The sequence below is a fragment of the Gossypium hirsutum genome, chromosome A09, assembly GCF_007990345.1.
Source record: "Gossypium hirsutum isolate 1008001.06 chromosome A09, Gossypium_hirsutum_v2.1, whole genome shotgun sequence".
In the NCBI taxonomy this organism is placed as follows: Eukaryota; Viridiplantae; Streptophyta; class Magnoliopsida; order Malvales; family Malvaceae; genus Gossypium; species Gossypium hirsutum.
In genome coordinates this window covers 13,188,562-13,260,650 of record NC_053432.1, presented here as the reverse complement: position 1 = coordinate 13,260,650, position 72,089 = coordinate 13,188,562, and the positions used below count along the sequence as shown (strand labels likewise).

Below are 72,089 nucleotides of genomic sequence, written 5' to 3'. Positions count from 1 at the left end.
TCTTCAACATTAATAATAGGATAGGATAAGTAGGGTTATATTTGAGTATTTATCGAGTTCACGTATTAATTATTTTAAATGAATAGATTTTGAATTTTTTCAAGAATATAATATTTTTAACTTGGGAGCATCACATTGTGATTTGAGTTTAAGATTGTAGTTCCTTAATTTAGTTTTAATTAACTTTGAATCTTGGCATGTAAATTGGAATAGAATTTGTAAGGTTATTTGTAAATTTCAAACTCATTTAACAACTCTTTATAAGCTTTTGTTTCGTTGTTCACTTGGAACGCATTTAAGGCTTGTATTTAAAGTCTTTATGAGTTTAGGAATCGTGTTATAATGATTTGATAGTTTATGGATATGACATAGATGAGTATGGGCATGATTTTAAGTACTTTTAGCTTAATTTTTAGTTTCAAGGGCCCAGAGTCCAGTACCCTAACAATAAGTATTGGATCGTAACAAGTTAGTAGCTAAAATACTACAGTTCTAGGCTTGGGTCCTGATACCTAGCCTTTGGACAAGCCCCTTTGCACTGTTTTAGTCGTTTTGAGCTCTCCGATTGCCTGTGGAAAGTTTTTAGACGATTCGAAGATTATTTTAAGGCATTCAAAATGATTTGTATCATATTTTATGATTTTATTTAAATTGTTCTTAATTTTACGTTATAATAAATTTCCCATTTTCCTCAATCTGGATGACCTCATTTTAACCCAAAGAACATCGTACACTTGTTTTATGATTGGGAAAAGTTCCTATTGATATTTGATGGCCCAAATCGGTTTTTAATCATATTGAATTTTTCAAAACTTGGTTAATTTGTTTTAAGGAATACTAATATATTGTGAAACAAATATAAAAGAAAATTATTGATTTAAGTTTGAAAGTGCAGCTCCCACGTGTACTTTATGTCAAGACGGGTGAGAGGTTTTATAAATGAAGAGTGAATTATGTATTTTGTTATCAACCAGGGTATTTATAATATTTTTCTAAAGTCTATTTATAGACATAAATATAAATAATATAAAATTCTATTTCTAATAAACATTAGAATCCTAAAATACATCAAATTTCTTATCCTAATGTACATCACTCATATTACTATTTGTTAATTAAAAATTTGACAATTATAATTAAAGTACTACATTTTCAAAGAAAAATTTAAAACTATTTATCTTTACAAATATGTTTTCAAATTTTTTTCCAAGAAAATTTTAAAATTTAAAAACTATATAAACAAGTATTTGAAAGATTATAAAAATAATTATATTGTGTGTTAATTTTAAGCGGTTCTATATATTATTTAAACAAAAATTATGTTTCAAAAATTTAAGCTAATATTTATTTAAAATTATATTTTTAAAATTATAAAATAATTAAATATATTTTAATTGATATACATAATCAATCAATCGTGAATCATATGAACATGCAAATTAGTATTTATCTATAACCATATATAAAACTAGTATACATAGATTTATTGTAGATGTAAGGACTTGGGCTTTTGACACCTGGCCTCTTCTTTTTCTTTGGGTTATGGGTTGTGGGAGGTTAGGGTGGGGAAAGAAACAGGAGAGAAAGAAGAGAAAGAAAGAAAAAGAAAATTGAAAAGAAAAAATTTGTGTTATTTTCAAATATGTTTAAAATATTATAAATTTATTATTTTAAATATATATTATGCATTAATAATTTATATTTTTTGTCCTAATCATTCCATTCATATTTTTTATTTTATTTTATATATTACTTTGTAATTATTTATCTTATATTATATTTATATCATGCATTAATTATTTAATTTTGAGTTTAGTATACCATCATGATTCAATTTGAAGAAAAAATATATGTTTGTGTTCATGATCTATAATGATTTTATTTTTAATTATTTAAGTAATTTATCTTAGTAATAAATTATTTTAATTTTAAAACTAAAATTTTGTTTAAATGGATTAGTGCATGCATTCAACATCATGTCATGTTTTAACTCTATCACAATAATTTTTGTAGACAGATTTTTGAATTTTTAAATTAATATAATGGTTTAATTGCAGTTTAACTCCCCTAAGATGGTAAAATTAAGTTTAATCTTTTAATTTTTTAAAAATAATATATTAATATAATAATAAAATTATACTTTTAACTCCTTAAAAATATAATTTAATTTTCCCCTAAAATAAATTCTTGGCTGTCACTGTTGGTTACATTGAACCTTTGTCAATCCCAAATTATGTCATATTTTGCATAAGGCTTAACTACAAAGTTAGCACTCAAACTATACAACTTTTCTTACTTAACTAGTTAAAGTTTTTTTTTTTGTTTTTTTAGTCAAGAAGGGTATTTTAACCATTAATTTCGTCTCATTCTATCTAAAAACATATCACACCTAATAAAAATATGACACACATCACACTCTTAAATTAAAATGAGACAAAACAAATAATTTAGGTGCCATTATTGACCAAAAAGAAGTTTAGATTCCTACGTAAAGGTAGTATAATTTGAGGCTCAATTTTACATTTAAACCTTTGCATAATGTATTAATTTTAAATTATATACATAAAATACTAAAATATAAAATATTTAAACAAGACATATTTATATATTTCCTTAAAAAAAGCCTTATTTAATAAAATTAAATTAATTTTTGTAATTAATTATTTAAATCCCAATTTAGTGGGAGTATAAAATCTACTTTAGGTTTTATTTAGTAGAGTAGAAAAAAATTTGAAAAGATCGAAAACTTGAAAAGGTAAAAAAATAGAAAGATGAAAAATATAAATTTTCTCTTCATAGGTGTGCTTGATAGAAAAGATAGAAAAATTATTCATTAATAGAGTTAAAAAAATGAAAGGAAAAAAATTAAAATATTTGAAAAACACATAATTTTGAATTGACATACATCTCTCTCTCATTTCATCATTCCGGTATAGAAGAATTAGTTTTTATGTATTAAGATGAAAAATAATCAACTCTCCTACTTTTTTTTCTTACCAAATAAATTTAAAATTTATTAATTTTTTTACTTTTTAACCCCTCTTTCCATCCTTCCGCTTTTCTACTCAACCAAATACATTTTAAAAGGATTATAATTCTGATCAAAATCCAAATATGGTTCGAATAAGGTCGTCGGCTAAGAAAAGACTTTAAAAAGATGAAAGCTCTTGCAGTTAGAGGTTAATTTGATTCTCTTGGTGTTGTCTCTTGAACTCTTTCTTCATTGGCGCAAGATGAGATGGGAAGAGACCAACCAGCATAGAATTCGGGTTAGGTATAGGCGAAAAAAGCCTAGGCTTTGTCTCATTAATGGGCTCTCAAAAGGGGCAATTAGAAAAGCATTTAGCCCAAGCCTGATCATGCAAATCCACTGTAAAGGTACCCAAAGAAATGGAGCCCATAGCATTTCCATAGGGTAATTTGCAGTTCAGACTACTTAATTTAACATCAAATTTCATATATACTTTTTAATTTTATTGTTGGTTGAAATTCTATTATTGAAAAATGCGATCGTATGTATATATTAACTTCTATTATTATATAGTATGCATGCGTATTTTTCTTTAATATTCTTTCCTCGTATCAAAAATTCGAATTTATGTTGTTTGTTTGAATGCATAATGTGTTTTTTTCATACACTTAGCATTTGTTGATATAATATATATGTATGCATGCTAAGGTAACTTTAGCTTTAAAATTATTTAACGAAGTTAGCATAAATGATTTAATTTGTTAATTATACAAGTTCGAAGATATAGTTTGATGAAGTTAAAATCTTACTATATATTTATATAAAACTTTATATGTTAAAAGTTGATAACCTATAAATTGCCCTTTATACATACATACATACATACATACATACATACATACATACATACATACATACATACATACATACATATTATATTAATCTTTTGTAGTTTCAACTTTCAAGGGAAAATCTTTATACACTCTTAATCTTATTATTGATACATAGCATTTATGTACAGATATCACATGAAATTTTTGGAAAAAATCTTTTAAGTTTATTCTAAATAAAAGATGGAATATTTGTTCATCAATATGTGATCTTTGTTTTTTCTTTATTTAAAAAAAAAACTGAATTCTTAGTTGGATCTATGAAAGAAAAATATTCTCTTCTGAATTTACTAAACATCTTAGCTAGCTGAGCTCTATATTCCATATAGAGAAGGTTCTCACGTCTCAGGGTCATTAATTATTGTATATAATTCCTGGTTTTTCTGGCTATAAGGAAGAAATATATTATACTCTCTCTATATATATATGTATAGGATTTAAAAAATCTCTCTCTAAAAAGAACAAAAGCGTCAATAATTAATGAAGAAGACAATGGACCATATATATTTCAAATATTATTCTACTTGTGATTAAGAAGAAGAAAACAAGAATGAAATGATATCTATTCATGCATGCATGTTTCTAGGATTTATAAAGACAATGCAACTCTGTGATTGATTTGAAAGATTGAAATCAGTTTCCATGCGCATAAAATCTCAGGCTTGGGAATGCCAACAAGAAGCATATCTTATGGGAGGTGTGAGAGTATCTTCCTTGTGCTTTTCCTTTTCCCTTTCTATGGGCATGCCTTCCTATCTTCACAAGTTTCTAGCTAAAGGTAACCCGTTCTTTACTATTATATCATCTCTTGGGGATAATAGTATATATATATATGAAATGTAATTATTTATAGAGTAAATTATACTAGTAGTCACTTAACTATTAATTAGTATTTTTCTTTGATAATTAAATTATAAAAAGTTATAAAATAATCATTCAACTATTTAATTTTTTTTATCACCAGCTAGCTAACGTAAAAAAAATAATCCAAAAATCCATAATAGTTAGGTTATTAAAAAAGACAAAATTGAATAATTGAGTAATTATTTTGTAACTTTTCGTAGTTGAGTGATTAAAAAAATATTAATAGTTGTGTGCTCATTTTGTAACTTTTCATAATTTAATGACAAATTTTTTTTACTAACAATTAGAGGATAAATTTTTTACTAATAATTAGAGGACTATTAATATAATTATTATATTAAAAAAAAGAGAAAATTAAAAGTAGGAAAATGGGTTGACACTAATAAATATTAATATTCAAACTCAAGTGCATATCATGGTAAAAATAATGGCATGAAAATTCACCCAAAAAAAATAATGGCATGAAACAATTAAACAATCTTTACCATAAATATAATCATAAATGTCAAATGTTTGTAGCAATCAACAATTTTTAGATCTAGAAATATCATTCTACGAATTGTCACAAATTTTTTCTATAATCAATTATTACATTCATATAACACTCTATTTTATAATTATAATAAAACATATTTTAATCCGACCCAAAATTTTTTTCCTTATACACATTTTTAAAGACCCTCTTGGTGGCATCAGCTCTCTAGACAATCTTGCTTTTTATTTTTTCTTTTTCACCATAGAGTCTTCCTCCTCCCTACTCTAATCATCTATACTAAAGAAAAAAAAAGGATGAACTGACTAACGGAACAACCAACTAAATCTTGTACCAACACACTCAACAACAACAAATTAAATGGTTGCACTTGAATATAGATTCTATTATTATATAATTAAATCACCAAGTTTAATAAATATGACCAAGTATAGACGTATCCATTTACCTAAGCGAACTTAAATTTACTTTATTTTGAACATATTTTGATTTAATCTTCTATTGTTAAAACTTTTTTTTCCTTTTGTTATTAAGTTTTAATAAATTTTAGGAATTTTTGGGTATAATAATAAGATTCATGCATGGAAAATATGAGGAATATATGTCTTTGAAATAGAGGGCCCATCACACATGCACATTCAGGTTTTAGCCCCTGTATTCGGTCGTTGGTCGTGGCTAACCACCACCTATGTTATTATGTGTCTATGTCTCTTTCTTGCTATACATGTGGGGGTGTTGTTGATACTTAATCATGTTATAAAATAATTGATTGGACCTTCAATTTTACAAAAAATAAAAAAATAAAAAATTCAGATTTGATATAATAATTGTTAATCACTACAATAATCAAAGTATTGTGGTGCATTCATCAAATATTCTTTTATAAGCTTTGAGTTACATTATTTCAAATTTGGGAGACACTAAAAAAAATTATCAAGTTTTAAGGAATCTTGTGTCAAAAATGGGATGTTTATCCCTTGATTTAATGAGAGTTGAGACTTTTAAGTGTGAGAGAAAGGAGAGAATCACCATATCCCCCACATGGCTTTTTTTTTTTAACATTTAGTCATATATAGATGATGTGATATCATCACGCCTTAAAAAAAATCTAATTTAAGGTCAAATTTGAAAAAATTGTTAAATTTAAGGATTAAATTGATAAAATTTATCAAATTTAAGAATTAAATATTACTTTATCTCTTTATAGTATTACATCTCAAATATTTGCTTTTTTTTTTTTGAGTGTGAAATTTAAGTTAATTCATTTATTGAGAAAATAGCATTTAACAAATATTTTTATTTAACGTGTCCATTGCCTTTGAGCTATAGCCAATAACTAACACCAATAAAAAAAATTATGTTTAAAAAAAGTTTTGACTTCAATATTATTTTAATAAAACTTTCTCTTATTTTAAGTCAAATATTGTTGTTCTTTTTACCAAAAATAATTGCTAGTCCCTAACAATTCATACAGAAAGTACCCCAAAGACATGTCAAAAGACAAGACAAGACCCACCAAACTAACCTAACTAAACCATTAAAAACATGTCACAAAGTCAAGGCAAACATTTTCGTATCCTTCCATCAGATTCTTGAGGTCTTCCACTGATACTACTGATATTAACATGTTTAGATTCATATTTATTGCTATTTTTTAAAATATTTGGTATATCTATATAAAAATATTTATAAATATTAAATATTTCAAATATAAAATGTTCATAAATTGTATAAAATATTTTTAATAAATTTTATAAATACAATTCATTATTAAACAAACTCAAAATAAATAAATAAAAATTATTTTATAAACTAAACAATAAATTATCTCATACTATGCATATAACGATCTATACTTCAACCATTTCAAAATAAATAATAAAACTTATTGTTTTTATTGGGGAAAGTTCATATTAAATTTATTTGGGTAAGACTGGGAGGTTAAGATAAATTGAGCTTAAACCATTGTTTGTATCATGAGATTTAGTATTGGAATTCTTCTCTGGATAATGTCTCATAGATTTAGTTTAAGCTTGAATTACATTAACAACTTTCTCTATTCTATTTTCCCATTATCTCTACATTTATCTATTTGTGTGACAAAAGATGTGCCTATTTTGTTAGAATTGTAAAACAAAGTCTGATATATAACTTATGTAACACCCCACACTTGGTGTGGACGTTATAGCTGAATCCTGAAGAATTACATTAACTTATTTGAAAACTCAAAATTGAATTTGAAATCATGTGGCAAATCAGTGTTAACTTTGATATATCGTTTTCCAATTTTAGGGAAAAAAACCTTGTTAAAATCGTTACTTTACTACAAGAAATCATTTAAGAGATCATCTCATTATGCAACGAAATTTACTAAATTATAAGGTTTTGAAAACCAGGGTTTAATTTGTAACAAATCAATTTGCAGATGGAATTATAATACTACTTAGTCCTGAAAAACAAGTAAAAACAAAATGAAAAGTCCACAACAAATTACAGTCTCTAAGTCCGAAAAGTCCAAATTAAAACATGAAGTTTATTTAAATCGTTCATTGTATAAATCCAAACCTGAGTTCTCGCACGCTGTTCAGTCCTTGGTTTACTGATTACTTGAGAGGATAAAACAAAAGGGTGAGCTTACAAGCCCAAGGTATAACTCAACACACGGCCTAACATACACCCGTATGGCCCACATGGTCAAAATGACCCAGCTCATGTGGTCCACACAGCTTGAACCACAACCGTGTGGCTCACATAGTATGTCTGTAACACCCTAACCTGTATCCATTGCCGGAACAAGGTTTTAGGGCATTAATAGGATTTACATATGATTTAACAAAAATTTCAATTAAATACTTACCGATTCAATGCATCATATAAATAAACATATTACCGTTCAATCAATTGTTTGGCACTTGTCAAAGTATCAACAACAACATTGTTAATACACTTGTACATATTTCATATAATTTCAACATTGATATACCTATTTTCTCGACATATCACACTTGAGTTTAATAATAGTCTCAACTTACATAATTTCCTTGTATCAACATATCAAAGATAATCATTTATGTACATGTCACGAAACATATTATTCTCTTACCGTTTCTTCATAAGCATATATCATTCATTTCATTATATCAATATTTCATGCACCATCATTTCCTTATATCCTATGTATATTTATTTCAGTAATAGTTCATATTAAACTTAAACATAAATTAAATTCCATGTACCCATACTTATTTCATTTATCTATCTTCTTAATTATTTCATACAACTATTTTGTACATATATTTTCATATGACCAATTCCTGTAAACATTTCACACAACCATTTTGTATAGCCAATTCATATAACCATTTGTCATCCGGTACGTATTACCTGAATATTAGTTGTTCAACAGATGTCTTGGCGTCTCTCATCCACGATCTTATTTATCTTCGACATGATGACATAGTGTCTTTCAACTATGGTCTTACTCATTTTCTGTCATGTTGTCATGGTATCTTTCAACCATGGACTTATTCATTTCATGTCACGTTGCCATGGTATCTTTCAACCATAGTCTTACACATTTCATATCATGTTGCCATACTATCTTTCAACCATGGTCTTACACATTTCGTATCATGTTGTCATGGTATCTTTCAACCATGGTTTTACACATTTCGTATCATGTTGCCATGGTATCTTTCAACCATGGTCTTACACATTTCATTTCAAAAAGCACACTCCCGCGAACCTCATCCTTATAGCGGGATTACCAGTCCAGGCTAAATCCCCTGTAATATAAACTCATAGAGTATTGTCGAGATTACCAGTCCAGGCTAAATCCCCTGCAATGACAATTACTCTAATGAGCTTGGACCTGAATTACCGGTCCAGGCTAAATTCAAACCCTAATTCGGATTACCCGTCCGGGCTAAATCCATTTTACATATATTCTTCGGGAGGGTTATATCAGGATAGGATCACCCGTCTGGGCTAGATCCTTTTTACCGTCAATTCTTTTTCAGAGATCCGTCGAATTTTCCTTTCATTCAATCGGGATTTCTTCCCCTTTTTATCAAATAGATTAATGTTTCATCAATTTTCATACAAGGGATATTTAAATCATATTCACATCAATAAAAAGTATTTAAGTATATAATCCAAGTTGCACAAACTTACCTGGCGAAATTTCAGAAATATCAAGATTCAGGGGCATTTTGGTAAATTTTTTATTTTCCCCCATTTTCACCCAATCTTGATCCAAATTAATAATTTCATTCAATATATTAATTTAATCAATAAAACAACTCATTCCCTGCATTTTGGTCATTTTTGGCATTTTTACTAAATTGCCCCTACAGTTCCTCTTTTATTCAATTTAGTCCCTGAGTCTAAAACATACAAATTATCCATTTTAAATGTAACCCTATTAAGGGTGGCAAAAAACAGCAGTATGTATGTTACCCGGATGAAATACTTCTCTCAATTTTTCATCCTGGTTGCAACTCCCAAGTCCTTGAATCTCAAACCTACTTCATACTTCATCCAGAATTATTTCTTTGTTGCTTTAGCTTCAACAAGAGCTTCATATTTCATCCGGATAACTTGGTTCTATTTTTCTTCCTATTTGAAAAACCCAAAAAAACCCTTGCTAACTGAAAATTCATATATTTATTTCCCTCCTTCTCTTTTGCATTCCGCATCCTTAATTTATATAACATGCTACAAGTAACATTATCAATAATTTCACTATTTACTTATATGTATATTCAAAATTGTCCATTTGCGTCATAGTCACTAAATTATTTATATCTTGAGCTACAAAACTCGAAATTGAGATCCGCTAATTTTTTTTTATGAAACTAGACTCACATATCTTCTTACCATAAAATTTTTAGAATTTTTAATTTAACCAATAAGTACAGTTTATTCTTTAAAGTCACCCCTGTTCTGCTGTCTGATAGTTCTGACCCTTCTTAACTAAAAGTTAATTATATCCTCATACAGGATTCAAATGATGTTCTCATTTATTTCTTTTGAAAAATACTCATTCAGAATTCTACGCATATAAATTTAAGCCCCTAATTATTTTTCTCCAATTTTTGATGATTTTCCAAAGTCAGAATAGGGGAACACAAAATCATTCTGACCTTGTCTAACTAAATTTGTTATATATCACCATTTACAATTTCATTGCTTACACCGTTTCTTCTATGAAAAACTAGACTCAATAAAATTTAATTTCATATTTTATTCAACTTCTAATTCGATTTCCACAAATTTTGGTGATTTTTCAAAGTTAGGCCACTGCTGCAGTCCAAAACTATTTTAGTGTAAGATATTAATTACCATGTTTATAACACCCTTATTTTCTTTCTCTACACCATTTTTCATCACTTTCTCTTGTTTTCTCTTCACAAACATATCAAGAACATAGGACCATATGTAAGGAAACTCTACATTAACACCAATCACATGCTTTTTCAATAATATCAAACTTAAAAATATATTGAAATCATAATGTTCTTACCTTATTCTATTAATTTTAATCTTCATCTTGATTTTCTCTTTCCTTCAGCTTCCATTTCTTGAATCCAACTTGATATTCTAACTTTCCGTAGTCTCCTTAACATTTTTCTCTCCTAGTAGCTATGGAAATTCTTTTGATTTTTGGGTGAAATTGGTGAATTTTTGGTAGAAGGACCAAATTGTAAAGAAAGTAAAACTTTCTTTCTTTCTCTCTTTCTCTCACATTAGTGCATGGGAAAGATGATGATAATTCTTCATCTTTCCTTCCTTTTATAGTAAATAATTAATAATAATAAAATAATAAAATATCTCATTAAAATAATATTTGTATAATTAAATAATTATAAAATATCATCAACATCATCATTACTTTCTAGATTTCTCTCTCTTCCAATTGACCATTTTGCCCTTTATTATCTTTTAAAATTCCATCATTGAGCCATAATTTAATTTGGTAAAATTGTAATTTAGTCCCTCATAGTTCTTCACTTATTCAATTTGGTCCTAATTCATCCATTTTCCTTAGTTTCTAGACCATTCCACCCTTAAAATATTTACACTATTGGTACTTCAAATTTTTCATATTTACACTTTAACCCCTTAAATTTTGAGTATTTACTCTTGTGCAACAAAACTTTTCTCACTTTTACAATTTAGTCATTTCTTGAATTACTATATCATAATATACTTCCCAATATTGACATAACTCAAAATTTCCCTTTTTGTCACTTTATTTCCTTATTTTACTATATCAAGGATAGTATCTTACTGTAAAAATTTTTGGGGTATTACAATGTCACACGGCCTAATGTCACGGGGTTAGACCTTTCGTCTTGCAATCCGTGCAGCCTTAGGCGATTCGCTCGTCCAAACTCGCCTAAGTCAGCCTTTACTCGAATGAGGATTCCTTAAGAACTCCTCTAAGGCACCAATTTGTATAGCGGAAGCGTTTGTGCCAAAAGAAGCTACAAGTAAGCAAAAGAAAGCCAAAGAAAGAGTGCACACAAGGTATTTGAGTAAATGTCCAAGAATTCTATTACTCTTAAGAATTCAACATACAATGGATGGTTTACAAATAAGGGGGAGGATCTCTATTTATAGTTGAGCTCCCCAGAACCGACAGTCAAGATACATTTATATTGACGGACGAGATTAATGATATCCCATGATTTAAAGGATTTACAAGATATGCCTTATCAAATCTAATCTAATCTTTACAAGATATGATTCTCTCTATCTTTTAAGATTAGTTACCCAAAATAGCCTAAGTTGCCATATCTTCGCTATCTGGCCATCCAGGCTTCAATCTGATAGGCTTCTCCAACAATTCTTGGAATCGGGCCAGTTCTTATGGGCTAAATGATCCCCATCTAATCGATCGACCTCTATGGGGCACATTTTGTGCCATGGTCACGGGCTTGGAACTTTGGCCCGTGACATTCTCCCCCACCCATTCTCGCAACGCCCTCATTGCGACTTCCGAATGGCACTGACTTGATTCGTTTCGAAACTCTCGCATTGCCTTGGCTTCTTCCTAACTTGTCTTCCAATCGAGTTTTCCCTTTCTTCGGAACCTTTGCCTCGACTTCCGTCGCCTCTTTACTTGAACCGTTTCACTCGTGGGTACATCTCGTTGGCAAGAAGTCTCCACTTTAACTTGCCCTAATTCTGACTTGGTCCTATTAGAATCCCCTCGACTCTCACATCTTGGCTTCGTTTCACCCATAGTCCCTCAGCCTTCTTGCTTACGAAATTTGAAAGGGCCCCTACGATCTTGCCAAGCCAACAAGTCAGAAATCAAAACACTATCAGTGTGTTTGCAATGTACCTTACTCGTGGTATTTACTCGTCTCGACTGCTCTTGCATTACTTCTTTCTGCTTGAAGTCTGATGCACAATCCACCTTCCCCAAAGATGGCGTCTCCACAGTCGACTCCACAGGTCTCATATCAGACTCACACTCCACTAAATTTTTTGAAGGGGCTTTTGTAACCTTCCGTCCTATCGAGTTAATGCTTCTCCTATACGAAACATCTTCGATTAGTTAGATTGACGACAACACCTTGGTCCCAACCTTTATATCCTGATGAACTGGCACAACAATATTTGATGACGGACCAGTGACAATATGGATTTCATTGGCCCATGGAAACAAAACCGTCTGAATCCTGTCAAGGAAGTTTAAACCAAGCACATAATCGTAACCATCTAATTGGATTACCTTAAAGTCTTCCTTGCCTTTCCATTCACCGATTTATAGCTCCACATTATGAGCTACTCCCATAGTTAGGGCCTTCTCCGAATTTACTGTCTTGATCTTCTTATTCGATTTCCTAATCGACAGACCAAGCTTCTTGGTAGCCTTTTCTAATATGAACAAGTTCGAAGCTCCCGTATCAATAAGAGCACTCCGCTTCTGACCTACAATGTTGATGTCCACAAACATCAACCCCTCTCTATTATTCCTTTTGCTAGGAATAAGCACCATCGAACCGACACTCGCTGTCTTCCCCCTCAACAGGCTTCGTCTCTTTTTTCGACTCATCTTTCTTTTGGATAGCCAACATCATCGATCTCTTCAGACATTTTCGCATCATGTGTGGTCTTTGACAAAGAAAGCATTTTATCCTCTTCCCCTTGTCCTTTGGGTTGTTGGATCCCCGCTTCGCATTTCGTGGTTTCTCATTGCCACCTGTGCTATTGGTATTGTGGCCATTGTCGATATGTCCCTCTTAATCTTCCTTATGGTTTCTCTCACCATCGCCCTTTCTCTTGGGCTGAGATGATTCAAACTTGTCTTTCATTGGACCAAGTTCAACAAAGGACTCTGCTTCGCCATGGCTACAGTAAGTTTGGTGATCCCTTGCCTACGCAACTCATATTTTTCCCATGGCTTTAACCCATCCTCGAACCAATAGAACGCTTCTTTCTCGCTTAAGTCGGAGATTTGAAGCATCAACTCACTAAATGCCCGAACATACTCCCGAATAGTGCCTTGTTACGTGAGACGGTGCAACTTAGCCCGAGCCTCCTTCTTGACATATTGTGGGTAAAACTGCTTCTTCAACTCTCTTTGGAACTCCTCCTAAGTCCCAATTGCGTTCCCTCCACGTTTCTCATCCGTGGACCTACGACGCCACCACAAGCGAGCCACATCAGTAAAATAGATTGAAGCAGTGTTTACCTTAATTGCATCATCCTTGATGCCTATCGCTTGGAAGTATTGCTCTATTTCCCACAAGAAGTTGTCCACGTCTCTTACGGACCTTGTACCTTTGAACTTCTCTGGTTTGGGAACATCCATTGCTTGTTGCTTCGACTTTGAAGACGACATCCCATTAGTCAATGCAGCTTTGTAAATCGTGAGCTCCCCTTTAAGCTCTTTGATCTCTTTCTTCATGGCTAACATCATTTCCTCGAGATTCTCATCCCTCTCAGCCAGCTTTTCCGTAGTGGAGTTAACTAACTCATTCAGCTTTTCTGCATTGGCACCGAGAGAATCCAACGTAAAATCTCTAAGTTGCTTATCCATTGAGTCAAACCCATCTGTGCGTCCCACGACCAACTCAAGCGTCTCCTTCATGTTCCCTACGGACTCCTTGAGATTAACAACTCGATCTTCCAACGCTGACAGCATGTCCCTCGAGTGACTTGCTTTTCTGACCCTCTCACGGGTCTGCATTGGCTCATTTTGATCAACAACTTCTTTCGACATCCCAACAATGCCTTCAAACCAATAGCTCGAATACCACTTGTCACGGGGCTAGACCTTTCGTCTCGCAATCCGTGCGGCCTTAGGCGATTCACTAGTCCAAACTCGCCTAAGTCAGCCTTTACTCGAATAAGGATTCCTTAAGAATTCCTCCAAGGCACCAATTTGTATAGCGGAAGCGTTTATACCAAAAGAAGCTACAAGTAAGCAAAAGAAAGCTAAAGAAAGAGTGCACACAAGGTGTTTGAGTAAATGCCTAAGAATTCTATTACTCTTAAGAATTCAACATACAATTGATGGTTTACAAATGAGGGGGAGGCTCTCTATTTATAGTTGAGCTCCCTCAGAACCGACGGTCAAGATACATTTACATTGACGGATGAGATTAACGATATCCCATGATTTAAGGGATTTACAAGATATGCCTTATCAAATCTAATCTAATCTTTACAAGATATGATTCTCTCTATCTTTTAAGATTAGTTACCCAAAATAGCCTAAGTTACCATATCTTTGCTATCGGGCCATCCAAGCTTCAATCTGACAGGCTTCTCCAACAATTCTTGGAATTGGGCCAGTTCTTGTGTGTAATATCCCGAATTAGGGCCTAATCGGAATAGTGGTTTCGTGACCATAAATCCGAGATAGAAATAATTATTTTATAATTATTTTTAGGTTTATGATATGATTGCATGATTGTGTGAAAATTTCGTGATGAAATTCTATGCCTAAAGTGCTTAAATTGAAAGTAGGGACTAAATGGAATAAGTTGCAAAACTTGCATTCTAGAAGTTTTTAGTATGAAATTGTTTTGGAATATTAATGAGGAGGTCTTAAATAGAAATTTGACCAATTTTAAGTTCATGGACAAAATTAGGACATGGAAGGAATTTTTGGAAAGTTTAGTAGTAAGGGTATTTTGGTCATTTAGTTATTAAAATGAATTAAAAACAAAATTAAAAGCCAATTTTTGTCCATCTTCTTCATTAGGCCGAAATTTCAAGGGTTCTCCATAGCTAGGGTTTGTTTCAAGCTTCCAAGCTCCATAGTAAGTGATTCCAAGCCCCGTTTTTAATAATTTTTACGATTTTGAGATCCCGGTAACTCGATAAAGCTTATGTTAGCAATAATTTAACCTAGGGTTTATATTTGGAAAAATACCCATAGGTGAAATTTGTGTATTTTGATGTTTTATGATAGAATATGAAGTTTTAAATTATGTTAGACAACTTGTACTACTCGATTTTAAGCAAAAACGAGTAAAAGGGCTTAATCGGTAAAAATACCTAATAGTCACAAGTACATGTTAGAGTGAGAATTTGATGTTGCCATAGAAGAGAAAAGTGATCAGCATGTTGTAAAACATAAGAATAAGGAATAAATTTTAATCCCGAGCCTAGGGGCAAAAATGTAAATATGCAAAAGTTTAGGGGTAAAATTGTAATTTTGCCAAAATTTGAGTTAAGGATTAATTTGATAATGTGAGTATTAAATAAGCTAAATGTGTTATTTTAGATCAAGAAAGACGTGGAATTGACCTTAATCGAGGAAAAGAAAAGATTGTGGACTAAATTGCAAAATCTTTGTATTTTGGTACCAAGGTAAGTTCATGTGTAAATAATGTATCATAATGGTTATTTTTAAGTTATTGATGTTAATTATATGTTATGCTGAATTTTATTATGAAATGTATGCTTTGTGGTTAATTTCAAATAATATGTAAATTATGTGAACCACTTGTTAAATATAATTGTTACCGAGTATTGATTTCGGCATTCTACGGAAGACGGCAAGGATAAGTGTTCAAGGAAAAATCCCGTTTGAACCTTAGGAATAGATTAGGATACAAGTGACATGTCACTAGGATGATTGAGCATCCGAACTCGTTGAGTTGAGTCCGAGTTCACTTATGGATGCGAATGTCCGAACTCGTTGAGTTGAGTTCGAGTTCACTTATGGATGCGAACGCCTGAGCTCGTTGAGTTGAGTCCGAGTTCGCTTATGGGCGGGTTACATGATTGCTTGATTGCATATATGGCACTTATGTGCAAGTTATCCATGTATCCGAATTATATTCCGATGTGTTCAACGGGTAAAGTTCTACTCAATGGAGGAATATTCGAGATGTAAAGAGAAGTATTGGTGAGTGATGTGAAATGGTTATTTTGGACAGGTATGTATTTAACCCCTCGGGTTGAGTATTGATACAACCACGATAAGGTAATAAGATGATGAAAAATGATTAAAAATGTGATATGTGTTTTAGTGATACATGCTAATGTTGATTGGTATGACTGTTTGTTATGTTACTTATTATTTGCATATGAACTTACTAAGCATTTATGCTTACTCCCTCCTTCTTACTCATTTTAGTTTTGGACAAGCCAGCTCAGGAGTCGGGATAGGTCGAAGGCTCAGTCACACTATCCGGAAGACTTTTGGTAATGGCTTGTAAATTTAAGTATGGCATGTATAGCAATATACTTTTTTTGTGTAAATGATCTTATGGTATGGTGATGGAATGGTTGAGGAAATGCTTGATAATGATAAATTATGAAAATATTTAGTTTAGATTATATTTGATGTTAAGGAAAATTATTAAGATACTTAGTGCATAAAAACTCATAAAAGGGATGAAATTTGCCATAAACAGAATACTGCAGCAACACTGATGCGAGTTTAAAAATTTACTAAAAATCATAGAAATTGAACTTGGTGATGGAATACATATCAAATTGAAGCTTATTATGTCTAGTTTCACATGAAACAAATGAAATAGGTAAAGGAATTACATGTTACAAGATATTTGAATTTTAGTGAAACAGGGTCATAGCAGTTTCTGAATCCCCTGTTCCAAATTTATAAATTCACCATAAATTGTAAAGATATAATTAGGTAGTGTATTTTATATTATCAGAATCCTTATTGAGTCTAGTTTCATTAGAAACAAACCTCATAGTCATATGGATTTTTTACAGAGAGAAATATGGTTCGTAGTAAACAGAGGTCAGACCAGTCAAGTCCTGAAACAGGGGTAACTTTAACTAATAAACTGTACTAATTGGCCCAACCAAAAATTCTAGAAAAAAATTAGTAGATAGGTATATGAGTCTAGATTTAGGGAAAATTTATGGATCTTGATTTTGAGTTTCTTAACTCGAGATATGATTTTTCTTGTGACTGTGATGCAAGTAGCTTAAAAGCTGTGAATGTAGAAATAAATAATCCAAAGTTCTAAATATGTTAAATTAAGCTTAGTAACACCTCATACTCAACTCCGGCGACAGTCTCGGGCGTGGGGGCGTTACATTGTGGGCTAAATGATCCCCATATAATCGATTGACCTTCATGGGGCGCATCTTGTGCCATGGTCATGGGCTTGGAACTTTGGCCCGTGACACTAGCACATGGTCGTGTGACACCAATAGTGGGCTCTTCAGCGTCGTGCTATTCGTTATTTTTTGGGGTTTCTATTACACACCTGGTCATTTCTCGATGCAAAACCAACAACCATAATTCCAGTACATAAAATCGACATTCAGCTAAATTTATATGCAACCAAATCTGAGATACGACCCTTCCATTCCTAAAATTTAAGCTTAAACAAATAGGCACTCGACCTTAATACCAAATCGAAAACAACAGTATAAAACGGTGCCTAGTTTGCCGGAGAGATGTTGTACGCACCGCCTTCTTCTCCTATCAGAAAACCAAAACGATCAATAACAAAGATTACAAAATACTATACCCTTAATTGACATGCGGAAACAAACTAATTGATTTTACCAACAAATAACCTACTTGCAAGACTTACCTGTCAAAAAAAACAATAACAAAGAAATGACAATAGAATAACAAAGATTGAAATTACAATTTTTGAGGCCAACAAATGAGAAAAGGAAGAACAACCCAACCAGAATATAGAAAAAATGGAAAAGAGGGATAGTAGAAAGTGTGAGGGATTTTAGGAGAATTTTTTAGAAAATTAAAAAAGAGAATTTAAAAAAAAAACTACCTATATCTCCACTAACTTTGATTAGTTATCTTATCAGATTTTTCCATAGAGTTGAAATTGCACCCAACTTTCACCATATGGGCGGCACAGATAGGGGAATTAGCAAAAATTCTTTTTGCTAATATGCACAAAGATTCGAACACAGGACCAAAGGATAAGCCGAAGATTTACCACCCAACTAATAGACTCATTCTATCACTAGTTGAATGAAAATAATATATAACCTTAATATCTAAAGTTAAGGGTTGGGAAAAAATTAATAAAATTTTAAAGGAAAATGATTAGAATTCAGAACCACATACACACTACTCATAACACTTAACCACTGAACCAGAATAATTTTACTTGACAAGTTTTAATAATTCAAAAACTACAATTTTAAGGCATTACAACTCTCCGTTCCTTAGAGAAATTTCGACTTAAAAATTTACCTGACTCAAACAGATGTGGGTATTGTTGTCAAATCAAATCCTATGTTTCCCAGGTGGCTTCCTTTGTACCATGATTTCGTCACAAGACCTTAACTAATGGAATAGTCTTCTTCCTCAAGATCTTAACCTCTCAATTTAGAACATGCGCTGGCTCATTCTCGAAAGTCAAATATGGTCTTACCTCAATCTTCTCAATAAGCACAATGTAATATAGATCAGACTAATACCGTTTTAACATAGAGACGTGAAACACATCATGATACAGTCTAACTCTGGAGGTAACTCTAACTGATAAGCAACCAACCCCACTCGTTTCAAAATCCAATAAGGCCCAATAAACCTAGGGCTCAACTTGCCCTTATGACCAAACCTGAAGACCTTCTTCCACAGAGACACCTTAAGGAAAATCTAATCTCCCACAATAAACTTTATATTTTTCCTCTTAAGATCTACATAATACTTCTGTCTGTCAGAAGCTGCCTTAAGATGATCCCGAGTCAATCTGACCTTATCCTCAGTCTTAAAAACCATGTCCGAACCCATAATCCTTTTCACCCAACTTAGTCTAACACAACAGAGTGAGGCACTTACGTCTACAAAGAGCCTTATATGGTGCTATCTAAATACTGGACTAAAAGATATTATTATAAGTAAATTCAGTTAGTGGCGGAAACTCCTCCAAATTACCACGAAAGTCAATAACACAACTCCGTAACATATCCTCCAATACCTAAATCACCTTATCGGATTGTCCATTAGTCTGTGAATGAAACACAGTATTGAAGTCTAATTGAGTACCCAAAGCCTCATAAAGTTTCCAAAACTAAGAAATAAATTGAGGGTCTTGATTTGAGATAATCAACACCGAAATTCCATGAAGTCTTACAATATCAAAAATGTATAGTTTCACTAGCTTCTATAGAGAATAGCTAGTTCAAACCAGAAGGACATGAGTAGACTTGGTCAATCGATCCATAATGACCAAAATAGAATCCTTCTTAATGGGTGCCACGGGCAACCCACTAACGAAGTCCATAGTTTCCCGTTCCTATTTCCACAGCGGAATCTTAACGGGTTGAAGCAAACCAAAAAGAAGTTGGTGTTCAGCCTTAACTTGCTCGTATGTTAAACAATATGACATAAAGTTAGTTACCTCAGCCACCAATACAATTCTCAGAGATTATGGTACATCTTATTGCCACCGAGATGCATAGCATAAAGGTTACTATGTGCTTCCCACCTTGTTATGGCTTGTGTATATGTGTATTTTTGGTTATGGGTACATGGTGAGTTGGGTGAGAAAAATGGCTTGTAAAATGACCTATTTTCATCTACATGAGTAGAGAAACGGGCGTGTGTCTCAGTCTTGTGTGACACACAGCCAAGCGACACGACCATTTGTCCCCTGTAACTTTCGAAGGGTTGTAAGTCAGGCAGTTACATGGCATAGCACACGGCTTAGCACATGGACATGTAGGGTTATTTCGAAGGGTGCACGGCCTGGCACACGAGCTTGTGGCTTGGCTATATGACCTAAGTCAATGAGTTACATGGGTACGGACACGGGCTAGGAATGGCAATGTGAGTCACACGGCCTAGCCACACGACTGTGTGACCCCTGCAATGTTAAAAATTTTCATTGTTTTCTAAAAAATTCTCTGAGTTTCTGATTTAGTCCCGACTTGTTTCTAATCTGTTTTTGGGTTCGAGGGCTTGTTTACGAGATGATATGAATGTTTTGAATTGATTTTAATGTGTTTGTTGATATGATTTTAAAAGTTGGAAATTTATGTCTGTTTGATTTGAAAACTCCGGTAATGCTCTCAATCCTGTTCTGGTGACGGATATGGGTTAGGGGTGTTACAATTTATGCCTAAACAAATAGGTACTCGGCTTAACACCAAATCGATCACTTACCCTTGAGAAAACAACAGCCTAAAATGGTGCCTAGGTCACCAGAGAGACATCGTAAGCACCATCTTCTTCTCTTATCGAAAAGCCAAAATGATCAATAACGAAGATTACAAAATACTATACCCCTAATTGACATGCTAAAATGAACTAATTATTCTTACCACTGAATAACCCACTTGCAAAACTTACCCGTAAAAAAAACAATAACAAAGAAACAACAATAGAATAACAAAGACTGGAAGTATATTTTTGGAGGCTAACAAAAGAGAAAAGGAAGAACAACCCAACCAGAATATGGAAAATATGGAAAAGAGGGACGGTTGAAAGTGTGAGGGATTTTAGGAGAATTTTTGAGAAAATTTTCAAAAAAAGGAATTAAAAAAACTACCCATATCTCTACTAATTCTGATTAGTTATCTTATCATATTTTTCCTTAGAGTTCAAATTCTACCCAACCTCCACTACATGGGCGGCACAGGCACTCACAACACTTAACCACTGAACCAGAATAAATTACTTGACAAGTTTTAACAATTCAAAGACTAAAATTTTGGGGCGCTACAACTTAATAAACCAAGATTTGTCATCTCAAATAATTAAGAACAAAATTAGATGCTGAAATGAGCTTGGACCTTTTGATTTCAATTCTTATGGTTTTGATGTTCCGATTTAACACATAAGTATATTAGAGCAATTAAATCTCTCTTTTCTAAAGATGGGATGTCAAAAAAGTTATATATGTGAAATTTAGGGATTATAACCCTAATATATAACTTTTCGACCTTAACATGAATTTCTAATCAGCCCATCATCAATTAAAAATTAGTTCCTAGAATATCTAAACGTATTTAACCGATACTTTATTTAATAACTGAATATTAATAATAAATTTTAACCATATTAGATCACTTTTAATTTGGGCTAACCTTTTGTAATAATAAATAATTAATGATAAAAAATAAATAATTTTCTTATTATATATATTTGACGTCTATATTATCCAACACTACACTTATCATACCTCACTACCAGACTTTAAATTTCTTTGGAGTGAACACATCTCATTCCATACTTCTCAAACAGTCTATGCATATTTTTTTAATGTTGTAGTTTTTAACTTTGTGCTTATCATTATCATTTTAATTATTATATATAGTAGCAAAAAACATTGATCCGCAAGAATCAAGTTTGGGAGGAGCCCTAAATCAACTAAGAACTTATGTTTCATGGTTTTGAGAGTCTAAGAAGTAATCGACATGCTTGAAAGATTTTTAGTCAAAGAGGGTCCAACGTCCTAATACTTGAGCTTTATTATTAAGTTGTGTTGATGAATATGTGTTTGCTTCTATGGTTGTGTGTTCTGTTTGTTCACTTGAGATCTGAGGTTCGAGTTGCTTAAATTTTGGAATTTTGTTAATTTCTTTATTTGAACCTTGGCTTAGGATTCCTTGCTTAAGTTTAATTCTATGCCTTTCTATGTCAAGAATGAGCTTGTTGGTTCACTGGTTAATAATTTGTCTATCCTTTGATTTCATGTTCAAGTCTCTACGTATGCACCATTCCGTAAAAACTGATATGAATTTAAATGCCCCTTCCTTCTAATGTGTGTAGACGCTTCTTTTTCATTCTTTTATTTGTTTTGTGTTCTTCTCGAAATTATCTTTTTGTTTGTCTATCCTACGAAATTGCTATGTTGGATTGCGATATTATTTGCTTTGGTGCGCTTTAAGGTAAATTGGGTCGACTGTTTTGTTATATTGTGTTGTGCGAATTGGGGAAAAATTGTCAAAATTCCAAGTTGTTAATTTTGTTGTTTGTTGTGTTCTGATGCACTAGGGGGAACTCAAGAGACGCCTAACGCTTCTCATTTTACTTAGAGACCGAGTGTATATTGGGAATTCGCGGTAAGTTGACTTCCATTCGTTTTATGTACTGAGTCGAAGGTTTCTGCAAAAAATTGATTGTTTTCAATTGCGTATTTACGAATGTTTTATTGAATTGGATGTTAGGAACTTGTTTTAGGCTTGGAATTTGTATTGTGGTGCTTCTATAGTGTCATGTAACAAGTGGGTATCAAAACCCCGTTTTTTCTTATAATTTTCTTCGTCAGATATGGGATGTCAACGACACATATGACCGTGTGAGCCTAGATACCAAAATTCTGTTAGTGTTGTAGTTGATGTGTGAGGCTAGAGTAAGTCATCCATAGGATGAGTATAAATCAAACTAAATTGTATGAGCTAGTTTATCATGAATATTAGTTGATTTTGAATATCGGTATAAATTAGATATTAATGATATCGACATTTTGTTATATTAGAAATGTGTGATTGTATTTGCAACTGCATTACATATACAAGTATGTTATTTGTTCTACAACTGCATGGGGTGGAAGTTATGTATTGAAGGAAGTCTTCTGTATTGAATTGGTGGTTAAACCATCCATAATTATGTCTGAACTGATAGTGAGACCGTAAACACTACAACGTGTCATATCGACACTATGAGGTGTGTAGGGAGGGATATGTATTATATACCTATTGGTGTGCAGGGTGGATAGAGATTGTGTGTAGTGGTTAGAATAGGGAATTGCGTCTGTATTTGTGCCCCTATGGCATCTATATTTTCCATCATATTTGTGTTATACGTGTGTCTGTAACTAATCTGATACGTATTAGGATTGTTTGTGTTCGAATCTGTTTTAAGTTATTATTTGACTGATGAGACCGACTTGTTATATGAACACTCAATAACATTTGAGCTTTTATACATAAGCTAGTCTATTTATGTTAAATTCTACATTGCGGCACACTAACTATTTGAATGTATAACAAGGAACTTATAGGACTAAGTGGGCGCTGAACGTAGGACTCAGTCATTTATCAGACTTATTATATATATATATGTGTGTGTACGTGTGTGAACCTATGTCTTTGATTTCATATTTTAAGCTTCTAAGATGTAACTATGTTTCGGATAATGAATGTTTTCAAAACTTAAGAATGGTTGAAAGGCTTGCTTTAAGTATGACTATGTTCTGGTAAGTTAATGTGGTGTTCTAAACTTGGTCTTCCCGTTTAGGCTGCGTTTAGGGTGTTAAAGAAGGAGACAACAATTGACTTGAAGTAGTTTTGGTGATAGAGTTTTGATATGTTGTTAATATCTTTTCTATCTAGCTTATCACATGATAGGAAAATAGGTTGAATTGAATAAGAGTATCTATACATATTTGTCTCATATATGAATGTCAATAATAAACCTTAACCATATTGGATCACTTTTAATTTGAGTTAACTTTTATGATAGTAAATAATAACATGTAACTTAATTTGGAATGAATTTACTCATTCTATTCTTAACTTGGTGGTGAAATTCATGTTTTATCTGGACCTTTGATTTGCTGGTTTTGTGTTTTGGCAAGACAGAGGTTTTGTCTTAGTTTAAATTTATCTTTATGTTTAATAGAAAGGTTGATAGATAATAATATATTGTTGACACTAATACAAAAGAGTAAAAGCAAAGAAACATGATATATTTATGATTAGTTATTGAATAACCAAGTTTTGGTTTAACATATAGTTGGTGAGTGAAGTTTTTTCATAGTCGGCAAAATTTAATATATTGCTTTAAAGAAGTAATTATTTCCAAAATAGGTTAATTTAGCTAAACAATTTTCACATAATTAAGTTATTTCATGAGGGGAAATTTCTCATCTTTTGGTTCTTGAATGACAACAATATCCATGCAAGTCTTAACACTAAAGTGAGAGGAAGATGTCATAAAACCGTTATAGTTTCCCACAATTGTTTCTACAAATTGGACAAGGAAAGAATGCATGATGTATCATACACCATTTCTTTTCTACGTCAGTAAAAAGCCAACAAATTATGATTTTTGAGTTTATTCATATTCGGTTTTCATAATTTGTAATTACAGTATATGAATTTTCAATTTTATCATGTGTATATTGTAAATGTGTTCTGTCTAGTTCATTTTTATTCTACGTTATAATTGTTTGAGCATATATTTGTAATAGTGATTCTCATTTTTATTATATATTTAATTTGAAAATTTAATCTTCTATTATTATTAATGCTATATTTTAATTCATATCATAACACTATTTAAAAAAAGTTATTAATAAGCTAATATGAAAAAATTTAAAAATAAATAAAATAGCATAAATTATGAGGTTGAGCAAGAATTTTTTTAAATGAATAATTTGTGGAAAATAATAATGTCTAATTGTAAATTTCATCCCTATACTTTACAAAAAGTGAGAAGTTAGTCCAATTAGATACCACTGCTAGACTTTCATGTTAAACCGATGGCTTGAAAATCAACAATTCAGTAATTTATATGTAAAGAATCAATAAAAATAAATACTTCAATAATTTATATATAAAGAATTAGTAAAAATAGATAGTTCAACAATTTATATGCAACAAATAGAAAAAAATAGTAGTTTAAGTTCATATGTTTATGAACAACTAGATTAACTTGTTAGTTTTTTTAAAGTATAATGATCAAATTATGATAAATTAGAGGAATTGACTTCTTAATATTTGTAAAGTAGAAAGATGAAAATTAGAATTTATATTAAAGTGGATATTTTGATAACCATGATAAAATTATATTTTGACCTCTAAAAAATTTATAATTCAATTTCAACCCGTAATTTTTTTTTAATTTCCCCTCTAAATGACATTGAAAAATCATGTTTAGTGTTTAAAAAAAATCCTTATAAAAAATAAAAAATAAATTATAACAAATTGAAGTATAACAAATACATATCCAAATTAAATATAGTACAGAGACAAAAATCATAATAAAATATCAAAAATGGTTTCGAATAAGTTTAATCCCAACTGAATAGATCATAAAATTAATAAGTTCCCTAAAGTCATCCAAGGAAAAAAAGAACTTCCATCCAATCCATCAATTTTATGAGCAAAAATTGTCAGCCGACACTGTTTATGATTGAGTGGCTTTGGCCCGCCAATCAAGCAAGCATGTCCATGGCAACCACGCCCCATGTGCTTTAGCCTCCCATAAAAGCAGCAAACGAAACCCACGTCCATATTATAACTCTCGCCATTTGTCTTCTTCTCATTTATCTTTCATTTTTGGCCAATGCATTTTAGCCTTAGGTGGCTTTCTTTTTTCTTTTTTTAATTCACTTCTTTTCTTCCCCTCAACCTATGCTTTCCCACTATTATATAATACCTGCTTCATCTTTTGTTGGAGAGACATTGATACCTAGTGATTAGCTTGGGGAAAAAAGAGGCAAAAACACAAATGATGAAGTTGAAGTCAAAGAGGTTTTGCAGAGGCAGCTTTAAGTTTGGCAATGGTGGAAATAGTGTAAAAGGTGGTGAAAAAAGATGCGGAAACAATGATAATACTATTATAAGTGAAATCAAATGGGAACTTAGGCCTGGTGGGATGCTTGTTCAAAAGAGAGAAACCAGCTTTTCAAGTGTTGGAGAAGGGATGATCACTGTTAGAGTCTCAACTGTTTCTGAATGCCATGATGTTTCCATTGAATCAACTTCCACATTTGGTAAGCCCTTCTTATATACCTTCAACATATACCTCTTTTATTTTTCTTTTTCTTTTTTTAAATCCTGAATTAAGATTTTGAATTTTTAGTCCTTAAAAAAATTTGGGAAAATTTCCCAGGGGAATTGAAGATGATTTTGTCATTGATAACAAGCTTGGAGCCAAGAGAGCAAAGGCTATTATTCAAAGGGAAAGAAAGGGAAGATGATGAATATTTACACATGGTTGGGGTCAAAGACAAAGATAAAGTGCTTTTGCTTGAAGATCCAGCAATTAAGGAAATGAAGAAGCTTCATAGATTGGCAGGAACCCAACAAATTGGCACTCCATATTGCACCATAAGTGTACGACTCTGATTAAAAAACAACCAAAATATTTCTACTCACTAACCGCCAAGAAAGTGCTAAATTTATGGGTGAAAGTATCTTTTTCAATGTTTCACTTTGATTAGATTAGGGACTTGGGTTGTATTAAAAAGCTACATATAATTCAATAGGAAAGTGAGATGCATTGCCACATAGTTTTCCATAGTTTAATTTGGTTATAGCTAACAACCAAGTAGCTATACCTCGGCATTTAAGGTTTGGTATTCAAGTTCTGAAAATGGCATCCTTTTCCTATTTTGTAATGATTTTATTATAAAAATATGTTATTTCTAATTTTATGTAATATTTTTACTCATATTTCTCTTACTCTCCATAGTTATTTTAAGTTCAATTCGATTATTATCAAATAAAATCTAAACTATCAAGCAAGTTAAATTTTGAATTTGATTTAAACAACTTGAAATTTCTTTTAATTATCATCAAAACTCCAATTTAAACTCAAGCATAAATAATCAAATCAGTATGTAAATACTAGGTACACAAGCCTAATCTGTGCTCCAGAAATTCGATTTTTATATTGAATTGATATTAAACTGCTGTAAATTTTGAATTCAACTCAATTACAAGCATCCCGTGAATTGTATAAAAAAATCATCAAATTTAAGGAGAAGAAGACTTAAAGTGAGAAAATTTGAAGGAAGAATAGGTGGCAGTTGATGGGGAAACAGTTTATCTAAGGCAAAAGTTAGATCCTAAAAAATAATTTCAATTAAAGGGGAAACATTTTATATTCAAAAGTCATTCCTAGATTATATACTTGCACGCCTAAACACATATGGTCCCATGACAGGTTTTGCACATTCCTTGTGTTTAAAAGCAAATATGCTACTTTGAGAAGACTTTCAATTCTATAATCTATAACTAGCCAACACAATTATTCCTTACATTAATTTGTTTCAACTCAAAACAGAATTCCGCAGGTTGACTCTTTTTAATTTTGAACATTCATTTAAAATTAACTGGTAATTGAGTATTAATTCGATTGGTATTATAATAACCTATTTTTAGAGAAATTGGAACAGTGGTTTTGGGACCACAAATTCGATTCCAGAAATAAAATTTATTTTAATATTATTTTATGGTCTATAATATGACAATAATGTTGTGTGAAAATTTCGTAAAGAAGTTTTATCGATTATGTGCTTAATTGTGAAAAGGATCAAATCGCATAAAATGAAAAAGTTGAATTCTAGTATCTATAAGGATCAACTAGCTATGGAATTCAAAACTTGAGGTCCTTATATGGAATTAGACCATTAATGAAAAGTTAGTAGATATTTTTGGATGATTCATCCATGGAAAATTAGGAAAAGGCTAAGGACTAAATTGGAAAGTGATAAAATCAAAAGATGATAAATAATTAAATAAAAATAAAAATCATTTTATATCATATTCTTCCCAAATATTCCATGGAAACCCTAGGAAAGAGAAAGCAACTTTCTTGGCCAAATTAGGTAAGTATTCAAGCCCCGTTTCTTGTACTATTTATATTTTTGAAACCGAGATAGCTTAATCTATCTATTTGGGGGATCAATTTGAAAAGTTATCAAAGTATAGAAATTATGTCATGGATGAATATGCTGAAAATTTGAAATTTTTGGTAGAATATGAAAGGTTGTTGATAGATAAACAACTTTTACAAAGTGATTTTTGATGAAAACATGATTTAGGGACTAAAATGTAAAGTTGTGAAAATTGAAGAAAAATTCTGAATTTTATAGAATACATGTGCTGTAAATTTTATATTGAATTTTTGGTAAGGCTTGAAATAAGGAGTAAATTGCATAAATTTCATTTTCCGAGCCTAGGGACGAAATCGTCATTAATTAAAGCTTAGGGGCAAAATGGTAATTTTTCCTAAGATGTGAGTTGGACTGAATTGAGTTTAAATTGTATTAAATTGGTGTTAAATTCACTCGTATAGATCTGGGTAGACCAAATTTGGAGTTAGAACGAGGAAAAGAGAAAAATATCGGATTAGTAGATTTTATGCATACGAACATTTGTCAAGATAAGTTTGTGTAACTAAATTGTGTATATTTATATGCTTGAATTTAATTTTTTGTTTTTGAATTGTATAAATATCATATATATATGACATTAAAAACATATCTGACAATGCCCGATAAATGATAAATGATAAAAATGTTACTTTTATGCTTAAAATGAATGTGAAATGTGTTTATTTGAATTATATGAATGTTATAGATGTATAAAATAATTACATGCTTGTTAATGCATGAAAAATGTTAAACCCCGTTTGAATAAATGAAAATCGATGGATAAGTGTGATTTCCCTTATTGAATGAGGTCCTGCATTTGTTGCTAACAGGATTTAGCTCAGACGAGTAATCCTATTGACCTCATTACAGAAAGGATTTAGCCTGAACTGGTAATCCTGATATAAGTCCTCTCGAGCATATGTTATGGACTGGATTTAGCCCGGTCGGGTAATTCAAATCAAACTCTTTAGAGCATATGTCATAAAAAGGATTTAGCCTGGACTGGTAATCCTGACTAAGCTCTATTGAGTAAATATATATTAGAGACAGGACTTAGCCTGGATTGGTAATCCTGTTGTTTACATGTGTGGCTTGAGAGTGTACTCTCCGATATAGTACCTTATGGGTACCAGATGAATTGACGGATCCTGATTTGTACACCTCGAGTGTACTACCTGTGTATCCATCGACATTTCGAATAAATTCAACGGGTAACAATCGAGACATGAGAAGATATGAATAAGATATGAGTTATTACACGTATCTGCCTGAAATACATAAAATGATAAAACATGATAATTGATATATGGAAACATGTGATGATGATATTTGTACATGGAATTTATTTGATGAGTATGTTCATCCTTGATTATAGATTTGTAAACCTTGAGTGTACTACTCGTGTGACATTGATATTTCAAATTAGAGGAGTAAAGTTCTGACATGGAATAATCTGAACTCGAGATGAATTGTTATGAGAATATACTTGTAATATAAAGATATGATTCATACGTGTTATATGGATACGTGATATGGAAAGTATATATATTCGAAAATCTGATTGTGTTGAGCCCATATATATTTCTTGATGTTATTATGGAATATATGACTAACAAGGGAAATGATGATAAATGTAGGGCTTAAGATCAAATTGATTGAATGTGCCTTACATGTTTATCTTGCAATACAATGAATGGTAAGTTAAGTACAATGTTATACAAACTTACTAAGCATTATATGTTTACTTAGTTTTATTTCCCTATTTTATAGTAAATCGGAAGCTTGTTGAATTGGAAGCTTGGCGAAGATAACTCACACTATCCATCAGCTCATTTCGGTATATATGGTAAAACAATTGTGGTTATAATGGCATGTATAGTTAATTGGCCATATTAGCATGTAAATGTAAATGGTTGTTGTAATCTAGCTATTGGAATGGCTAGTGATGATTGTGTATTGATATATATATATACATATTAAGATTATTTCATGGTGATTACATAAGTGTTTATTATTGATTGATTGAGACAGGTTAAACGAGTATGCTTAATAAGGTAAGATTAAAAGCATGAAAGCATGTAACGACATACCATGTTAAATGGTAGAATTAGCCTGATTAAAATGTTTGGATTGGTTGGTTTATGAATGCAAGTCTTGGTGTAGGTTTATGGCAAGGTTTTGGGTGAGAAATTAAGCTAAAAATGGCTTTATTTTGTCCACACGGGTAGACACACGGGCGTGTGTCTCGACTATGTGTGACACACGGCTTAGTACATAGGTGTGTGGTCTGACCATATGTCCCTTGCACCTTAAATTTGAGGAATAGAATGCTTAGAATTGAGCACACGGGCGTGTGTCTTAGCCGTGTGTGTTACATAGCCTAGAACACGGGCGGGTGGTCGGCTGTGTGGCATAAATCAGAGAGTTACACGGGTTCGAATACGGCCTGCAACACGGGCGTGTCCTAAGGTCACATGGGCGTGTTCCTTGGACCACACGGGTGGGTCCCTTGGACCACACGGGCGTGTAAGCCCTGCATCTTGGAAAATTTTAGAAATTTCGTGAAAAATTATCTAAGTTCCCGATTAAGTCTTGATTCGATTATAATACTCGTTTTGGGCCTTGATGGTCCATTTAAGGGACGTTATGAATAATCTAAGTAAATGAATAGAATTTGACTTAAATTATTTGTAAAGATTCTAAAAAACTCTGGTAATGCTCCATAATCCTATTCCGGCGATGGATACAGGTTAGGGGTGTTATAAGTATGGTTATTGTTGTCAATGTAGGAAGACGTGGATTCGAGTGCATTAAAGCGCATTATCCTCCTTTTTATGGGTTGGGGATGGGCTATAATGAGATTAATAAAAATAAAATTGAACTCATCAATTTAATCCTAGACCCATTTAATTATACAAGTTAAACTAAAAAATTAGAGAGTTGGTAAAAAAATTGAAAACTCATAAAATTAGATTTTTTATTATTAATTTTGAAAATCTTTACAATAAAAATATCAAAATTTTTTGTTAATGTTTTTCGAATCAGATCAGTAGTTGAACTGATCTATTAATTCTCAGTTCGATCACTCCAAGCCGTTCAAAAGAAATAAATTATTTAAAATTAAAAAATAATTACTAAAGATTTATAAAAATCAATTCAACAGATTCATATCGGTTCACACATCAATCGATTTTATACCTCTGATTGAATTGTGCCCCGATCAATTCCCAATCCAACTGGTTAGTTTGATGTAGTTTAAACAATACTACTTTTTCTTCATTTTTATCTTAATTTTTTTTATAAATATTTTGTTGTTGTTATGGTAATTGAGGCACTTTACATGTGGATAAATAGATATATAAAGGATAATTAGTATGCTTTTATGAAATTCATGTATTTATATGGTACATGGTATGTACGTTACATTGGACATATTTTGTCAAATCTTGTAAGTTTAAATTCATACCCCATGAGATCTTTGAAAGAAATGATATGACATGAATACTTTGATTCATCTTAATGCTACGATGATATGTGATACTATTAAAGTAGAAAATTAAGGGTGAGTTTAGATTGACGGTGTTTTTATCTATAGTTAGCGTAAAAATAGCGGTGACAATAAGATTGTATATTGTAGTATAAGACAAAAAATAAGCTAAATGCACCGCACTGCATTGCCCATCCAAACCCAATATAAGTCTCTTTGAAATAATTTAAAGGAATAATATAAACACAAAAATCATTAATTTTTCCAAAAGCTTGTTATAATTTAATACATTTAAGATGGTAAGACTTCACATTAAAAAAATGATAAAACTTCAAATTTTAATTGAAAATATATTAACCTTATTTACAATATGAATTTATATTGTCAATTTTATTCGACTAATTTAATACCCTTCCTGAAGTGAATGTAGCATTTTTTCAAGTTCATAAAAAAATCATAATGATAAAAGTGGTCATGATAAAAAAAAATATTGAATTGGTGATTTTTATGTTTAGAATTAACAAAAATATTTTCTATTGGAATGATAGTAATGGTCATTGGTCTCAAATATGTATCATTCCAAAACCATTTAAATTATCTTTACATGACACTAAAATATTATTTGTCTCCACTTACTGATTCTTTAATGGTAACCAATCTTTTTGAACATTTGATTATGATGTTTCGAATCCCCTTTCGTAGACCATTGTGAAAAAAAATGATTTCTTTCATTAAATTTAAAATATATTTATATTTATGTTATCACATATTATATTTATATGACTAAATATGTCATGCATATTTTATGTTTATTATCTATTTATATTTCTTAAAATGATATATTTTGCAAAAAAAAAAAAAACCTTTGATATATGAAGGGTGACATCATACTATTCAAATAATTCTTCATGATAGAAAATATTTCTTACAGTTAAGGTAACACCACAAAATTTTTTATTTGGCATGTGGTGCAATGTTAGTGTCGGATAAGTAAATTTATAAGAAAATTTGAGAAAAAAAAAGTCAAAAAAAGGATTATTATGAGAATAAAGTTGATTTTGGATTTGGGAATTAATGCAAAGAATTTCAAAAAAATGAAAATATGGGAAAAAAAAGAGACCAAATTATAAAATTTGAAAAGTTTAAAGACTAAAGTGCAAATTTGACCAAAATGGAAACAAATGAACTATTATTGATTATTTGGAACGGAAACATATGGAATTATATGTTAGTGTGGTAAAAATCACTTTTGGACTAAACTGGAAGAAATTCAAAAGTATAGAGACAAAATTGTAGATTTTCCAATTCTATTGGGAGAAGCGAAAGGATGTAATTTTCAATATCTATGTATTTATATTAAATATTATAAGTGAATTATGAGATTTGAGATTGATAATTACCTATTATTAGGAAGAAATTGTATAAAAAGTTAAAAATGGGCAAAATGGTTATTTTGTCGTAAATGGTAATTTGGTCGTTTCTCAAGTATTTTATGATGGAAATACTATTTGGGTAAGAATCTTCATGCAATAGTCCACATGGACTATCTTTCAAGCAAGAGTCTACATAGACTATCTCTCAAGCAAGAGGCCACATAGACTATCTCTCAAGTAAGAGTCTGCATGGACTATCTCTCAAGCAAGAATCTTCAGAAACTAACCGATGAATATGAATTCTCAAGTCTAAGTCGTCAAGGTATATTTCCGTGAATCTAATTCCACCAAGAATGAGTTCGAATGCACAAATCCGTATATATGAATCCACATGTATGAAATCAATACATATGCACAAGCGGAATCATCCCAAAAGATATACTAGTGCATGAACAATGAAAGTGAAGAACCGAGTCAATGTGTAGAAAAGGGCGAATTTGCAAGTTGTACCGACATGAATGATGTTAAGTGTGCACCTAAAAGACGTGCAATCTGCCCTCGTGCAAGTGATGTCAAACATGAGACCTGACCATTGAAGTCATATCATATGATAATCTCTTAATCGGGTCTGTTATATTAAAAGCTCACCAAGTTCATTTGAACTTACCTAGCTTCTTGTTATGCTTTTCAAGTAAAGAAAGCTATACGAGACATTGGAGAGGGATTAAGCTAGAATCTTTCAAGTCTGTGTGAGGTTGTTCCTCTCATCTGTAACATGCATATAATGGGGGAGACCTGTAGGTTGAGCCTCAGGATTAGAAATTTTTGTAACGGAGTTTGAACAACATTGTAGTTTTACAACATAGGTTGATTGTTTCAATTTAATGGAGTTATTATTGTTAATCATCATTAGTTCACTTGTTAAAGTCTCAAACTAGAAATTAGTATTATTGTAGCATCTCTAGTTTGGCTAGTTGATTTGCCGTACAATTGGGATGCTACTATAACAGTCCGTTTTTCAGTATTGTCAGAAACAGTGGTTTCAGGATCACAAATTCGATGAGTAAGTTCGTATAATTAGTAGTTAAATTATACGAGTCAATAATAATTTTTATATTAAATTTTGACTTGATGAATTTAACTAATTGAATTAAAAGTTAGTATAAGTGGTTTGATTCAAAAGTCAAGTGGTTATTGAAAACGAGTTATTAGGACCTCATTTTCATAATTTAGGTTCGTAAATATTTTTATTAAATATTTACAAAGTCGTATTATAGGTGAATTGAAGTTTGGTTTGATAGTTTTGATGATTGATTGCTTAATTAAGGTAAAAGGATTAAATGGTAAAAGAGGTAAAAGTTAATCTCTATAGATTTAAAATGCTAAAAGGACCAAAATGGTAATTAAACCATGGTAAAAAAGTCCAAGCGGTGGTGACATGATTAAATCAAATAACTTTTGGGGTATTTGTTCATTTAGTCCTAATTAGTTTAGGGTTAAATTGAAATTAAGTTTGTTTAGTTGGAATTTAATATAATTGAAGGAATAATTGTGCAATTAAACCCTTCTTGAATGGTAAATATACCATAAGTGATGATTTTGGACGGTGATGGGCTTGAAATTGTTAAAATTGAATGGAAATTAATAGGGTAAAATGATAATCGGATAATTAAACATAATGTAAATAAAATAAAAGCTAAATAAACTATCATCTTTTAGATTTTCTTTTTGCAAAAACAATATAGCCATGGGAGAAGGGAGAAGAAACTTTCAGCCAACTAGGGTTCTTCGATTTAGGGGATCCTAAATGAGTGGAAAACCAAGGAAAATATAAAATTACCAAATAGCCCCTGTACTTTGTCCTTGCTGCAGTTTAGTTTAGTAAGTTCATACAATTTAATTTTTGTACATTTTAAGTGTCTTATATGAACCTAATTGCATAAATGTCGAATTATATTGATGTCTGTAATTGAAAATGGAAATAATGAATTGACACAACGTCGATCACTGACTGAGCTACTCTGGACCGTTACTGCAGCATATTATAATAATGAAATAGTTTCATTAAAATGCATTATTCTAATACATATAAATGCATATTAAATGAATTAAATTGTTTTGATTTGAACATTATAATAATGTTATGTATGTGAGTAATGAAATAGTGGATCATTGTAGCATTGAACACTAACGAGATATTCTGAGTTGATGAATGTTTGGTTGTTGAACTAATGCCTGTATACAAAATATGAGATAGTGAGCTATTCATATATTGTTTTGTGTTAGAATACTCTGAACCGATGAACGTAGGATAGAGTACGGTTGGCATGCCAATAGGTTATGTTGTGCGCAGTACGGGTTTGATAGGTTATGTCATAATATCTCGTAACCTTAATCCAGCAACGATAATGGGTTAGAGGTGTTACAATTAAACTTTTACAATTTAGCCAAAAACATGATTAAGAGGTTTCTAAACTTGTATTATCGGGATTTTGAGTAAAAACATGATTTCAAAGTGTTTTTAAATTATTTTTGACATGATTATTAGGTTTCTAAACTTGTTTTGAAGTTTCGATAAAGATTTTTTGAGTTTTATTGAATTTTCGTAAAAATATCCAAAAACATATCGAAAAAGTCGATACCATCAATTGATTAGTTTTGTGTAATTTAAAGGTTGGAATTAGTTGTTGATGAATAATTAGATGAATGAAACTTATTTTAGGTTAAAAGATTAAGTGTAGATCGAGATATTTGGATTTCAAGTTGGTTATGTTAAAAGTTTCGGCTACGTGAGAACATAGCTTAGGCTTATGTTTTTCATTGCTTGTGGTGAGTCCTTAGCTGATTTTTGAATGTATTGTTGTGTGAATTATTATGTTGAAGCTTTATATTTGTTAGGACATTTTATGAGTAGAGATAAAGACAAGGAAAAGTTAGTTTGATCTTTCGACTTTTCAGTGAAAATGTATGGGTGTGTGTTTGGAATAATTGTTACGTTATTTGGGAATTTAGTACTAGCCTAAACCCCTACTCTAAATTTCGAGTGTAAGCTTTCTCATACTTATGTTTATCTTGTGAATTAAGTACTTATGTGAATGTGAACATGCGAATGGGGATGAGATGCTATAACATGTAATATGTGGTTATGATAACTGTTGTGAAAGTGCAAATGTGTACATGTTATGTATATGTTAAATGATAGTGACAATGTTTTGCTAAAAATGCAAAGATGTAGTGATAGTGCATGAATAATCGGTAAGTGATATGTGTTTCTTTCGGATATTTTAGCCTTGTGATTTTGAAACCGTTGAATATAGTTGGCATGTCATAGGATTGTGAGTACTCACCTATATGTAAATGATTTTGGGCATTGAGGCCTGACACATGTTGGAGGGATAAAGGAATGCGAGCTAAGCTCCATTCAATGGGACATGTGAGGGGAAGTAAGGAGAGTGTTAGCTTTATGGTTCACTTTAGGGACATGTTTGACCCTATGAGTCTATGTGGTGTGTTGGAGATCTGTGTATCTGATGAGTGATGATAGAGTTCACTTTTATACTTCATAGCTCAAGTGTCAAATTATCTTAAATTATGAATATGTGTGTGTTGTGATATGTGTTTATATGACTTGTGACCATTATGCAATTTATCTATAAACATGATTTTGAGTATTGTGATATATGCTTAAACGTTATGTGATTATATGAGTATTATGATATATGCTTGAATGTTACGTGATTATATGTGTAATATGATATATATGCTTAAAAGTGAATATGATTACCATGTAAATAACTAGTAATAATGCATGAGTAAGTATACTATGATACTAGAGTTGGAACTATTGAGGTTGTGTTATATGGTTGTTTCATTGATGCTTGATGAATTGTTTGTATGGTAGTTGTTCTAGGCATTCACTAAGCTTGTTAAGCTCACCCACTCCCTTCTTAAACCATTACAGATTAGTAGTGTGCTGGTGTGAGCAGTGTGGTTCCGAGGGGTGATCCAAGCAAGCCCTTTTTCCATTATTTCATAGGTGTTATTGTAATTTGTTTTCATTTTGTGAATCAGGCAATGCGATAGACTTTAAATGGTAATTGTCATAATGTTTTGGAAGTTCCATAGCTTAATTGCTTTTAAGATTTTGACAATTGAATCGTATTATATCGATTATCATTTGAACTTATACTCGATGTTTGAAGCTGTGATTATAGTGGTTTTGGCGTTTATTTGATATGGTAAAAGATGCATGTTGAATATATTCGTGTTAGAATGGTTTATAGGCTTAAATATGCTAAATTTTTACTATCTAGAGTAGAGGTATCGATATTCGGGTTTCAAAAATGATACATCTGTGATTTTCAAATGCATAGGAAGTTAGAATTGTAAATTGGTATTGATACCTTATCACGAGTATCGATACTCGGGGTGATTTTATCGATACTTTTTCAATTTTACAAATATTTTTCAAGTTTTGATTTTTGGACGAGAAATAGAATACTGATTTGGTACCAATTTTACAAACGGTATCGATATCGTACTAGGAAAATATCGACACCCTTATCCTAGTATCAATACTTACGTGATTGTCTTGAAAATTTTGCTAAGTGGTCCTAATGCTTGTTCAATTATTGCTATAAGTTTATTTAAAGTATGTTTACCATGTTCTAATGGTGATTGATATATGTTTGACTAAAAAATTATAAGATCACTGATAAAGAGAATGATTTATGAATAATGTGATAATTTACTATAAGTATGACATGAGACGATGGTGTGACATCCTGATATTTAGGCTTGGCGACTAAGCCGAGTGTAGGGTGTTACAAAAATCCTATCACATATGTATGCGTGTGAAAACCACAAATATAGAACACAAATGTGTATTTAAAAATAATATAAGTAATAATGCATGCATAATTAAAATTAAAATATATCAAAATATCAAAATAAAGTTTAAGCTAAATGGTAAATTAAAGGTTTTACCGATCTAATTGGTTTGAGTTCAAAACCCATTATATGCATATTTTCATTTGTTTTTTTAATGAAAAAGACTAAAATGCCTTCAAATAATATAACTTATTTTAATAACGAAATGAAATTTCCTTAATTTAACAACTGAGTTGATGACCCAGTTGAGGGTGACACAAACTCAGTAAAACACTTAAATAATAGTAAGTATAGATATACAATTGATAGAAGTAATAAAGTGTGCATAATTAAAATTAAAATGTATAAAAAATCAAAATAAAGTTTTAGTTGAGTGATTAATTAAAGGTTTTATTAATGTAATTTGTTTGAGTTTAAATAACATCATATGCATATTTTTATTAGTTTTTTAAATGAAAAATACTAATGTACCCTAAAAGATTATAACTTATTTTAATTATAAAATAGCATTTTCATAATTTAACAACTGAATTAGTGACCTGGTTAAGGGTGTCACCAACTCAATAAAACACTTAAAATAATAGTATAGATTAATAGTATAACTAGTTGATAAAGAATTATACTTGCTAAAAACATATTAGTTTATATATTTCTTTTCTCTTCTATATACAACAATTTTATAACAATTTTATATTATTAATTTCCAATTTTAAATTATTTAAGATGATTAGACTTAGTTCAACCAAAAACAAAATTTTGAACTTTTCCAATTTTTTATTCAATTTTTTACCATGATTTTGGGTTGATTTAGACATGATCATGAGTCAAATTGAGTCAAGTTTAAGTTAGATCAATGAAAAATTTTAAGTCCAGGCTCTGTCTAGAAAATGGATCTAATTTTTTTCCGAGTCTGACATAAATTAAAAATGCTAAAACAAGCTTGACTTGACTCGTCTATATTAATTTTTTTAGATTATTATTTTTATATAAAAACAAGTTTAAAAAAATATAATACATAAAATACACTAAGAACATTAAAATAAATATTTCTCAACAAAATAGAAAATGAATTAACCAAAATCTTTATACTTAAATAATACTAATACTCCTTCCAAAAAAATAATAGTAATATATTTACAACTTAGCAAGTAAATATCTCTAAAATAGTAATAAAATTAACAATAAAATAAAATTTATACAATATCCAAATAGTAACAAAAAAATGATAACAAATTAGCAACGAAATGGCAACAAAATATCATCGAAATAACAACAAAACAATTGATTCAACCTGAGTCAAAAAATCCTACTTAAGACCTAACTTATTTAAGAAAACAAGTTTTATTTTTCGTTCAAACTCACTTTTCAAATCTATATTTTTACTCAAGTATTCTTACTTTTCGAATGAGATTTTTGTGTATGTCCCATTATCTTCAAGTTATCTTATATGTATTTTATTTCAAAGGTTTTTTCTCAGTGATTTACTGAGAATTTTGGCTTGAGTTAAGTTCTAAGAACAAGGCGTTCTCAAAAGAAACCAGTAAACATTTTATTCATAACTTTACATGCATGTATTACATGCCAGAAGCATACACATTACATGAAAATGCAGCAACAACAACACACATGAAACACACCAAAGAAAACACTGAAACAAACATGAAAATTTTCTCAAATCTCTTCCACTCAACACTTGATCTCCTCAATCTCAATCATTTTCTTCTCTGGTTTCTTCACTTCTTGTTTGGGGACAGTCGCCACAAGCACACCATCCTCCATTGATGCCTTAACTCCATCGGTCTTCACATTCTCCGGCAACCAAAAACTCCTCCGGAACTCGCCTCTGCAACGCTCAACTCTATGCCACTTAACATTTTTATCATCTTTATCCTCCTTCCTTTCTCCATATATTTTGAGCACCCTTTCATCATCAATCTCAACGTTCACTTCCTTTTTGTTGAGCCCCGGAAGATCAGATATGAACACATGGGCCTCTGGGGTTTCTTTCCAATCTGTTGGGGTGTTAAGGACTGGACATTTGTTGACCATTGAAAGGAAAGGGTCGTATATTTCATCGCCAAATAATTGGGAGATGAGAGCCATCTTTCTTCTGGATTCTATGAAATGGGAATACAGTAATGATGAATATAATGTACAAATGGAACTTATCATATATAAAGGATGAATAAGCTGTCTCTTGAACTTTCTTGATTTTTACTATGAAACTAATAGTTTCATATGTTCTTCTACGATCTTCTGTCGTTATAATTTCTTGCATTTTAATCACTAAAGAAGTTAGGTTGTCGACAAGTATTATTTTAACATTATCTAATACAAGTTCCAGAAGTTTATGGATAAATTAATTGCGTAAGCATCTGTCATTGTTCCGAGAGATGTTCCAGAAAATGGAAATGAAGCAGGCCCAAGCCCTAATGGATGTCAGTTTCTGACCTCGAAAAGCCTGTAATGTCCTCTTTGGGCCCATGGTTTTGTTGCTTGGGCCAAATTGCTCGTAATTAAAGAAAATCTATAACTGACATACATTCAAATTAACTCTTTCGAAAAAGTGGCGAGTGATTTTTTTAATTAATTATTTAATTTTATTAATGTATTTTTTATTTAACTTCTTTTTAGATTAATTAATTATATTAAATTCAGTCAAAAAATTTTAAATGATAATTACCTTTTGAGTAAAAAATTTCTAAAAGTGGGTATGGGTTGAATGTCATTTGTTTTTAGAATATAATAAAAAAAGTGAGTATTTAGCACAGTGTACTATTTTTATTATATAAATAATATTAAAAAATTATCATGACTCTCTCTTTTTTAAATATTTATTTTTTAATATTTTATTATATCTCTATAGTGGTCAAATTTCAAGTCGAATCTCTCTACTAGAATCGCACTTGAAATTTAATCTTTATTTTAATTTGACATATTTTGTATTCTATTTTTTTAATAACATTAGTTTATTTATATTTTTTTTATCCACAACAATTTTAGTTAAAATGTTGAGGTTGAATTTTTATTTTTTTTGAAAAGTACACATTTTTAACTTATCATATAGAGATAACTTTTTTGTGGGTTAAAACTGTATTTTCTAAGAAAAATTATGTATCTACGAATAAAATCGGTTCCCTAGGCTTTTCTCCATGATACATATACAACTATTTTATTTTTATTCTTTTAATATAAAATAATAGTCAAAGTATATTTTATTCTTTTATTGTACTCATATTTGAGATTTAATATTTATGTTTTAATTTGACATAATTTGGTTCTCTACTTTTGCAGTGATATCAGCCAGTCCAAATAGTTAAACATATAATTTTTTTAAAAAAGTAACCTCCTAACAATTAAAAGGAAAATCTATTTTAGCATGATTATTTGAAAAGTTTTAGGCTCCGTTTGTTTACCTGTAAAAGCTTTTTTGTAAAAGCTTTTCAGCCTTTTCCAATGTTTGTTTGGCTGAAAATAATTTTCTACGGTAAAACATTATACAAAACACGGGAAAAGGAGGTCTTTTTTGGGGAAAATGTCTTACCCTTTTTATTTCGGTAAGATATTTTCCGAAGTTTTTCCTCTTCACATCCCAGCATCAGAACTTGCTAAACGCTCTCTCCTTCTCCTTCCCTTCCCTTCATTGCGTCCCCTGCCTAGGATTCATCTTTGTATCAAAAACAGCTAGCAGTAGTTTTGTTGACAAAAAGAAAAAGGCCCTAGCCATTTCTAGTCTTTTCAAAAATGAAACTCTCAACAATTTGGTGATTTTTCTCTTCAATTTTTTCGTCTACTTCCCTTCAACGATTTGCCATTTCAAGTGAAATTAGTCGATTTAAGTTCAAAACTCAATTGTCAAAATAGGCTGTGAGACAATTAACTATGGGAAATAATAAGAAATTTAGAACCGTTTTGGAATTATATGGCTTGTTTGCTTGCTTCTGAGCAAAATGTATTAACATTTTTGTTTTCATATATTCTTTTTTCCCTCTGGTTGTTCCCCGATAATAATTGAAAAGAAAGCTTTTCGAATTGATGTGAGATTAAAGTAGGTAGTTTTAATTAAGTCCTAGACTTCAATAGATCTATTAAGTCAGCAATTCGGTTTGTTTGTATTTTTTTAAATGAATTTTATTCTTTGTGGAATTGATTAGATGGGATCCTGATCAGGTTCAATTTGTGATGGAGTTAATGGTTTTGTGTAACACCCCGAAAATTTATACAGTAAGATATTACTCTTAATATAGTAAAATAAGGAAATAAAGTGACAACAAAAGGAAAATTGAGTTATGTCAGTGGGAAGTATATTATGACATATTGATTCAAGAAAGGACTAAATTGTAGAAGTGAGAAAAGTTTTGGGGCCCAAAAGTAAATACTCAAAATTTGAGGGATTAAAGTGTAAATATAAAAATTTGAAGGGCTAATAGTGAAAATATTTTAAGGGTGGAAGGATCTAGAAACCAAGGAAAATTTGATGAATTAGGACCAAATTGAATAGGTGAAGAATTATGAGGGACTAAATTGTAATTTTACCAAAATTAAGTGATGACTCAATAATGGAATTTCAAAAGATCACAAAGGGAAAAATGGTCAATTGGAATAGAGGGAAATTTAGAAAGTAATGATGATGTTGGAGATATTTTAGATTAATTAATTAATTAATTATTAGTTATTAATATTTTAATTTGATTTTTTATATATGATATTTTATTATTTTATTATTATTTTATTAGTATATATAAAGAAAGAAATATGAGGAAATTCTCACCCATTTTACATGCAATCACGTTAGGAAGAAGAAAGGAGAAGAAAGAAACTTTTTATTCTTTACAATTTAGTCCTTCTATCAAAAATTCACTATTTTCACCTAAAAATCAAAAGAATTTCCATAGCTATCAAGGGAGAAAAATGTTACTATGGGGAGTTAAAATATCAAATTGGATTCAAGGAATAGAAGCTGGAGGAGAGAGAAAATTAAATTAAAGATTGGAATCAATAGAACAAGGTAAGTACATCAATATTTCAATATATTTTTAAGTTTGTTATTATTGAGAAAACATGGAAATAATGTTATAGTAGAGTCTTCTTATATAAGGTTCTATGATCTTGATGAGTTAGTGAAGGGAAATAGGAGAAAGTGATGTGAAATATTGTAGAGAAAGGGAATAAGGGTGTTATAAACATGATAAATAATATCTTGCACTAAAACAGTTTTGGACAGCAGCAGTAGGCTAACTTTTAAAAATCACAAAAAAATTTGGAAGTTGAATTAGAGATTGAATAAAATATGAAATTAAAGCTTATTGAGTCTAGTTTCTTATAGAAGAAACAGTGTAAGCAATACAATTTTAAATCATGAAATATGATAAATTTTGTGAGACAAGGTCAGAATGATTTCGGGTTCCCCTTTCTGAATTTGGAAAATCATAAAAAGTTGGATAAAAATAATTAGGGGCTTAAATTTATATGTTTAGAATTATAAATGAGTCTATTTTCAAGAGAAATAAATGAGAACATCATTTGAATCCTGTAAGAGGAGATAATTAATTTTTAGTAAAGAAGGGTCAGGACTGTCAGACAGCAGAATAGAAGTGGCTTTAAAGAATAAACTGTACTTATTGACTAAGCCAAAAATTCTGAAAATTTTATGGTAAGAATATATGTAAGTCTAGTTTTAGGGAAAATTATCTGATCTTAATTTTGAGGTCTGTAGCTAAAGATATAAATAATTTAGTGACTATGACGCAAATGAACAGTTTTGAATATACATATAAGTGAATAGTGAAAGTATTGATAATGTTACTTGTAGCATATTATATAAATTACAGATAAGGAATGGAGAGGAGGAGGAGGAGAATATGTATGAATATTCAGATAGCATGACTAATTTGTATGTTTTAGGCTCAGAGACTAAATTGAATAAAAGTAAAATTTTAGGGGTAATTTTGTAAGGATATCAAAAATGACCAATTTGAAGGAAATGAATTGACTTATTGTCTAAATTAATAAATTGAATGGAATTATCAATTTAGATCAAGATCGGATGAAAATCGGGGAAAATAAAAAATTACCAAAATGCCCCTAAATCAGGTTATTTTTGCAATTTTGTAAGGTAAATTTGTGTATCATAATTGAGCATGAAAATATGTTAAATTGTATGTTATATTGGATTGAATGTGAAATACTAGTACATTCATATAATATGAAACAATATGAATACGAAATGAATTATTACCATATATGCTTGAAGTATATATAAAATAATTTATACATGTTATATGGACACATGGTGTGGAAAGTATGTGCATATAGAATTTGATTTATGTTAAGTTTGATATGAATTATTATCGGAATAAATATACGTGAAATATATGGAAATTATGGTACATGAAATTTTAATATAATGAAATAAATGATTTTAAACGGTAAGAGAATGATATATTTCATGACATGCACATATATGATTATCTTTGATTTGTTGATACAAGGAAATTATGTAGGTGGAGACAATTATTAAACTCAAGTGTGACGTGTTGAGAAAATAAGTATATCAATGTTGAGTTTATATAAAATATGCGTAAGTATACTAACAATGTTGATTGATGCTAAGACAAGTGCCAAGCTATTGATTGAATAATAATATATTTATCTATAGGATACATTGAATCGGTAAGTATTTAACGGAAATTTTTGCTAAATGATATGTAAATCCGAGTAATGCTCCGAAACCTTATTCTGGCGACGGATACGAGCTAGGGGTGTTACATTTTGTGTTTGAATTGGGCTTTTTTATGTGTTTGATTTTATGGGTATTTGATTTTGAACCACTTTTCTTTATTAGATTGTTTGTTTTATATTACAACGCTGGAATAGATGTTAGCAAAGATAGGTGATTTGTGGTCACCCTTAATTTTGTAATATGGATGAAATGGCTAATTCTTTGTTTGGTAGGATTACTTATTTTTATCCTCTGCTTTGCATTTATTGATTCATGATGAATAGTGTTGTATGTGTTACTTGATTGTATTTTGTTGATCTCCCATGTATGAGAAATAGACATAGAGGAGTTAATTCTTTATGTGCTCCTCCATGCACAAAAAGAATAAGGAAGGGGAAACATGTAATGACCTAAATTCAAGGTTATCGGAACAATGGTTTCGTAACCATAGATCCAATTTAAAGAGAAATTTATTTCAATATTTTTGCTTGAAAATTGATATGATAGGAAAATCGTATGAAAATATTGATAGAAAATTTTTACCGATTTAGTGATTACATAGAAAAAGAAATTATTGAGGAAATTGGGTAAAAAACAATGTATCGAGACCTCTATCTCGTAAAACCAAGTCAAAAATAATTTTATAAATATTTATGAAATGTTATTAATGTGGTATTAAAATTTCGTTAGGAAATTTTAATGTTTGGGTAGTCAATTAAATGAAAAGAACTAAATTGTAATAGGTGTAAAAGTTGCTAGAATGATTAAATAGCTTAAGAGTCTAATGAGAAAGGATTTAAAAGGAAATTAGACCCAAAAGTTATTTGGGCTGGACGGCAAGGGTATGAAATCAGCAGAAAAATTGATAAATTAAGGGTAAAATTAGAATATTGCAAAATTAACTAAATAAAGCTAGGACTAAATAGGAAATATCTAGATTTCTCTTCATTTCTCTTCAATTCCAGCAGCTAAAAATGCCATAGGAGGGTTCTCTAAGCTGGTATTTCATAATTTTTGCACCAATTGAGTTAATACTTGCCTTTTTCTTGTAATTTTTGTGTGTCTAAGACTTTTACAACTAGGTCCTACTATTAAATTCATTAGTTTTTGATTTCATGGATGAAATTGAAAGTCACCATGGTTGGGTGCTGTAATTTTATGATGAAATAGAATGAAATTAAAGCTTTAATTTGTTTATGAGATGATTTTATTAGGTAATTTCAATAGAAATTGATTTTTAGGACCTAATTGTGAAAATGCTTGGAATTAAAGTCTATTGCTGAAATTCTGATTCCTAAAGGTTGTAAACTAGTTTAAGGTGATAGAATAAAATATTAATTGAGAAAAATCAGCTCAATTTAGAGGCTAATTGAGTAGGGACGAAATTATCATTTATTAAAAGCTTAGGGGAAAATGGTAATAAACAGCTTGCACAAAAACAGTTTGGACAGCAGCAGTAGACTAACTTTGAAAAATCACCATAAATTGTATAAATCAAATTAGAAGATGAAAAAAATATTGCATTAAACCTTATTGAGTCTAGTTTCTCATAGAAGAAATAGTATAAGCAATGGATTTGTAAATTTTGAGATATAATGAATTTTGTGAGACAAGGTCAGAATGAATTCGGGTTCCCCTGTTCTGACTTCTAAAAATCATAAAAAATTGAATAAAAACAATTATGGGCTTAAATTTATATGTATAGAATCCTTAATGAGTCTATTTTTAATAGAAACAAACGAGAACATCATTTGAATTCTGTATAAAGAGATAATTAATTTTTAGTGAAGAACGGTCAGAACTGTCGACAACAGAACAGGGGTGACTTTAAAGAATAAACTGTACTTATTGGATAAATCAAAAATTCTGAAAATTTTATGGTAAAAATATATATGAGTCTAGTTTCAGGAAAAATTAACGGATCTTAATATGGAGTTCCGTAGCTCAAGTTATAAATAATTTAGTGACTATGACTCAAGTAGACAGCTTTGAATGAACTATAAATAATAGTTGAATTATAGAGAATGTTGCATATGAACATGAAATGTATTAAATTGATAATTAAATTTATTTATTTAGATCCGGAAGATTCAAATACGAAGCTAGATCGAGAAAAGGAAAAAGTTCGGGATTAGTAGATTTTTATTGTTTACAAACAAGTATCAAGGTAAGTTCATGTAACTTGAATTATATTCTTAAATGCTTGAGATTGTATGTTATTTATGTGAAAATGATTTGAATGTTCATTGTATGAAAATTTATGAAACATTGATATATTTGATAAAATGGGAAGAAATCCCGGTTGAATGAAAGGAAAATTCGATCGATCTCTGAAAAGGAATTGACGGTAAAAAGGATCTAGCCCGGACGGGTGATCCTATCTTGATATAGCCCTCCCGAAGAATATGTGTAAAATGGATTTAGCCCGGACAGGTAATCCGAATTAGGGTCTGAATTTAGCCTGGACTGGTAATTCAGATCCAAGCTCATTAGAGTAATTGTTGTTGCAGGGGATTTAGCCTGGACTGGTAATCCCGACAATACTCTATGAGTTTATATTGCAGGGGATTTAGCCTGGACTGGTAATCCCGCTGCAAGGTTGAGGTTCGCGGGAGTGTGCTCTCTGAAATGGATATGTGCGCATATGAATATGAATTGACGGACCCGAAAATGTACACTAAAAGTGTATCTCTGAAAATCCATCAAAAATTCCAAGAAATTCAACGGGATAAATATGGAAAAATAACAAGGAAATGGAAATCATGGTATTGATGAGCTCATCAATCATGGTATATATTATTGATACATGAAAATTATTGTACTAACTTGAATGTTGAGTTTGTGCATGTTAGGGTAATAATGCATTGAATGGATATATGAATGTTTATTATATTGTATTGAAAATATTAGGTAAGTATAATTCTTGTTACATGAGCTTACTAAGCACAAAGTGCTTACCCCGTTTCCTTTTTCCCTATTTTGTAGTGTTAAGAGCTCGGAGGTCGGATTTGGTCGGAGACACATCACACTGTCAACCTCAGGATTTCGGTATATAAAGAAACTTTATTTTGGAAATCAATGGCATGTATAAGCTAACAAAGTAAATGTTAACGTGAAATGAATGTAAAGTTAGCCATTAGTATGGTTAACAAACCTGGTTTTAGATATGTGATGACGTTATCTTATAAATATGCATGAATTTATCTTGAAAATATGTTGAATTGATTTGGTTGATGTGGATTGGTCTCGATTTAATATTGCAGGGAAGGTTAGATATTTATAAAGGGGCTATATTGAATATAAAAAAAAATTTAATTCGTAAACTCCGGTAATGCCTCGTACCTTATTCTGGCAATGAATACGGGTAAGGGTATTACAAAACACTTATGGAATGCTTTTAAATCTATAGGATAAAAGAAAATTCAAGTAGGTTAAAAGGTTAAGATCATGGTTTGATTTTATAAGACAGATAATGATTTCACTTTGAGTTTGAGGTCTCCGGCTTTATCAGATTCCAACTCCAATATTTGGTCTTCAGTCAGCAAAATCAGGAAATGGTTAAAAGGTTAGTCTTGTTGTTTGCTTTTAGAATGATCGAGTGTATGGAAAGAATGACATGAATGGGATTTTTTGTCTCTTTTGCTGTTGCCTAGATATGGTGTGTATTGATGTGAAGAGAATATCATGTTGCAGTGTGTAGACAGATTGAAGCATTTATTTGCTTCAGTGCTGCAATGATGTAATAATGATTTGTACAAGCAATCAAGAGGTCTTGTTGATCCTAAACTTCTTGCAAGAGTGACCTTTGTATGTTATCATTTTTCATTTTCTTTTTAAATATTCTTCTATATTTCTTATGTGATAAATTTAATGTTTTTACTTGATTTAACATTTGTTCAGTCTTTGTCTATGTTATTTTAGTTCTAGAGTCATTCTACTGATTTTTTTTTTTTGCTAATCTTCATGTAGTTAGTGTAAATGAAATAGAAGCACTTTATGAGCTTTTCAAGAAGATAAGCAATGCTGTTATAGATGATGGGTTGATGAACAAGGTCTTTGATTTTTTTCATAGTTCCCATTTTGTTATATAATTGATATCTTTTGTTATGTTTGTCAAGTTTTTTGGCTTGATGATCACTCCTTGTCTTGAGTTGGTTCTTTCACTCTCATCTTTGTAATATTTAAGTTTTATTTTTATTACTATTTGACTGGAGGAGTTCCAATTGGAGTTATTCAAAACAAACAAAAATGAGAGTTTATTTGCTGACCAAGTATTTTTATCTAATGTTAATTAATAATGTCTCCATCCTTGAAAGAATAATTCTTGTTAGCATAATATTGCTTGAGTTGCTGTCAATATATTTTTGATTTCATTGCAGATATTTGACTTGTTTGATAGAAAGCATAATGGAATTATAGGTTTCGAAGAGTTTGCTCGTGCTCTCTCTATCTTCCATCCAAATGCGCCCATTGACAATAAGAATGATTGTATGTGTTAAATATTTTAGTTATCTGTATACTTCGTCTCTTTGTTTACCTTTCTTCTTGTAAGTCATAATCATGTTAACATAGTAGTTGGATGTAAATGACTGGTATGGAAATGGAATTATGAACTTTTGTGCATAGATGATGTGTCTAAACTATGTATTCTTGTGTATACATATTCTTATGTAATCTATTTTCTTAGACTAGGGAATTTCTTTTTGTACTTGATTTTTTTCTCTTTGAATCCTTTTCTTTGGCACTAGTTTATAATATTTAATTTGATGTATTTATTTATAAATAAATCATTGCGTAAAATATAAACTTAATGGATATAAAATAAACTCAATTAAATAATGAGAAGACAATAATTTCAATATATGTTTGTTTCATTTAAAATAGTTTTTATAAAATATTTTCAGAAAATCTACCAAATAATAGAAAATACTAGCTTTTCTAGAAAAGTAAGTCATTTTCTATAAATCATTTTCTGGAAACTATTTTCAGTCAAACAAATGGACCCTTATTCTTTAAAAAAAAAATCTTCATCATCATGTTAATCAAAATAATTAAGGGTGTCAATTACATGAACTAAATTAATTATGCCAAATTAAAGCATATATACTAAATTTCAAATGTACAAAAAAATACATATATTTAAAGTATATTTTAATATTCAAATTTTTACTCTATAATTTGATAAAACAAACAACTACCCCCAATACGAAGCATGGGCAAGCCATACTGATTAACATAATTGTTACATAATAGTACTTGATTCTCAAAGAGAAATAGAGAATCACCTTTATCTTATAAAAGAAAGAAAAAGAGAATCACCTTTAAAGAAAAGTAAGCGAAACAGAATCATTTTAAATTTTACGACGGTTTAGCCCTTCACCTTTTGAATTAGGGTTTAATAATTTTAAGGTTGAATTTTTTTATGGCATAATGATATATTTGGTTCTCTATTTTTCTTAAAAAAAGTTATTTTAGCGATTCATTTAATTTTTTTTGCCTCTTTTAGACCTTAAACTTACATTATTTATCAAATCACCCCAAAATATATGAAAAAGTTAATGTCTATCAACTTTGTTGATGTGACATATATGTGAATGCCACATTAGCAATTAATTAATTTTTTAATATTTAATATTCAAAAAATTATTAAATAAATTATTAACATTACTAAAATGTATAAAAATTATAATAATATTTTTAAATTCTAAAAATTAATTAATTGCTGACACACGTGGCATACAAGTGGATGCCACCACATCTGTAAACAAACTGTAACTTTCTCATCCATTTTGGGATGATTTGACAAACAATGTAAGTTTAAGGGCTAAAAGATGAAGAAAAATCAAATGACAGACTAAAGTAATTTTTTTTTGTAAAATTGAAGGACCAAATAAATTATTATTCTTTTTTATATAATATAAATTTAGCAAGAATACAATTGTAACAGAATTGATAATTATTAGATTAAAAAGAACATATCAAGCCTGTCTACTGAGAATGATGTACTAAGGGTTTGTTTGATTGAAAATATGTAACACCCTAAACTCGACCTAGACGTTATGGCAAGATCCGGAAGTGTCACATGAAATGGGTTGAAAAACTATTGTCGTTAAGTTAAAACCTTTCCAGTTCATTAGCCTTTATCACTATTATTAATTTCAGAGCTTTCTTTCTTTTAATCATTTAGAGATAAAACATATTAGTAGCGGAAGCTTGTAAAATCGTTGTGCCCAGAAAATCCGTTCAAGATTCTAGAAAACCCTTGCTTTTGGCAAACCATCACAGTTATAAATAAGTAAGAACCAAAAACCCAAAACCAACGTCAAACAGTTTTAAGGAGTCCAAAGTCCCAGAAAATACAACCTCAATGCCAAAACTTAATAACCATAAAACAAAACAAAACCCTAAGAATGGGTAGTCACCGTCGAGTCCTCTGCTGCACCGATCTAACTAAGGTTGTGAGTTACCTGTATAGACAAACAGAGAAGGGGTGAGTTTACGTAAACTCAGTGTGTAACCCAGTAAAGTTAAGCATGTACAAATACAGAATATCACAAATCAGTCAAATTCATATTTGTTCCTAGGCCCATGTCAGATACAGATACAGTTACAGATATGCAAATCAGATATCACAATCCTACCCCCATCCTCTATACACTATCTCTGACCATCCCTACACACCATGTGAGGTTTAAAACACCTACCAAGCCCTACGCACCACACTGTACCAATGCGGCACATATTAGATATAACGCAGCCGTGCTACCAGATATTAGGCATAATCTGCCTTTCAGAACACTTCCTCTAATATATATCATGCCACCCCAATCATAGTAACAGAACATGTATACAGAATTAATAGATAAATCATGCTTAACATGCTTTCATAAACAGACAACAGATAAACAAACATAGGCATGCTCATAACTATATTTCAATCTAACTGATCATTTGGTTATACGGTTAAATAACATTTACCGACCCTACGGTAGGCCTACAGTCAATTAGAACGACCCGTGCGATCCTACGAAAAATTTCAGTACAATGGGCCTACACACCCTTGTCGCCCACACGTCCAGATTGGCCTTGCCCGTGTGGATCACACTGCCTGGCCCAGTTACCCGTATGGGCTCACACGCCAAATCTGGCCTAGCCCTTGTGGCTCTCACATGGCCTTTTCTTGTGCACGGCCTGGCCTTCGTTGATCATACGGTCGTGTCATCGCACACGACCTACCACATGGCCATGTGGCATAGACAGATTGCAAGTTCGACTTTCGTCAAATCCTATTGTTCTACGTTTTGGGAACATATTTGGTATTGATTTTGACTCAAAACCACTCCCGAGCCTTCCAAGACCTAAGAACAGTATACCAACATCGATTTAGCGACTATAAATACTAATTTGCAAACTACAATACGACCAAACTCTCGACTTATCGACGTCAAAGAAACACTGTCAACACCGATCCACTAATGAAATGAAAAGTCACAATTTGTCGACTTCACCTACACCATAATAACAACAACGTTTCAACCTCCTGTAACAAAAAATGATAGGAAGAGTCGCAAAAGTAACCCACTTACAGATAACGCCAAAACTAGACGTAGAAATAACTATTGATTAGGAAACTACAAAGACCAAAAGAAGGAACCGAAAATTTGAAAGTGACAACAAAAGGAGAAGTGAGAAGAAAACGTCAGAGAGAAAAATAAATTGGCGTCAGAAATTTTAGGGATTTTTTTTGAAAGAGAGAAAATAAATTAAAACCCCAAAAAGAAAGATATCATCAACAAATCCCTTAATTATCTCCACTAATCCCCTACTCAGAATTTCAACTGCATTGAAACACTTGCATAAAGTCGAGAAAAATGAATACCCATACTTGCGCAAGGATTTGAACAAGGACCTCCACACAACACACAGACTCCCTTACCATTTGAACCAGTAGGCTCATTCTGATATGATTCTACAAACAATTTACTATAAACCCACTGAGCAAGTATAAGGCTTAAGTTAGAAAAATACCAAAATTTACCAAAGGTAAGGCTTGAACTTGGGACCTCTCACACATTCCCAGAAGACTTAACCACTGAAGTAGATACATATTTGTGTCAAAATTAACCAAAAATAGAAATAAAAATATTGGGGCATTACAACTCTACCCCCTTAAAAGAAATTTCGACCTCAAAATTTACTTGATCAGAACATATGAGGATATTGTTGACACATCGAGTCCTTAGGTTCCCACATAGCCTCCTCAATGCTATGATTCTGCCACAATACCTTCACTAATGGAATGAACTTCCTCCTTAGAACCTTAACATTGCGATCCAAAATTTGAATCGGTTCCTCCTCAAAGGTCAAGTTCGGCCTAACCTCGATCTCCTAAACTGAGAAGACATGAGATGGATCAGAACGGTATCATTTCAACATTGAGATTGAAATACGTTATGAATACGGTCTAGTTCAGAGGGTAATTCCAACTGATAGGCAACTGGTCCCACACGTTTCAATATCCAGCATGGTCCAATAAACCTAAGGCTCAGCTAACCTTTATGACCGAACCTGAGAACCTTCTTCCACGGAGAGACCTTAAGGAAAGCAAAGTCCCTCACAGAATACTCAATCTCACGCCTTTTCAAATCTGCATACATTTTCTGTCTGTTAGAAGTAGCTTTCAGACGAGCCCAAATCAGTCTAACCTTGTCCTCCATATTAGAAAACAACTCAGGACCCAAAACTCGACGTTCACCCAACTCAGTCCAACATAGCGGAGTGCGACACTTATAACCATACAAAGCTTCGTAAGGTGCCATCTGAATACTAGCTTGGAAACTGTTATTATAGGCGAACTCAGCCAGCGGCAAATAATCCTCCCAATTACCTCAGAAATCAATCACACAGCTCCGAAGCATATCCTCCAGTATCTGAATCACCCTATCAGACTAACCATCTGTTTGAGGATGGAACGCAGTACTGAAGTCCAATCTTGAACCCAGAGCCTCATGTAACTTCTTTTAGAGCCGAGATGTAAAACGAGGATCTCTGACAAAAATAATCGACACTAGAACCCCATGCAGTCTAACTATCTCAGAAATATACAACTTCGCTAACTTTTACAGAGAATAGTCAGTTCGAACTAGAATAAAGTGAGGAGACTTGGTCAATCGATCTACGATGTCCCAAACAGAATCCTTCTTAGTGAGTGTCAAGGGTAACCTACTAACGAAATCTATAGTCACATATTCCCATTTCCATAAGGGAACCTTAACTGGCTACAGCAAACCCGAAGGTAACTGATGCCCAGCCTTAACCTGCTGACACATCAAACATCAAGAAACGAAGTCTGTAACCTCACCGTTTCAACCTCGACTACCAGTACAATTATCGGAGATCGCGGTACATCTTATTATCGCTAGGATGCATAGCGTAAGGACTACTACGCGCTTCCCTCAGAATCGAATGTCTCAGATCTGAATCATTTGACACACAAATTTGGCCTCGAAAACACAAAACACCATCACTATTCAATCCAAAACCTATAGTAGTACCACTCTCAACCTGAAGGAACCGCACACCCAAAGTCTCATATATTAACTGTTTATTTCGAATCTGCTCAATCCAAATTGGCTTAACCTGCAAGACGGCTAACAGACTCCTATCATCAAATAGACTAAGGCGAGCAAACATCGCCCTCAAATCAGTCATTGCCCTATGACTTAGAGCATTAGCCACCACATTGGCTTTACCCGGATGATACTATATCGTGCAGTCATAGTCCTTAAGCAGCTTAATCCAACGACGCTATCTAAGATTTAACTCCTTCTGAGTAATGAGATACTTGAGAGTCTTGTGATCAGTATAGACGATACACCTCTCACCATACAGATACTGTCTCCAGATTTTCAATGCAAAGACTACTGCAGCCAACTCGAGATCATGCATGGAATAATTTGCCACATATGTCTTAAGTTGATGGGATGCATAGACCACAACTTCCCCTCTTGCATCAACACACATCCCAAACCAACATGTGATGCATCACTGAATACCATAAACTCCTTATCGGATTCAAGCTATATTAGAACAGGAGCCTGAGTCAAAATAGTCTTGAGCTTCTTGAAGCTCAATTGTTACGTATCTGTCCAAACAAAAAAGAACCCCTTTACTCAGCAGTTTAGTCAGTGGAGCGGTGATTTAGGAGAAGCCTCTATAAAATGCCGATAATAACCCTCCAGACCTACAAAACTGTGAAATTTAGACACATTCTTGGGCTGTTTCCAATCCAACATAGCCTCGATCTTTCTAGGATCGACTCAGATCCCTTCAGCAGAAACTATGTGCCTCAAAAACTCACTTCACCTAGCCATAACTCACACTTGTTGAATTTAGGGTAGAACTACTTCTCATACAGAATCTGGAGCATTATTCTAAGATGCTCATCATACTCATCATGCTCATCCTCAGTTTAGAGCATACCAGAATGTCGTCGATGAAGACCACGATGAACTGATCCAGATAGGGCTGAAATTCTCGATTCATTAGATCCATAAATGTAGCTGAAGCATTAGTCAGACCAAAAGGCATTACTAGAAACTCGTAGTGTCCATAACGAGTCCTAAATACAGTCTTATGCACATCCACCTCCTTAACCCTCAACTAATGATATCCTGAATGAAGGTCGATCTTAGAAAACACAAAAGCCCCTCAGAAATGATCAAATAAGTTGTCGATCTTCAAAAGTGGATACTTATTCTTAATGTTCAACTTGTTCAACTGCTGATAATATATGCATATCCTCATGGTCTCACCCTTCTTCTTAACAAACAGTACTGGTGCTCCCCATAAAGACACACTAGGACAGATGTAATATGCCCAATTTGCCCGGGCCTACACCAAAACCAAAACTAAAACCAAAAATAAAATAAAATAATAAAAATAATGTCCCTTTTACAAAAATTGAGATCCAATACCCATTACAAGCCCAAACCTAAATTAAACCTAACCCAATTAACCCAAACAACCTAAAATACCCCAGGCCCAATGCACCAATGAAATTTTCAGCAGAAACCCTAAGGTTCCTTTCCCTTGCGCTGCAACTGGTTTCCAGCAGCTTCCAGCACCACTGCTGCCTCCGTGCCAGTCCCACGTGCGCCATCAGCCAGCTGGCTCCATACCTGCAACAAAGGAAAATCACAAATAACAGCAACAGAATAACAGCAATCGGATAAAGGAGAAAAAGGGAAAATTTGTAAATTTTATATTTTATTTTTGGCTATAACAAGCCATTGCAAACACTGATTTTAGGGATTACGAAATACTAAAATACAAAAAAGCCACCAAAATTGAAAGGTGATTTCTGATTCAAAGGTTCTTTAGTTTTTTTATTTTATTTTCAACTCAGTTCATTTTGTTTTTCATTAGAGTTTTAAAGGATTTGAAAAATACAAAAAAGCAAGTGATTTACCTTATGGAAATACTGGGGATTCCATCTGTTTGGTTGAAATCAGAGTTGAGAGGGAATTTCATGGCCGAGATTATCGTCCTTCAAAGCCCGAATCTGTTGGCCACAGTCGATAGGGGCAGATCGGCGCTTAGGAGAGAAGACTTGGATTAGGTGGAGGGGAAATCAAAAAAGAGGGATGCCAGGGTTTGGTTCAGCCGAATCAGGCTTGATTTTAGCCTTTATAAAGGAGCAAAAATGGCGTCGTTTTAAGCCTTTTTCAATGGCTCGAAAACGGTGTCGTATAAGCCATGCCTGATCTGACCCGATCCGGTTACCCAGGAGAATCCGCGCATTCTGTTTAAAGGGAACATTTGCGCAATTGATCCTTCCCTTTCGCATGGTCATTCAATTAGGCCTTATTTGTTTTTATTTTTTTTAATTTGTCCCTGAGATTTTCGCATCATTGCATTTTAGCCCGCGCCTAAACACTGCTTTTTTATTTCCAGCTTTAGTCCCTGTGCATCTGTACGTATTGCGCGTTGGTCCTTATTTTGATTTTAAAGGTTTATTTTATTTATAAATTATCCCTTTCATTTTAGTTTTATTTTAATTGAGTTTTTTTTAAGGATCCATTTCACATTCATTTTTTAATTCTTGTTTTCATTATTTTTTTTTAAATATCCATTTCACATTCATTTTTTAATTCTTGTTTAATTTTTTTTATATTTTGAGTTACTTTGATAATTATATTTTGTTTTTTAAAGTCATTATTGTAAAACTTTTATATCATATCATTTTAATATTTCGTATAATATTTTATATAAAATATTCTTATACATTATTATTATATATATATATAATTCATGATAAAGCTAATCTTATTCTATGTATATTACTAATCTTATGTTATTTTATACACGTAATTTCTTTTAAATCTATTCACATATTATATATTTTTGTTATTCAAAGGAAAATCCTACGTATCTTATGTATTATTTAAATTATTATTATACATATATATTGGTACATATGTTTGATTTATATAAATTATTAAATCCATGTTATTTTATACATCTAGTTTTTTCTTTGTATATATAATTATGTTTTCAAAATCTATTACATATATAATTTATGATAAAATTCATTTAATCTTATATGCATTATTAATTTCATGCTATTTTTACAAATAATTGCTTCTAAATCCATTTATATATATGTTTTGTAAACCTATTATGTGTATTTCTTAAGATTATATTTTATTATGTATTTTTGCTGACCTTTCATATTTTGTATATTATTTAAATTCTCCTTTATTGTATGTATTTTAACAAATGTTTTTAGCACTTTGTATATTATTTGATTTAAAAATCTTCATTATATAACACTTATTTTAATGGTTATGTATATATCCCTAGTTTTATTACAAATTATTTTAAATTCATCAATTTATATATTATATATTTTGTGTTCATCAGTTTGTCATTATTTTGAAATTGTCTTATACCATATTGGTTTTTAATTTCCATTTTGTTTTGTATATTTCGTATTGATTGTGTTAAATTAGGTTATATATTATTGTTGTATATTATTTTTTGTATTGTTATATCAATTGTTCTCTATCCATGCTTGGAAAGTTGGTTACATTTTTCTTAGATTTGTTATATTTAATTGTTTGATTTGATTGGCTAAATAGGTTTATATTATCTTTAGTCACCAAGTTTGTACTTTATGCATGTATATTATCCCATGTTTTTATTTCTTTTAGTTTACAAATGCTGCATTATAATTTTTAGCTTTTTTAAAATCAATTATCCCATTTTATTACAAGTAAAATTAAGGTTTTTTGAGCTAGTTTACAATGGTTTACTTAAAAATTTTCAAATAAGGCAATGTTCAATATTTGGAAATTTGACGAATCGTGCCCTACTCTATTGGGTTCCAATTCTTTGTTGGACTAAATAATTGGACATCCTTTTGTAATTTTTTAACGTATAAGCTTTTGGAGGTCAAAAATCAATCGTGTTTTTAAATGTATGAGGAATCGTGTCCAATCATGCTGGATGTGATGCTATATACCTTTGAAACGAGAGAATTTTGATGACCAACTTGAACCACTCAAATGTTTTAAAAGGAACCATATTTTCAAAATTTTTTCTAAAATTTTGGACATAAAGACAACACTTAATCAACCTGGTACCAATTTTTGGGCGTAGTGAGTGTGCTAACCCTTCCTCATACCTAACCGGCTCCCGAACCCATTTTTAAATTTACGTAGACCAAAATTGTTTAAATGGAATAAAATGTTTTATTAGGTGATCCAATCACACCTAAACAAAAATATTGGTGGCGACTCCACACTTTATTTTAAAAGTTGATCCCCGTTTTTTTCAAATAAAAAATGGTTTAGACAACGGATGAAGCCACAGTCCAGAAGTTCTTACATTTAAGCATTAAGCTCAGTAAGCTCTTTTGCTGCCATATGGTGGGGAGCGATGGACACTGGAGCTGTACTCAGAAGAAGCTCAATCCCAAATTCCACTTCCCGATTCGGTGGTAATCCTGGTAACTTCTTAGGATAGATGTCTAGAAAATCCTTTATTGTTCTGATGTTCCCAACAGAAGAGTCCCCAAAACCAGAAATACTTACATAGGCCAAGTATGCCTCACACCATTTCTGGACCAATTTCTTAGCCACCAGTATGAAGATCACGTTAGAAAAATAGTCTCGACACTCACCAATCATCAGCACCTCCATATCATCCTTAGTCCTCAAAATAACCCTATTAGATGCGCAGTCCAAATTGACTCGGTACTCCACCAACCAGTCTATACCCAGAATCAGGTCGAACTCCCCAAATGGAAGCTCCACCAAATTAGCCAGAAATATCTCCCCTTGCACATCTAACGGAACATCCTTATACAGTTTACTAGCCTGAACAGACTGTCTAACCAGACTTATCACAGTAACCTCACTAGAAGTACTCTCAACCGATAACCCTAGATTTTTGGAAATAGAACAGGCTATATAAGAATGTGTAGATCCTATGTCTATCATAGCAAAGTAAGGTACATCAAATATAAGGAATGTACTAGTGATGATGTCAGAAGCATCTCTGTCCTCTCGGTGATGTGCAGTATAAACCAAAGTAGGCTGTTTCACCTCGGTCTGACCAGCACCTCTGCCCGGTGCTCTTTGTCCACGACCTAAACCATTACTACCCTTAACCTGTGCACGGCCTCTAGGTGGCTGCTGAACTGCTCTCTAAGCTTGCATCTGATCCACACGCTATGGACACTCTCTAATACAGTGCTCAAGAGACCCACACCTCAAACACGCCCCAGTCCTCCTCCAGTACTCGCCGGATGGCATTACCCACAATCTCCACAAGGCAACATCCCAACTGAAGTAGCAAGAGCCCCCACTCTCACTAGCCCATCAGACCTGGCCTTTTTCTTAGGCCTCTACACAGAACTCGAAGGTTCTTAATCCCTCTTGTTCTCACCTCTCTCCCTGTCTCTGTTCTGGCACTTCGCACGCTTAACATCCTCCGCGATCCTCGCCTTCTCTACCAGGACAGAAAACTCATGTTCCCTCTACGGAGGAATCAAAACCCTTAGATTATCTCTTAGGCCATTCTCAACCTAACACACTTCTCATACTCAGACGCCACCATACCTCGAGCATAGCGGCTTAGCCTCAGAAATTTGGTCTCATACTCAGCCACAGATCAATCACCTTGTGTGAGATTTAAGAACTCACGCCTACGGGCATCGACGTAACTAGCTGCCATATATTTGCTTTGGAATGTGGTCTTAAAAAATTCCCAAGTTAGACAATCAGGCTGAGTGCCCTCCATAATAGTTAACCACCACTGGTATACTTCGTCAAGAAGCAAGGAGATTGTACCCTTCAATTTCTGCTTGGGAGTGCAGTCTAAGTCATCCATAATCCTCTCAGTGGCCTCCAACCAATACTCAGCCACATTAGGGGCGACTCCGGTGATACCTCTAAATAACTCAGCTCTATTGGACCGGAGTCGCTCAGTTACCGACCCTCGGCCCCAAATCCAGAACTGGGTCCAGCGGCCCTCTCCAATATCCTCAACATGGCTTGGGACAATGCGTCGTCCTAAACCGAACGTCTCTGAGACCTAGTCTCAGTAGCAGGTGACACAAGTGTTTCACTAGTGTCTAAATTCAGCATGCTGCCTAGAGATGAGGACTCAGCTAGAGCCTCCCTATGGCCTCAGAGTACCACGTCCACGGATACCTCGTGCGCTCATTGTAATTTCAGAGTTTATCTACATTAAGAAATTTATGCATCAGTTTCAATTTTTTATTAGCAAATATTTTATGTAATAATATCAGAAGTTCGGTAACGTTTTCATAAGTTTCAGTCTCTATTCGTTTCACTACAGTTTCAGAGAGTACCAACTGTAGTGTTTTTAAAATAACTATATACAGTATTTCAGAATAATCTATCTAAGTTTTAGTATACTTGCAGGATCGGCGCTAGAGACTCGGTGTACCACAAACACTTAACTAGAGTGCTTAAAATAATTTGAAAACCAATTCTTTAAAACCAATTATTGGAACCCAAAATCCACAGTCGAGTTTTGCAACCTGACTCTGATACCACTAAATGCAACACCCCAACTCGACCTAGAAGTTATGGCCGAATCTGGAAGTGTCACATGAAATGGGTTGAAAAATTATTGTCGTTAAGTTAAAACCTTTCCAGTTTATTAGCCTTTATCGCTATTATTAATTTCAGACTTTTCTTTCTTTTAATCATTTAGAGATAAAACATATTAGTAGCGGAAGCTTGTAAAATTTTTGTGGCCAGAAAATCCGTTTAAGATTCTAGAAAACCCTTGCTTTTGGTAAACCATTACAGTTATAAATAAGAAAAAACCAAAAACCCAAAACCAACGTCAAACAGTTTTAAAGAGTCCAAAGTCCCAAAAAATACAACCTCAATGCCAAAACTTAATAACCATAAAACAAAACAAAACCATAAGAATGGGTGGTCATCGTCGAGTCCTCCACTGTACCTATCCGCCTAAGGTTGTGGGTTACCTGTACAGATAAACAGAAAAGGGGCAAGTTTACGTAAACTCAGTGTATAACCCAGCAAAGTAAAGCATGTACACATACAGAATATCACAAATCAGTCAGATTCATATTCGGGACTAAACCCATGTCAAATACAGATACAGTTACAGATATGCCAATCAGATATCAGAATCCTACCCCCATCGTCTATACACCATCTCCGATCATCCCTACACACCACGTGAGGTTTAAAATACCCACTCAGCCTTAAACACCACGTTGTGCTGATGCGGCACATATCAAATATAATGCAACCGTGCTGCCAGATATTAGGTATAATCTACATTTCAAAACACTTCCTCTAATATACATCATCCCACCCCAATCATAGTAACATAACATGCATACAGAATTAATAGATAAGTCCTGCTTAACATGCTTTCATAAACAGACAATAGATAAACAAACTTAGGCATGCGCATAATCATATTTCAGTCTAACAGATCATTTGGTTATAAGGTTAAATAGCATTTACTGACCCTACGGTAGGCCCACAGTCGATTAGAACGACTCGTGCGACCTTACAGGCCCACACGCCTAGATTGGCCTTGCCCGTGTGGATCACACGATCTGGCCCAGTTATCACACGCCCATGTAGCCCACACACCCAACTAACCTTGCCCGTATGGCTCACACGGCCATACTCTAGCCATCATACTGCCATGTCATCGCACACGGCCTACTACATGGCCATGTGACATAGACAGATTGCAAGTTTGACTTTCGTCAAATCTCATTTTTGTGTGTTTCGGGTACACATTTGGTATCAATTTTGACACAAAACCACTCCCGAGCCTTCCAAAACCTAAGAACAGTATACCAACATCGATTTAGAGACTACAAATACCAATTTGCAAACCACAGTACGACCAAACTCTCGACTTATCGACGTCAAAGAAACATCATCAACATCGATCCATTAATGAAACAAAAAGTCACAATTTGTCGACTTTATCTACACCATAATAACATCAATGTTTCAACCTTCTGTAACAAAAAATGATAGGAAGAATCGCAAAAGTAACCCACTTACAGTTAACGCCAAAACTAAACGTAGAAACAACTATTGATCAGGAAACTACAGAGACTAAAAGAAGGAACCGAAAATTTGAAAGTGACAACAAAATGAGAAGTGAGAAGAAAACGTCAGAGAGAAAAATAAACTGACGTCAGAAATTTTGGGGATTTTTTTAAAGAGAGAAAATAAATTAAAATGCCAAAAAGAAAGATATCATCCATAAATCCCTTAATTATCTTCACTAACCCCCTACTCAGAATTCCAACTACACTGAAACACTTGCACAAAGCTGAGCAAAATGAATACCCACGCTTGCGCAGGGATTCGAACACAAGACCTGCACACAACATACAGACTCCCTTACCATTCAAACCAGCAGGCTCATTCTAATATGATTCTACAAATAATTTAATATAAGCCCACTAAGCAAGTATAATGCTTAAGTCAGAAAAATACCAAAATTTACCAAAGGTAAGGCTTGAACTTGGGACCTCTCACACATACCCAACACTTAACCACTGAAGTAGATACACATTTGTGTCAAAATTAACCAAAAAAGAAATAGAAATATTGGGGCGTTACAAAATAACTTTTCAAAAATTATTTTTAGAAAATGTAATGATTTTAAAAATAAAAACTTAATGCTTTTGATGTTTGAATGATTTTACATAAAATTGTAACATTCTTTGTGACACCCCTAAAGTGACCCTAGTCGGAAAGCGGTTTCGGGACCGCTAAACTGAGTCACCAAATTATTTGAATATGATAATTATTGTCTACAATATGTGAATATGAATGTGTGAAAGTTTTAGGCTTCGATTTAGTAAATTGCATGTGAATTTAGTCAAAAGGACTTATGGGTGACATTTTTGAAATGTGATAGGCTAATCTACAAGGACCTAATAGTGCATGTAATCAAAAGGGAGGACTTGCATGTCAATTTTCCCCCCTAATATGTAGTGGCCGACCATGAGCATGGGTGGACAAGATGTTATGGCTAAAAACATGTCATAAACATGTTGGGGTAGTGCATTATGTAAGGATTAATAAAATAAAGAGCATGGGTGGACAAGATGTTATGGCTAAAAACATGTCATAAACATGTTGGGGTAGTGCATTATGTAAGGATTAATAAAATAAAGAGCATGGGTGGACAAGATGTTATGGCTAAAAACATGTCATAAACATGTTGGGGTAGTGCATTATGTAAGGATTAATAAAATAAAGGGCATGGGCAATAAAATATTAGTGTTAGTAGGATGAGAAACAAAAAAAAAGAAAAGAAAGGATGTGTGTGATTGTCCCCCCCATTGCCGTGAGTGAAGAAAAGAAAAAAAAATAAAATTTGTTCATCCTCTTTTATTTCTTTTGGCCGAAAATTCTAAGGAAGAAGGAAGGAGTTCTTGCTTCATGTTCGGTTGGTTGGTGTTTAGGAGGAGGAAATGTTGAAGAGATTCGGCCATGCTTGTAGCTAGGTTAAGGTAAGTTTGATGTTGTTCCATGAGATTCATGCATATTTTTGATGTTAGTTTGAGTTCTACCTAGCCTATGGTTTAAATCTTGCTATGTGATGAAGATGATACTCGGCCATGGGTGTTGTTTTCTTGGTTGGTGTTTGTTTCATGCTAAATCTAGATGAACAATGGGGGTTGTCATTTAGGTTAAGATCAAAGAAATTAATCTTGTTAAAACTTTGAACTAATAATGCCCATATGTGTGATAGCCGAACATAGACTTTGTTTAAAGTCTTGGTCAAAGGCCGGTTAAGTGTTTTGGAAATGATTAAGCTAGGTGTTTGATCTTTTTGGTTCGACATAGTACATAAAATGTTGCTAGATGGAGAAAAAATTCGGCCAGCAAGAGGTGTGCTAAGGCCGAATATAATTTTGTATATTAATGAGTAATGCATGTGTTGAATTGATGGAATGGAGAGGATGTTTTAATAGTGCATATATGTGTATTAGCCAAGTTTTGAACTTGAAACAAAATGGTATTTGGTCAATACAAGTGACCATACTTGTAGAATGTATTAAGTATGCAATCGGCCTCAACATAGACATGCATGTTCGGCCACACGAATGAATGCATAGATTGATGTTGTACATTCGGCCATAAGCTAGCATAATGAGACTTTAATAAGTTAAATTTGTTTGAATTAGCTCAAGAGCTTAGAGGACCAAAGTTGGATAAAGGAAAGGAAAAAGTGATCGAATAACCGCCGAAATCGTTCGACAACATCCGAGGTAAGTTTTAAGTGATTAAACGTTGAGTAAAGTCAATCATAATAGGACATAATGAGTTGATTTAATAAGATATGATGTGGCCATGATATGTCTTAAACTCAAATGGTAAGTTCATAAGTGTTTGGACTTGGAAATTTAAGAGCAAATTGTAATAATTTGCTTTGGACAGCAGCAGTAACGTGATTTTAGAAAATCACTATAAATTGTTGGTGTGGAATTATAGGCTGCATAAAATATGTAATCAAGGATTAATTAGTCTAGTTTCTTATAAAAGAGACCTTGTGAGCAAAGAAATTTCCTATAAAGAGATATTTAAAGTTGTGTGAGACGGTGTCAGAATGACTCTGAAATCCCCTGTTTGGTTTTTAGAAAATCATTATAAATTGTAAAAAAATGGTTATAAGATAAAATTTATATGCTTAGACTTCTTAATGAGTCTAGTTTCAAATGAAATCAAATACAACACATTTTGAATTCTGTAAAATGAGAAATTTGATTTGTAGTGAAGAGTGGTCAGATTAGTCAAACAGTAAAATAGGGGAAACTTTAAGAAAAATCTGGTATTGATTGACCAAACCTAAAATTCTGGAAATTTTATGGATGGAATATATATGAGTCTATATTCAGGAAAAATTAACGGAAAGTGATTTGGAGTTTTGTAGCTCCAGTTATAAATAATTTAGTGACTATTGCTCAGGAAAAACAGCTTGTGCTGAATTTGAGATTATGTTGTAAACCTTGATAAACTTGTTTTAGTTGCTCATAAGCTATTGATTAAACCCATACGTGAATTCTAAATTGTGATATTGGAAAATGATAGATGTAGATTCAGCCAAGACAGTGTGTATACGTGAAAGTATATGTGGTATGTGAAGTATATTTGGATAATTGTGATGTGAATACATGAAAATTTATATTTTGATTTAGGATTTTATGTGATGGATGTGAACATGCGTATGTGTGATAAGGCCGAATGGCCAATGTGATGAATGTGAACATGCGTATGTGTGATAAGGCCGAATGGCCAATGCGATGAATGTGAACATGCGTATGCGTGATAAGGCCGAATGGCCAATGTGATGAATGTGAACCTGTATATATATGCGTGATAAGGCCGAATGGCCAATGTGATGAATGTGAACATGCGTATGTGTGATAAGGCCGAATGGCCAATGTGATGAATGTGAACTTGCGTATGTGTGATAAGGCCGAATGGCCAATGTGATGAATGTGAACATGCATATATGAGATAAGGCCGAATGGCCAATGTGATGAATGTGAACATGAATATATGTGGTAAGGCCGAATGGCTAATGCGAAACGTGTATGAGATGGATATGTGGTAAAGCCAAATGGCTAATGTGAGATATGTACGAGATGTGTATATATATATTGTGGCCAAATGACAAACGGTGAAAGGTGTGTATTATTAGATTTTTGGATGAGGCAAATGAATTACAAATATGACAGTCGATGTGAATGTTGTAACATGTGATTAAATGTACATGAAACTTGGAAATATATTCCGGGTAAGACCCGATGACTACGTGTGGAGATTTTGTCCGGTAAGACCCGATGACTACGTGTGGAGATTTTGTCCGGGTAAGACCCGATAACTTCATGTGGAGATTTCGTCTGAGCTAAAGGTCTCGCCGATAATCCGAGTAGAGGTTAGAGCTATAAGACTTCGTAATAAGAATTGCATATAAATATATTCAACGCGAAAGGTTAAACAGGTATGTACTCCAAGTTTATATGTGAGCTTGATTTGAACTAAATCATAAGGTGGTTATGTGATGCATAGGAGAGCAATCTATGAGACTATTCCTATGATTATGTGACTTCGGATCAGTGTGAGAGGATATGTGAAATCATACAATATATCTATGTCACATGAGCTCACTTTTATGTGAAAGTTTATCTGCCTATTGTATATGATGAGATGTGCATATTCGGTAAAGGGATGGTATGCCCGAAGGAAGAGTGAAATAAAAATATGAACAACTATGTTATAATTTGATTGTTATCTGTTGTCACTGCTTAAAACTTACTAAGCATTGTAATGCTTACTCCGTTTACTTTGTTTTCTCTATTTTATAGATCTCATTGCGAAGCTACAGGCTCGGGGATCATCAGCAACTAGTCACACTATCACTATCCATTGTTTGGTACTGCTACGTTTTGGATTATCTTATGGCATGTATAGAATAGACTAGTAGTGAGAGGATATTTTGGTTAATGTATATAAGCCATGCGAAAATGGCATCTTTTGAATGTGTACTTATAGAAGTTTAAATTGTATCCCTGACTGTCTCTAGTACTTATCTAAAGGAATGTTCAAAAAAAAAATTTACTGTTTTGATATGAGTTTCAAGACTGGTAATGCCCCTTTATCTATTCCAGCGACGGATACGGGATTGGGGTGTTACATTCTTAAAACCCTAAATCATGAATAGTGCTAATTCAAGAATATATGAGTTAGAATTTCTAAAGCAAAAAGAAAAAAAGGAATTGTCAGTGTTAGCAGAGAAGGTAGTTGGCTACTGAAGGGAGTTAAATATATTTGTGTGTTGAGAGAAATAAATCTGGAGTGTTGACTGTAATACCCTATACCCAACCCGATCGCCAGGTCTAGGTACCGAATGTCACAACAATCCAAATATAAATTTTTTTATCTAATTTTACTACGTACTAAGACAACCCAACTTTTGCATCAACTAAATATAGCTAAGACTCATTTTATCCAAAATAAATTCTTACAATTTTGTTTCCTTAAATAAACATGACAATTATTTACAAGATTTAAATTAATGATCAAATTACAGGCGTAATTATTTTAGACCGTAGGCGAGGCCTTTAAGGGTGCCCCTTTGTATACATGAGTCAACTATCACGCCTAACTCTTAACTCTGGCGAAGATTAGCTTGGTCCCTCCATCTGATTTCCAAGTTTTTATCTATTTTGCATTCCAGCAGTAATTTCTATAAGTTCAAAGGAACTTAGTGAGACCTATTCATTCAACTTTATAAAAGACTATTTAAATTCTAAAAAAAGACATTTTTTTGCATAAAGTTAAACTTCTTCGATTTCATAGGGGAAATCTGTGAACTTAGTTGGTGTAGCCTAACTACCACTACTCTAAGCCGAATGTTGGCAGTATAAATCTTCATCTGATTATGTCCACGTTCTATCTAAATATATTCTTTTCAAGGTCTTACCCTAGTTATTCCTTGTTTTCGCTTTCATTGCACCCTTCCTAATATGCTACAATATTGTCCCCTATTCTCCATTGCTGACCAGCGACAACTATTTGTGGTTATTCAATTAATTACCTTGAATGTGGATCCCTAACACAATCCTCTTTTCTTTGGTAAACTCGTGCCCCCTAGTAACCCTGTAGTACTTATTCTTTTAGTTCATTTTTTAAGATACTTCAGTGGACAGGTAGTTCACAACAAACTACCTCTTACTCAGGTATCTTTTTATAGTTCCCATCCCTAGTATACCTACAAGATCTTTCCAAAGCTTCAAGGTTCTGGTAGACTTTCGACTATTACTATTTTCTAGAAGACTTTATTAATCATTCAACCTTGAGCTGACATTTCTTCCCATGAATACTCTTGGCGTCTACTTATTCCTTCAGCTACCCTTTTGTCAATTTCTTATTTAAGATTGTATTTTATAATAGCCTATTTTGTATCTACTTAAACAATATGGAATCCACGACTTCTCTAGCAGACTCTTCTTGGCAGACATCACATTTACCATCTTGTCTAAGGACTTCTTCCCTCATTTTATGCATAACTAAATTAATGCGCTTCTTAGGCTCCATTCATGATTGTCTTTGGCAAACCCCTTAGTTGTCTCATTAGCCTGCTTCCTTAGACACACCAAGTCCATTTTGTCTTTTGACTGGTCGTGCAAGTCACAACATAACTTCTTCTTTATACTGTGGCCGGTCTCTCGATTCACTAATTTGTGGAATTCACATACTGCCATAATTGAGCTATGGTCTTCCACACGTAACCCCGTGTTTACTGTCTCGGCAGACTACCCCATGTTTACTGTTCTGGTGGACTACTTATATTGCCATAACCGAGCTAAGGTTTTACATATGTAATCCCATGTTTAATGTCTTGATGGATTATCCCGTGTTTACTGTCCCAATGGACTACCCATGTCGCCATAGTCGAGCTAATGTCTTACACATGTAACCCCATGTTTAATGTCCTGGCAGACTACTTTGGTTTCCATAGTCGAGCCATGTTTTATACCTTAAACCTCTTTTGAGGTGTCACATCGTAGGTACTATATACCGTTGTCACGGTGTCACTTCATAGAGCCTGCAGACCGCCATCACTATGTTGCTCTATGGAACCTATAAACCATCATCATGGTGTCGCCTTGAAGGACCAGTCGATAACTATCATCACTTTTTTATTTTAGTGAACCAGTTGATATCATTTCATGACGCAACCAAACTCCCTTGAATTCCCTTAATAATCCACTCATTCCTCCAATCCACCACGTATTCCTATCTTTGACCGCCCCGTCATGGTATTTTCCTCCGTACCCCACTTATCGTATATATATTACAAGAATTTCTCATAAAACACTTATATTAATTTCATTAACATGTGGTTCTTCGCCCATTAATATTTCAATTCATAACTAAATAAGCATTTAATATATATGCATTCAAGCATACTCTGTCACCATGTTCATACACTACAACGGTTTCAGAAAACATAGAACAAACATAGACACGTATCAATCATCAGTTCAATATCTTCAATCACCTAGAGATGGAGCATAGAAACTTACCTTGTTTCTTTAATCCTCATTAACTTAGCTTATCCAAACGTCAGAGTCTTTTTCATATTGGCAGCTAAGCATGACAACCATTTATCGATTAAATCGATGTTATTTGATCTTAAAACCTAAAACCAAATTTATAGAAACTTGGTATGTAACACCCCGAACCCGAGACCGTCGCCGGAGTCGAACACGAGGTGTTAACAGACTTCAAACCACTTATTAAAATTTTTCCAGACAAGCTGTCAATCTGCGTACTAGTCGCTTTAAAAATCATATCTTGAGCTCTGGAACTCAAAATCCAGTTCTGTGAATTTTCCTTGAAACTAGACTCATATTACCATCTACATATTTTTTTCTAGAATTTTTGGTCAGGCAAATTAGTACAGTTTATTAGTCAAAGTATCCCATGTTACTGGGGTCGACTACACTGACCTTTGCGCATTACGACCTGGATATCTCCCTGTACAGAACTTCCATACTGATGCCGTTTGTTTCTATAGAAACTAGACTCAGAGAGGAATCTATACATATATGGTATGACTCCTAATTATCTCTGGTTAATTTATAATGAATTTCCAAAGTCGGAGCAGGGAATCCAGAAACTGTTCTGGCCCTGTCCCACGAGAACCTGATTATCTCTTAACATACTGTCCATATGATCCTTTCGTTACTTCTATATGAAAACAGACTCATCGAACTTCGATTACATAATTTATTCATCAATTAATTCCACTCCTACTATTTTTAGTGATTTTTCAATCTCACGTCACTGCTGCTGCCAGCATCTGTTACGAAAGCAACTATGCCCACTTTGTGTTTACTCCTTGATCTAACTAATAATTCATCATGCATATCACAAATTATGATCATGACTAACCATGCCAAAGGCTAATCATTGTCAAACTTCCCCCTACTACACTATTGCCATATCATGAATTTTAACACCAAAATAATCAACCATGACGTATGGCATAAAAAGGTCGAATTATCAAGATTTGCGACCTAACGTTATGAATCCAACCCAACCGAACATTTATGCCATTTTCGCATGGCTAAAAGATTACATACCAAAGTTCAAACACAACATAATAGCCTATACATGCCGAAATGTTCTCCTAAGCCGACTAAGAAGAAAGTACCAAAACTTGCTAGCCGGTGTGATGACTTCGATGACGGCCCGACCACGCAAAAGGAGATGAGTCCAAGAAACCTAGAATAGGTGACAAGGAAACACCGAGTGAGTTTATAACTCAGTAAGTCATAAGCAATACACTACCATCCATTAATAACATTATCACAAGAGGAAACAAAATGGAACGAGGCTAGTTACTCCATCCATACCGAACCATACCATAGTTCCTCCGACCTATCGGTTCAATCTCATACCAAATCATGCATTCACATTCCATATACTCATCAATAGAATATTCGAGGCATTTTCATAAATCATTTTATTTTCGTTACAATCATACAACTAAACGGCCTTTCACCCATTCCACGATAAATCTTATGTACGTGACTTCAAGTATATTTGTCACATAGGTTCAACTTACCAAGCTCAACTCCAAATATAAACATAGCACCTATTAGCCATGAACTCAAGATACTTACCCGATCCGCTGTCCGTGATCGACTCAATAGTGTCGCACACTTAGTGTCCATAATGATTCAAGAATATATATTAAGTCCGCACACTCAGTGCTATATAATCAACTCGCACACTTAGTGCTACATAATCATACTCGCACACTTAGTGCTACATAGTCAACTCGCACACTTAGTGCTACATAGTCAAACTCGCACACTTAGTGCTACATATTCAATTCGCACACTTAGTGCTACACAATTTAAACCCGCACACTTAGCGCCAATCTCATGGTCATAAATGTTTATACCCGCATATTTAGTGCCGAGATCAACAACTCAATACATCTCACCTCTTTTCTTTTCATTCAACACTTTCATCACCACATACGTACATGCATATATATATTTATTCATTTCATTCAGCATCATTACATAAACGTTATGACCATTTGAATTAATACCAACTATATGCTTAATGACTTACTTTATGTTGGGTAAGACGGTTCCAACTCGGCTACTCGATGATCTTTTCTTTGCCTTTGCTTGATTCTCTCCCTTTGATGTCTTGATCTATAATAAACACATTATTAGTTTAATTTTCTTGCTGGATACTTATGTATAATTTAACGGTTTTCACTCCATTTCACAATTATCCTTGTTCAAAATATCAAAACCTTAACCATATTCGATTAATGCTTCAAGGCCGAATGCATTATCGCTATTATGGTAACCTAGTCTTGAGTATTTTTTATTATAATATACAACATCATGAATCAACTCAACCTTATAAGCCAATATTACTCCCTTAATCGGTTATCAAGAGTTAACAAAAATAGTATCACAAACATATACACCTATATGGCCGAATATACCAAATTAAATTTGACCTTACGTATGTGATTACCTATAGTTAATATACATCAAATTTCATACATTAATCCTTAATTTCCACCACATAACAAGCATAAATCGGGTTTATGGATATACCATGGCCGATTCAATCTAATCACTTCCAAAATCATCAACCATTTTCAATGCATATAACATATATAAACATGAATAAGTTTCATATCATCTCTTAACACATTAACTTCTTCCATCAACAACCTTTTGTTTCTTTATCCA

The 72,089-nt window shown here is 32.4% G+C and overlaps 3 protein-coding genes and 1 pseudogene across 4 annotated transcripts; 2 read left to right on the top strand and 2 right to left on the bottom strand.

Annotated features, from left to right (window-relative positions):
- The first annotated feature begins 25,923 nt into the window (after window positions 1-25,923).
- Window positions 25,924-27,056, top strand: LOC107890213 (BAG family molecular chaperone regulator 2). 2 transcript variants are annotated; one of them, XM_016814703.2, is made up of 2 exons: window positions 25,924-26,376; window positions 26,466-27,056. In XM_016814703.2, the coding sequence occupies exons 1-2, from the start codon at window positions 26,112-26,114 to the stop codon at window positions 26,729-26,731; spliced, it is 531 nt and encodes a 176-aa protein (XP_016670192.1). In that variant the 5' UTR covers window positions 25,924-26,111; the 3' UTR covers window positions 26,732-27,056. The 2 variants fall into 2 exon arrangements, with proteins under 2 accessions (XP_016670192.1, XP_016670193.1); XM_016814704.2 differs by having other exon boundaries at window positions 25,934-26,376; window positions 26,496-27,056.
- A 12,484-nt stretch (window positions 27,057-39,540) lies between these two features.
- Window positions 39,541-40,223, bottom strand: LOC107890212 (18.1 kDa class I heat shock protein). The gene has a single exon (XM_016814702.2). The coding sequence runs from the start codon at window positions 40,183-40,185 to the stop codon at window positions 39,700-39,702; it is 486 nt and encodes a 161-aa protein (XP_016670191.1). The 5' UTR covers window positions 40,186-40,223; the 3' UTR covers window positions 39,541-39,699.
- An 8,195-nt stretch (window positions 40,224-48,418) lies between these two features.
- Window positions 48,419-49,233, top strand: LOC107890211 (calcineurin B-like protein 2; annotated as a pseudogene).
- A 3,703-nt stretch (window positions 49,234-52,936) lies between these two features.
- On the bottom strand, window positions 52,937-53,451 carry LOC107889937 (uncharacterized). Its single transcript, XM_016814468.1, has 2 exons — window positions 53,311-53,451; window positions 52,937-53,122 (listed from the first exon to the last, which is right to left on the bottom strand). The coding sequence occupies exons 1-2, from the start codon at window positions 53,449-53,451 to the stop codon at window positions 52,937-52,939; spliced, it is 327 nt and encodes a 108-aa protein (XP_016669957.1).
- Window positions 53,452-72,089: the final 18,638 nt, after the last annotated feature.

Coding starts and splice junctions, on each gene's coding strand:
- LOC107890213 (XM_016814703.2), top strand. CDS start 26,112: ATGATGAAGTTGAAGTCAAAGAGGTTTTGCAGAGGCAGCTTTAAGTTT. Junction 26,377..26,465: donor TGAATCAACTTCCACATTTG/GTAAGCCCTTCT, acceptor TTGAATTTTTAG/TCCTTAAAAAAATTTGGGAA.
- LOC107890212 (XM_016814702.2), bottom strand. CDS start 40,185: ATGATAAGTTCCATTTGTACATTATATTCATCATTACTGTATTCCCAT.
- LOC107889937 (XM_016814468.1), bottom strand. CDS start 53,451: ATGGAGGACAAGGTTAGACTGATTTGGGCTCGTCTGAAAGCTACTTCT. Junction 53,123..53,310: donor AGGTCTCTCCGTGGAAGAAG/GTTCTCAGGTTC, acceptor TTCTCAGTTTAG/GAGATCGAGGTTAGGCCGAA.